The sequence below is a fragment of the Sorghum bicolor genome, chromosome 4, assembly GCF_000003195.3.
Source record: "Sorghum bicolor cultivar BTx623 chromosome 4, Sorghum_bicolor_NCBIv3, whole genome shotgun sequence".
Classification (NCBI taxonomy): Eukaryota; Viridiplantae; Streptophyta; class Magnoliopsida; order Poales; family Poaceae; genus Sorghum; species Sorghum bicolor.
Genome location: NC_012873.2, coordinates 8,178,123 through 8,239,070, shown reverse-complemented (window position 1 = coordinate 8,239,070; position 60,948 = coordinate 8,178,123). Strand labels below are relative to the sequence as shown.

The window sequence follows — 60,948 nt, the reverse complement described above, 5'->3', positions numbered from 1 at the left end:
AACCAGCTAACAAACTCATGCAAAGTTTAAAAGATCTAACAAACTAGAGTCTTGATCCCTTCCTGAAAAGCAGGAAGTCGCTAGTCACCCCACATGGTGACCGCGCGCTGGCCTCACCTAGGCCAACCTCGTGACACTTAGCCATGGCTATGCTTCTGATATACTTGACCCACCATAACACCCTCACACATGCACGACAAGGAATAGAGGAGCACAAGGAACATATTTCTGATCCAATACATATTTTTATTTAGCTAACTGTTCTCAGAAAAATTGTATATATATAGATATTTAATTCATTAATATGTGTTAACATATATTATCGCAAAGTAGAAAGACAAAGCGTAATCATTGTGCTCACAGAAAACAGGTAGATAATATTTTACCAGCAATTTGGCGCAGGGATTGGTTTCTACATCGCTCTATTTGATCAGCTGGGGACATCTAGTATCATCCGTACAACGTACATAATTTTGCTCATCAGCGGAACATTGCATCATTTCTAACTTGCTGTATCGTCACTTAATAATTAATTACTATGAAATATATTACTACAAACCAGAAAAAGGAGAAAAACAAGATAAGTTATCATATAACATTCAACCGCCATCCAGTGAAAAGAACGGTATTGCATCCAGTGATAGGAAATTGAAGTTTTCAACAAGCGCAAAGTCTCTTAAGAGAAAATAAACGCACATGCTGCCTAGCTTACTTTCCCTAGGCGTGCAAATAGCACTAGTCCGGTGACCACATCACAAAAAATAGTGAGAGACCTAATGGTAAACTTCAAAGCTTCCTTTGCAGCTAGCCAGGAAGAACTTGTTACTTCTGCACTCTATAGCCCACCAACAGTCATTTCAGGTCGGAGGGTAGCTCCCCCATGGAGCTATTGCAAAATCTCGTGATGGTAGCGAGGGTGCATCGATCAGCAGGAGTTACCAAATTAATGATCACACTTAGTGGCTTCCTGAACAGTTTATTTTGCTGCTGAAGACGACAGATGTATTGCATAGATTTTGTTGGAAGATCATAGTTGATAATAATGGGAACCTGTGGCATTGTATTAGTGCCTTGATGGTCAGTGGCTATGAGAACTCTGGATGACCCAGACATCAACTTCTGGATGGCCGTGTCACTGGCACGCTGATTCATGCCATCATGGCTTACCGAGACCGTGTAATGCTTGCTAACATCTTTTGCGAGGGACACGGCCTTATCTTGTGTGTTCACAAAGATGACAAGTCGTTGGACCCCTGTGATCTTGAAAAGATCATATAGTTTTCCTAGCTTCAATTCTTCATTCTCAACCGTCACAAAGTGCTGCTTGACATTCTTTAGCTCTTCACCTCTTGGGACAATGACCTCCACAGGCTTATCGATGAATCTGCAGCTAGTCTGTATAGCTTCATGGGAATAGGTAGCAGAGAAGAGTCCAACCTGAATTTTGTTTTGGAGATGCAGGATAATATTATAGATCTACAAGAAAGACGGCCAGTCATAAGTTAATGAAGAGTGGGCACAGGGCCATCAGATTGTAGCATGAGCATAGCAAGTTATATTTGCCTCATGCATTGTGATTACCACAATAGAGCAGGTAGGCAGGTAACAAAACTAACCTGATCCTTGGAACCTCCAGTGAGCAGTTCATCTGCTTCATCCAAAAAAAGCATTCTAATGTGGTCTGGAGACAATGCTTGCCTTTGCAGCACGTCAAGAATGCAATCAGGGGTGCCAACGACAACCTGAACTCTACTTGACAGAGTTTGCTGGTCTGCAGGGGCAATAGTTCCTCCTGTACAAGTTTGTGCTGTAACACCAAGGAACTGACCAAGTGCTCCAAGAACTTTCTCAGTCACTTGTGCTAAGTAAGGTGTTGGTACAAGGATCAAAGCCTGGCATTCTGCAGATCCATAATCAAGTTGCTGCAGTACACCAGAGCAAATTATCTCAGTTGTTCCAGTCAAAGATCGATGGACCACACCAAAGCCCTTGCATAATGGGACAATTCCTCTCTGATGGACTGCCGAAGGCTTCTCCAGACCTTCAAAAAAGATGCACAAATAATGTTTCCCCCAGAAATAAATGCACAAGTAATGCTGGTGTAGGAATAATTACCATATTTATATATTCCCTTGAGTAGATTCTCCTGAAGACCCATCTCACTGAAACTGTCATAGATAACAACTTCCTCGGAACTTGGAAGTAGCCTATATCACACACCACGTATATGGGAAAAATTAAATATGAATGTCACGGTTAATGAGTAAACAAATAAGCTGAAGCAAATAGACAAACAATAAAGTGGTGTAGATCCCACCATACCGTGTGTCCATATTTTTGTGACCTCGAACACCAGATCCCATTTGATCCATCCCAACACCTCCAAAGGCACAAAAAACAAGTATCAACAAAATATCTAATAACAATTATGTTATCACAAAAAATGTAAGAAATGGGATTGTTTACCAAATTTCCTAAGAAACATCATCAAGGCATTGCATTAAAGGGATGAGATCAATACCCTCTCGTTACTCACCTAAAATCCATCATATATGGAAATCAGTATTTCCAAGAAAAAAACATAGCAGCTAATAGCTGCTAATAATTTCTAGGTTTTTGAATTGAGGCTTGAGTGATTGTCTAGAGTTATATCTTTCTTTCTTTCTTTGTGTGTGTTTGGATCGGTTATACTCTTTCATATGTGAATGTGGGAGACCATAATGTTGTTATTCTCTAATCTAAAATAACTATTAGCTACCTAATTATTAGCAAGGGTTGTTGGATCTACCTGCTAGCTAGTTGATTGGATGTGCATATGAACTTAGCACCTACTAGCACCCCTCCATCAACCAATGAACTAACTTTGTAGCTGCTAACTATTAGCAGCTTAGCGCTAATGCATGGATCCATACATGCCTATAGTGCCTAGTCAGGTTAGGGACCGATTAGCCTAACCAATTGCGATCAATCAGATGACCAGGTAACAATGTTGCCAAATCCATTGATGCATTTTCCTTCTATATTAAACTCACATAAATACTTAAAGAAAGTAATGAACATTTCACTACAAAATTAGATGGATAAGGGATTCTCACTCACCTTTGGTGTGTTTAGTGATCAACTCATTTCTCGGAGTTCTTGATGTGTCTCCTAATATTTGTGTCTTCTTCGAGTTGATTGTAGGGGCAGCTACATTATTGCACTCAGTATCTCTGCTTGCCCCAAGCTTTTTGGCCTTTTCACTTTTCCCTACTGGAGTTATTTCTTCCATGTTCAGTTCCCTATTGGGTTCCATTTTTGAACAATCTTTTTGATCCAGCATATCACATCCAATTGAGGCTCCAGAACTTGTGGCATTACTGCTGCTATGTGGAGCCACTTCTTTATCCATTTTGTTTGATGGGCTCTTGTTTATTGCTTCAGTAACTTGCTGCTTCTTACCTCTCCTTTTGAATACATGTTTGATAGGAGGCTTTTGTATATCTTCAGGAAAGTGTAAACAAAAATGATGTCAGAAAACAAAAAAAAGACCAAATAGTCCTATAACACTAAACACATTCTCCTACAGATGTTTATATTAGAAATAAAATCTAAAAATAAAACCATCTTGCTTTTTCACCTCCGAAGTGGTCTTCTCCAATCATGCTTCGTGGACTTGGGCCAATGGATTGCGCCCCTTCAGGTTTTGAACTTTCTGTTTCTGTTTTCTCAGAGTTTGTTATTGTGGCTGTTGGAGCACTTATGTTTTCTTTAGCCTTTCCATTTGATCTTGACTCTTCAATGCCCTTTGGCTCTTCCAGCACTATACTTTCTGTTGCTGTTTTCTCAGAGTTTGTTATTGTGGCTGCTGGAGCACTTATTTTGTTTTCTTTAGCCTTTCCATTTGATCTTGACACTTCAATGCCCTTCGGCTTTTGTATACCTTCAAGAAAGTGTCAACAAAAATGATGTCAGAAAATCAAACAAAAATTGACCAAATTGCTAGTCCTATAACACCGAAAACATGCTCTAGCATGTTTATATATTTTTTATTAGGAATAAAACCATCATGCTTATTCACCTCTGAAGTGCTCTTCTCCAATCATGCTTCGTGGACTTGGGGCAATGGGTTTTGAACTCTCTGTTATTGTTATCTCAGAGTTTGTTATTATTGTGGCTGCTGGAGCACTTATTTTGTTTTCTTTGGCCTTTCCATTTGATCTTGACTCTTCAATGCCCTTGGGCTCTTCCGGCAATATACTTTTTGCTGCATGCAGTTCTTTTTTATGCTCCTTGTCTAACTCCTTATTTTTATGTTTCATACCTTCTGTTTTGTCTTGTACTGCTGTGACCATTACTAGTTTTGAAGACCATCCAAATGTAAAGTAGTAAGAGAAGGGAGCACCATCAAAACTTCTGAATGCGGTCTTTAGCCTAATAGGCTCCTTATCTCCAACTTCCAAACTTTCCTCATCCACATCCATCAACACTCCAAATGCAGAAGCAACCTGATATAACTCCTTCCAGTTTCTATATATTCTTGGGACCCCAGACACTAAAAGCCACTCTTCAACCAAGTCAAGACTTCCATCATCACCTTCCTTCCACCTTCTTAATGTCAATTTCACCTCCTTATTATTTATTAGTAATGTTTCAGTCTCAGGGTTATTTAAACAACTTATTACGTCACCCTCCGAGCTGAAGGAGGCCAGGAAAGTCATATTGCATTCTCTCCTTAACTCCCAATTGCCAGAAAGCTTCCAAAACATATTGAGTTCATCTTTCAATATACCCTTGTCCAAGTTAACGACATCTGATTTTATGAGAATACAGTGATGGCAAAATTTCTTCTTTTTGACCATCTCATTTGAAGGTTGAATAATGGTAAATGGGAATTTTGTAGCATAACCAAATTGATGTGCTGTAGGAACAAGTTCGAACTTTATCTTGCACTGATCCAAGTTGTGTGATCTCTCATTGCAAGCAAAGCACCCTTTTTTATCAGATAAAGTAACACATAGTTCTTGTGGCATGGCCTTTTCAATGCCCCTACTTTCCACAGCTTGTGATGATATACATCCTTCAGTCGTTTCCAAAACCAGATGCATGCCCTCAGGCTGTCCTCCCATGTTATGCTACTTCTTGTATCAAAGCCCAAGTAAGCTGATGTCCAAAGGGAGAGAGAAAAAGAATGAAATCAGTGTAAACCTCAAATATGAAAAGCAAGGGTAACTTTTGTATTCAGTTAAAAAAAATGAGAACTTTCTTCTACAGCACATGTTCACCATCGATATCAATAGCTATGCAGGCATGTACATCAGCTCAAATATGTATTGTCATGCAACACTATCTTATATTTGTAACTATAAGAAAGTTTATTTGCGAAAAATATTGTGAGTTTCAGATTTCTCAAAACTTGACATAAAAACTTAACATATAGTTACTGCATGTTGCACTTCAACCAAAAGAAAATTGCAAACAATTTTTCCTCTACAATGTTAGACAAACACTTCAAAGTATTATTTCTAGGTTTTCACACAAAAACAAATGCAACAGAAAACATCTGCTTGAGTACTTGATGGCATCGAACGAAATAGTGGATACATAAACCTAAAAAAGAACAGTGGGTATATATGCAAGCTTCGCAAACAAGACAACTATTTATCTTGATTCAAATATACAATATTTGGTATCTTTCTTCTATACAACACCTGTTCACCATCGATATCTAACAAACAGAAGGACTTGAGCATCCTCATGACCACACATTCTAAAGATACTATGGAAGCTCAATTAGGAACTTGAAGATATAAACTATATAATGCCAGCAACCAACTACTATTACTAGATAATCACTAGCAACTATAAACTTGACAGAGTTATAGAGCTATAGAAACTCAATAAACATTAAATATCAAGAGTAGATATGCATGCAAAAGAATCAGTTCTTTCCCTATTTAAAAACATCTTCAATACCGCCAACCCAAGAGCTAAACGAATAAATGATCGAAAATATTCGCTGGAGACCACTCTCACATGAGGACCAAGATCCAAACAAGTAGATCTACTATGATAAATCTATGACATTCGAATTCAACAATCAGAACACCAAGCTGCCATATTGTGATGGTTTATAGGAACCACGTTGAGGTGACAACTAACAAAGGGTTCCAATACATATGTATTACTTTGCTTCACTATGACTCTATGAGAAAGTTGCTTGCTTTTAGAAAACGTTTCATATTCTCCAAAACTTGGAACAACAATTCACCATCCATGGTGATTAGTATGCACTTCTACCACAAGAAAATTGCAAATAACTTTTCCTCTACATATTGGACAAACAATTTAAAGCAATGTTAGTACACTTTCACAGTAACCAAATACAATGGACAATAATATACCCTTAATACATGATGGCATCGAATGAAATAGTGGATCTATATATCATTCAAAAAGTGGCATAAACTGACACAAGTAGATAAAGACAATGAAGAAGTAATGTAGAAAAGGAAACATAAAGAGAATCAAAGTATACCTTTAAACAGTAGACAACAATATGGGGACCTTCAGAAACCTAAGAAACAATATAAGATTTATTAGAAAGATGAAAACTATTAGAGTAAATAGAGAACTATCTCTAGATGAAGGAGAAATACAAAAAAAGTACATAGATCACAAAAAACAAGACAATTTCAAACAAGTTAAAGTAGAAAAGTTTTAAGAGTTATAGATAGGAAAGAGAGGAGAAAGAAGGATCCAACTATTGCTTTGCAAGTCGATCAAAAGGAATGAAAGGAGGTAACAGTGAAGATAGAACACATCTTGTCAACTTCAAAGAGCAAAGAACAAAGAATAATACAAGAAAAAACAAAGAACTCTATCTACAGGAAGGATAAATAGAAACCTCAAATATATTGACCACACAGGAACAATAAGACAGTTGCTTGATTGTGGAAAGCATGAATTTAATTTCCCAAAACTAGCTTATTGGAAGAACAAATCAAAATAGTGACTAGTATGTACCTCAACCAAAAGAGAATTGTAAATTTTCCCTCTATAATATTAGAAAAGCACTTTAAAGTAGAGTCTAAATATAGCTTTCACATAAACAAAATGCAATGCAAAACATCTTGTACTTGATGCCGTCGAATGAAACAGTGGATATATAGCACACACCCAACCCTTACAAGAAATGAAACATCAAATATATAACATTTTGTGTCTACTGTAAAAGTACTTGAACACCCTCACATTCTAGAATAGATGGAAGGTCAACTAAAAACTCGAAGATAGAAACCATACAATATCAAGTACCAACTACAATTACGACAATCGGTGAAACCTATCAATTAAACAAATAGAATTCCAAAAACATTAAACACCCAAAAGACAACATCCGACAAAAAAAGTTAAACACCCAAGACATAATATCCGACAAGGGTACACATATTACAAGCGAAGGAATCAATCATTTTCCTATTAGAAATCCGACAACTCCAGAGGTAAACAAATAAATGACCAACGAACTTCGCCCAGCCGTCGAAATCCAACAGTCGGAACATCTATCAGCCGTACTGGGATGCACTTACCTGCCCTACACGAATGCATGCATGGTCCATAGGGAGCAAAACAATTTAGATCATGCTGGATTATAGTATGACAGGATCAGATCCAAAATCCTCATGCACATGGATATATACACAAGTTAGATCATGCTTCAGTCAGTTGTACGGATAACGAGACCAGCGTCGCTGACAGGAGTGTTAAACCCCAAGAATTCATGTTTAGGTAGCTAGGCTCAACCGGATCAGAGGCCGAAGATGAGGCCCCCCTCCCACATGTCCTGGCTCCGCCCCAGCCTATCTCCTGGAATGGGATGCACTACTCTGGCGTACTTGGTATGGTCTATAGAGAGCATGCTAGGGTAAGTAGTAACAGCTACAAAAAGCCATCCACCATCTCCGAAACAAATTAGGTTGTGTTTGGATGTAGTCGGATTCGCATCAATCCACATGTATTGAGGTGGGTTGGAGTGGAACTTGAACTAAATTCCACACCAATCCATTCCAATACATGTGGATTAAAGTGAATCCGACAACATCCAAACAAGGCCTGAAGGTAGTACGAGAACAGGGACAGGGTCAGATCCAAGATCCTCCTACACACGGATCGGTGATCTTTTGCTTATTACCAGCAAAGCGGTGCGTCAAAGTTCGATGATCGGCTTGCTCTCCAACTCCACTCTCCAGTGACCAGAGTCTCCACTCCACACGCGAGCGTCTGGAGCACAGATCGGTGCTAGCGAGAGCGACGACGACGAAATGTCGAAATCGACGACGACACGCGCGGTTGGGCTGGATGGACGAGGAGGCGCCGGCAAGGAGAGGGATCGCCGGCGGCGGAGATCTAGGTGCAGTTCGCTGTCGTCTCGAGGGCGACGGCCGAAATGAGCTGGTAGCTGTGGACGGCCTCGACGACGGTTTTTCACCAGCCAAATAACATATATATTTAATTCGGACCCGGCGGGGGGCATTTAGGCCATTATATATATTTCCTATGACAAAAAAGACAGCTAGGGCTGCGTGTGTGAAAAAGGCACAACGGCTAGAAAATGGTGAGCTCGCCACCAACCGCAAAGTCATAATTCATAAGCGCGGGATTTCAAAATAGGCAAATGTTTAGTAGAGCGGCGGCATTCTCAAAATTTCCAGGGAAAAAACAAAAAAAAGGCAGAAATATTCCGGCCATGCATGGTACGTGTGATCGCGATGAAGACCTGCTCAGTAGTTAGTTTCATTACATGACACAAACGGTCTAGAGGACCTTATATGTGTAAAAGATCGCTCTTGACATGAATCAACGAGGTACACTACGAACTTACTCCCTCCGTCTCAAAAAAAAAGTGTCGTTTTAGGTTTTCATGCCACAAGTTTGACTCGATTTGTAGAAAATATATGTTATATTTGTGTCTCTAAATAAATTTGTTAAAAAACTAGACTTAAAAATCTTTTCAATGATACTAATTATGTACTATAAATATTAATATTTTTTACTATATATTTAGTTAAAGTTATTTCTTGGAAAGCGCAAACGATACTTATTTTGGGACGGAGGAAGTATCAATCCATGCTTTGTATGACAAAAACCTGCAGATTTAACGGAAAAGCTAGCCATAGTCTAGAGCATGGGACCATGTATGCAACAAAAGAATTTGCTATTTGCGTGTCTTAGAGCATCTCCAAGAGATAAGCTATATTTATTTGGAGTCAAATTTTAGACTTTTTCAAAAGAAATAGGACTCCAACAGCTTTTGTGTAATGATCCAAAAATCATTACAACTTTTCATAAGCATCTTGAGCATAAAATGCACCTAAAAAGTTTAAAATTTTAAAAACTTGCATGATAGTAGTAACACTATGTGAAAAAGCGATAAATCTACACCCCCTCTCTACAGACGTCACGACATATGCGTATATGCAGTAGCACTACTACAAACACGTTAGAGTGACGTGCGTATGTAGTAAGTCGCTGACAGAGGTCGCCGGCCCGGTGAGATCAACACGCGTCTATAATAAGCGCGTACTATAGACGCCTGTTGACACAACTCATCTGAGATATAGATTCAGACGTGCGTTCGTGAAAGGCATATGTATATGCAGCAGTTAATACAAAAGCGTGTTGTGATTTCCGAATCCGGGATAGCGAGAGCAAAGTATACCGATACACGTACTATATGCGCGTTTGCAATCGTGTGTCTTATTGAAGACGTGTTGTTAGTTGCAGGCGCGAGTTCCATACGCTGGGTACTTTAGCTGGCCTTCTTATATATTGGAAGAGCAAGGGTATTATCACGTACCTACTGAATTTCTCAACGGGCTCTTGTGCGGCTCTCATGACGGCGGCGCTATCACACCCATATTTCAAGAACAAAATAGGATGCATAAAAAACTTATATGTGCCCCAGAAACAGTCACACACATAAGTAGACAAATCTCAAATGTATCATTGCATTGTTTATTACATAGCGGAATAATAATAAATCACATAGTCTCATACAACAATAATAAACAAGAATAAATAACTCTCTCAATGGAAACTCCACACAGGGACAAATGTTGACTGGTTGACTTCAAACCTAATACTCATATCGATAGTCCTTATTCCAATCATCATCATTTGCATAACCTGGGGCGATGGGAAATTGCAAGAGTGAGCACATATCGTACTCAACAAGTATAACCACGGGTTCATGAGGCTCAAATAGCTGACACTGGTTTAACTGCATTTAGCTTTTAATTGTAGATAGCATGTTCATAATTAAATAGCAAGTATCAAGGTAGCATAAATAACCCAATAATCACATGATCAAATGTAAGCATAATTAACTCATAGCATAAACGATAATCAAATGAACATAATAACTTAATAAGCGTCATCATCTTTAATATAAGAATCCCCAAGGCCACTCTTAACCGTGAGCACGACTAGTATACCCATTTTAAATACTCTGCAGAGGTTGTACATCTTTACCCATGAGTCATGATTTACCCTTTCGCCCGAGGTAGCTAATCTCTTAACCCCCTTCCTAGGGAGGTCGACAGGGATCACTATGAAGCCTTTCAAAAGTTCGTCTAACAAGTTAGGGCCGTAAGGTTTCCCGGACGAGTAGATATAGAGCCCCCTTCTAAATGGCATAATGACGCGCAACCTATACACATAAGGATAGAGGCTCGCACTATACCCGTGTCGGCAAGCCCCTCTAGCGCCCTTTCGGGTAACCGCTAACAAGCTAGAAAAGGTCTTCATACTGAGCTAAAGTTAGAGCCATTATAGCCCTCATGGTTGCACTGTTATCTCGGTGATCACTTACAGACAAGATCTCATATGGTTATTAGTCCTCTTTTGACGTTCGTTGCATAGCTATTAATCATCTTACAAGATCATGGATTACATCAAGCACTAGCTTAACTACACCAAAATGCATATCAAATAGGTAACAAGGAATCCAGGTAACAATCATATATGTTTTTTGTTAAGGTCGACAAGGTGGAAACATGCATATGATATATATGTATTTATAAGTGTATAGGTAATAAGGATAATCCCAAGTTATACTTGCCTTGATCAAAGCTCTCCTGAGCCTGTTGCTGGTCGTCAAAAGCTTGGTCTTGCTCACCAACGTACGGCTCACCGTCTATTCCCAAACATGAATCAACAACACGCAATCCAATAGAGACAATCATACACAAAGCAAACAAGCTATAATTAGAACATTACACCAACAGTGGTAAATCAAAGGTAAAAGTTTATAAAAATATTTTACGCAGCGCTACGATCACACAAACGTAAAGTTCACGAAAATCGGAATTAAAACGTAGAATTTATGAATTTTCAAAGATTTCCTATAGAGGAATAAATAATTAAATGCTACTGCGAAATTAAAAAGTTTCAAAACAGTGAAATAATACTACTAACATGTAGAGCTCGTAAATACGAATCTAACTAAATTTGAATGGACAAAAACGGAGTTAAAATGAGTATTTTATGATCAATTTAAATCCAGTGGCAATTCTGTGAATTCTGAAAACGTATTTCAGCTTGAACCGATGAGAATACGCTTTCCACACCGCGAAACACGTTTTCCAGAGGGCGCCAAGGACCGCGGGTCATAAAACCAAAAACCCCAGGGACTTTTTATGAAGTTTCGCAGCCGAAGGAGTATCTTCTTTTCGTGGCCATCCGATCTCCATCCGACGGTTCACAGTGCACCCAGGGGGAAGGCAGGTGGCGGCCGGCCGACTTGCTGAGCTCCGGCGCGGTGGCGCCATTGCTGCCGCCGCCAAGCTCATCGGAGCTCTCCGATTTCTTGTTTCCGAGCACCAAAAGCAAAACCAAGACCATGGGGAGATAGAGGAGCGTGCGGCGGGCTCACCCATGGAGTCTTCTCGGGCCGAGGGCAAGCAGGGGGCTCGGTTTGCGGCGGGGACGGTGACGCGCTTCAGCGAGATTCGACCGCGCGTGGGCTAGGGCGGCTAGGGCTCCCGGGACGACTAACGGCAAAAGAGGGTTGCGGCGGGGTCTTAGGAGCTTTATAGGGCGCCAGGTAACCGATTAGGCAAGACATCGCGGTTTCCTAGGGATTCGATTCGGCGTGGAAGGTTTCCGGCCGAGTTCGGTTCGAAGACGACTGGAGGAAGAAGAAAGGTGGGGTCCGCGCGTGAGAGAGAGAGAGGGGCGGGATCCGGCTGTCAGCGAGCCAAGGGAGAGGGGCGCGCCCGCTGCTTGGCTTGGGCTGCAGCGAGTTGGGCCGGGGCGGGGGAGCTGGGTCGCGCCCGAGCCGAGGGGAGAGGGGGGGATGCTGGCTGGGTTTGGCTGGCCGCAGGGGAGAAAAACTGGGCCCTGCCACTAGCCCAGGCCGAGAGCAGGTAGGCTCTTTTCTTTTTTTTTGCTTTTATTTCTTTTCTTTTCCAAACCTTTTTCCAATTGAGCTTTCGGGCATAAATAAATAAAATAAACTCAGAAACCAATAACAACAAAATAACTATGCTTCAACATGAATGCATAAACAAGTTCCTAACCTTATGATAAATTTTAATTTCGACAAAAAATATTTATTTGCTAGATTAAATGCCCACAAAAAAATTCTTAAATAAATCCAATTAAATCCTATTAATTGAAAATCAATTTTTGGGTGTTACAGGCGCCCACCGTCGTCGTGCGTGGCGCAGGTCTTCAGCTTTGAGCCTCGCAGACAGAGCTGGCAGGCGGAGTAGTTGAGCAGCATGGATGTCGGGCCTTCTCATATATAGTAGGGTCTAGTTGGAGGGATGTCTCATTACCCAAGATCATTTAAACTAAAAATTTCCACATAACCTCCTTGATAACCTTGCACAAGACCCTCAAACACCCAAGGATCACCCTACCACTCTCTTTATTTGATTCCTACTGATCTCTACTATGACAAGGATTCCATGCATGTTTGCAACTTAATCCTATCCACTCTCCCAAGTTAACCACAGTCAACCAAGAGTCAACAATGGTCACATGCGAGACAATGTTAGGAAAATGCTCGAAGAAAGGTGCTAATCAATATCTCTAATCTATTTACTGTAATCATGAATCTCTTAGACACGAGGAGTGGCCCCAAGGCCAAGATCCTTTCTGTAAATCAAAATCTCTCAAAGTCAGAGGATTGATGGAGCGTCCTATAGTATCGACGGACCATCCATCAAAGGGTTAGCCTAGCAGAGTAAGTGTAGATGAGCTGTCATCAACTCACTCAAGGTGGGGCCCATCTATTAGCACAAAATATATAAGAGGTGTCTTCAATAGGAAGGAGCTAGCTCTACTCACTCTCTCAACCATCCTCCCATTTCCCACTCTGTCCCTCTCTCTAGAAAGCAAGAACAAGGATGAACTAGAGAGAGAAGATGATGGAGGAAAATAAGAAAAAAGAGAGAAAAGTAGAAAAAACAAGCAAGTTTCAGAAAAGTGCTAGTCAACCATCCCTGTGGTGTTTCGAAGCTTCGCTTGAAGACTAGAATTTATGACTCCGCTACTTTGATGCAAGCTTTGTCTTTATGTAAGTGATAATGTTATATTGATGTTCGTTATATAATAAAGCATTGTCTTTTGATACTGTCTCTATATGTGTGATTTGACTTCTTGGAAACACATATAGTTGATATTAACTTTTGTTTTTATACTGGGTGTGGCAACTGCCAATCTCGCTTACTGATCGGTGGTGATGATCTCTTCATCACCATCGATCTGGCATATGATATATACAGTGGTGCCAGTCACTTTGTCCCTGCTAGTGGGGCGTATGATCTAGCGGTGATGAAGGGCTCATCACCATCGTCGCGGCATATGATCTGGAGGTGTTTAAAGGCTCATCATCACCGGTGATGTGTTTGAGTCGGTGGTGATCGATATCTTGATCATCACCACCTGTTTAATTTATTACCAATAGTTTGTTCATCATGCCTAGCGGTGATAATGCATATTTAGAATATTAATTTAAATGTAGCATAATAATTAATAACATTAGAAATGGGATTACATCAAGCCCACAACTAAGCACGTTTTCTAAAGTAAGAATCAAAGCCTGGCATTCTGCAGATCCATGCATAATCAATTTGCTGCAGTACACCGGAGAAAATTGTTTCCGTTGTTCCACACAAAGATCGATAGACCACACCAAAGCCCTTGCATATTGGGACGATTCCTCTTTGATGGACTGCAGAAGGCTTCTCAGAGGACCTTAAAAAAAATCGAATAGGAACAGATGATAAAAGATAAGCTCAAAAATGTTTCCAATCCAGAAATAATTACTCCCTCCGTACTCGAAGAGGAAGTCATTCTGGACAGCGACACGGTCTCCAAACCATAAGTTTGACTCCCTGTTCTCATAAAAATATTTATCAAAAAGTGATATATATATATATATTATTATAAAATTATTTTTCAAGACAAATCTTCATATATTTTTCATATTTTCAAACTGATCAACAACTTAAAAGTTATCCATAATTTATATTTTCAATGTTTGACTAAAACCATGTCCAAAATGACTTTTCAAGTACGGAGAGAGTACACAAATGCTGGTTAGGACTACAACCCTTGAGTAGATTCTCTAAAAGACCCATTCACTGAAACTGTCATAGATACCAACTTACTCAGAATTTGGATGTAGCCTGTATATCACACCACGTATGTAGGAAAATTTTGTATTCTTATACGACAGCTAATGTCAATATGAATGTCATGGCTAATGAGTAAAAAAATAATTAAGCTGAAGCAAACAGACAAACACTACCTCATAGTAAGACTTCACTGCCGGTTCACTACCCCTACTACAGGATTCGGACGTTTTGCCAGGAGCCGAATACTTCCGGCAAAGGCTACTTTACACTCGGCAAAGCCTTTGCCGGGAGCAGCACCTAGCAAAGACCCTCCGGCAAAAAATTGGCTGGCAAAGATTTCTTTACCGGAAGCTTTTTATCGGGCACCCGGCAAAGACTTTGCCGAGAGTAAACCCAGCCCCCGGCAAAGAAAAGTGACCGTCACGGCGCCGGCTCCGTCGGTCCTTTTTTTGCCGGGAGCTGTGTCAGAGACACCCGGCAAAGATTTTTTAATTTTTTTTCTCAGATATTCTTTGCCGAGAGCTTTGTGGGTAGGCTCCCGGCAAAGTTTTTTTTTGAATAATTTCTTTGCCAGGTGTCTTGTTCCTGACACTCGGCAAAGATTTTTATTTTATTTTTTAACAATTACTTTGCCGGGTGCCCTAGCCTAGGCACCCGGCAAAGCTGGGAACATGAAGCTGGCCTATTCCCAGCTTTGCCGGGTGCCATGGCTAGGGCACCCGACAAAGCCTTTTTTTATTCTGTATTTACAAACATAATATAACATATATTTATATCAACAACATAATATAACACATCCATCTCATCACAAACTCAATCCGGCATATATATATATATATATATCACATCACCAACACAAGATCTCACATGCATACACGACATCGCAAACATAATAGTTCCAATATCCATCATCACAAGTCGATAGTCGTTCACAGTGCATCACATGTCCATCAAGCCGTGAAAAAAGAGAAACAAACTAGAGGTGGGGGGAAACTGAGTGCCCGGTGAAGGAAAAGCGCCGTCGCCTGCTTGCGCCTGAGATGGGTTATTTGAACCCGCCGACGGAGGCTACATAAAGGACAAGAGATTGCATGTGTGAGAGTGGTCAATTTGGTCTTCTATGTCATGAAAGAATATGAAAGCACTAGTCAAAGCAATTTGTTTTCATACTCACAGGACTAGCTAGAAGTAGCGGCGGTGGAGCGAACTGTGGCACAGCTATACCGTTGACTTGCCCAAAGCTCTGCAAAAACGCCGTAATCTCCGCTAGCTGCTTGGCTTGTCTTTCCCGCTCGGCCCGCTCGGCTTGCCTCGCCGCCAGGTCCCGCAGCTCCTGAGCCATCCTCTCGTTCTCGGCCTGCAATATTTCAACCCATCTGTTTTAGTGGTGCCAAGACATCTAAGTTATGTAAACAACAATGTATGGAGAGTTAAATGGGAGAAACCTTAAGTTCATCGACCCGCTGTTGTGAAGGGGACGGCCGTTGGCGTATGGGTGGGCCTCCGCTCAGGGTCTCTGCTCAGATCTAGGAGAGGGTGGGAACAGAGCTGGACTCAAGGGTGCCATCAGCAAGCCAGTACCGTCCATGCTTCTTGCCTTGTCCGATCCTCATAACCATCGACCCATCAATGTCGTCGGTGCTCGGATCCCACTTTGGCCCATGGACCGACCTTGCCTTCGATGCATAGGAACTGATGCGGGTGTGGGAGCTCGGATTGCTGTATGACTCGGGCGGGTCATCCGGGTTGAAGGTGGCATCGGAAGTCGCCTTTCCCTTGCGGGCCAGTCCATATGCCATGAACGTGGACAAAGGCTGGCCACCATGTGTAGCACCCGGTTTTAAGAACAAAACCAGACACACACCATATGTGAGCCCAGGAAGTCAAATCTCACATATAGCCACAAATAAGGGTAATATCAATAGACAATGCTTATATATAACGAACTTAATATGCAAGATATAACCTTAGATAGCAAACAGCGGAAAGACACTCCGTTCTTTAGGCGAAAGCTCCAAATCCACAGGGACAACTGACTGGTTGAGCACAAGCCTAAACTCTTCTCCAAACCAGCAATCTGGTACCCATCCGGGATTTTTATCCAAATAAAATGTAAAGGCAAGCGTCAGTACATCCCTCAGCAAGAATAACATAGGGTTCATGAGGCTCAAAGGCTAGACACTGGTTGAACTGCATGTAGCTTTTAGTTGTCACAATTTTAGCATTTGAGTAGCATCAAGTTGTCAAATCCCAAAGTAAACTCATGATTAGGTAAAATGAATAAAGAATAGCATAAACAACATATTAACAATAATAACATTAATGTTTTGCCATTAGTGATCATTTATTCTGTATTGGTCCAAGGCCGCTCGTGACCGTGAGCACGGCTGATATATCAGTTTTACACTCTGCAGAGGTTGTACACTTTCACTGTGAGTCGTGATTTACCCTTTCGCCCGAGGTCATGAGTCTCTAAACCCCCTTCCTAGGGAGGCCGGCAGGGTTCACTATGAAGCCTTTCAAAGGTTCGTCTAACAAGTTAGGGCCGCTAGGTTTCGTTAGTCAGTCCGTGTGACTCACCCGCAGGAATCCACGGTCTGCTATCCCCCACTTGCGCCACAAGGGTAACCACTAACAAGCTAGAAAAGGTCCTCATACTGAGCTAAAGCCAGAGCCATGTAGCCCTCACAGTTGTACTGTATGTCCCGGATGGTCAGATACAGATAAGTCCTTATGGAGAGAAACCAGAGCACCATAAGATAGCCCAATGCTCCAGCCCTCTTTTTCCAATGTTGCTAAAAAGTCATCTTTTAATGTTTATTGCATAATTCTTTAGTCAAATTACAAGATCATGGTTTAGTGGAGCACTAGCATAAGCTACCCAATGCATAACCATAGGTGACAAGGTATAAGATCAATACTAGGGAATCCTTATCAAGGAGACACATGCAATATGAATTGTGTGATTAAAGTTATTAGGAAACAAGGATGATCCCATGCTATACTTGCCTTGAAACTCAGATCCTTCTTTTAGTTCCAAACCTTCCACAAACTGCTTCTTGAACACCACGTAAACGCTCACCAACTAAACTTAGTCATCAGATCAACATCAATCATCCAGAGGCAATCATACAAAGCAAACAAACCTATAATTAGAACAATACACCAATAGTAGAAAATAAGATGAAAAGTTTATAAAACAAATCTACATCACTCTACGATCACACAGACGTAAAGTTCATGAAAATCGGGGCTATAACGAAGAAGTTATGATTTTCCTAAGATTTCCTTTAATAAAATAATAGATTAAATCTAAGTTCAGATTTAAAAAGTTGGAAGCATGTATAACAGAGCTACTAATCTATAGATTACGCAAAAACGAATCTAACGAAATTTGAACGGATCAAAACGGAGTTAAAACGAAGAATATATGAATTTTCTAAGATTTTCTTTAGAAAAACAATTAATTAATTTGGGTCACGGAATTAAAAAGTTGCAAACTGAGAAAACAATGTTACCAACATGTAGATCTTTTGAATACAAAACCAACGCAATTTGAACGAGTCAAAACGGAATTGAGATGAATATTTTATGAATAAAACAAATCCAGTGGCAATTTGGTAATTTGCTGAAAACGTATTTTGAATCTGAGTACTGTGTTACGTCTTCAAAGTCGGAAAGCGTATTTTTGAATTTACGTTTTGGACTGTGGGTTAGATCTTTAAAAACTAGGGGGGCTCTTTTGCAAAAAATCGCGGCCGAAGGGGTATCCTTCATCTGGGGCCGTTGGATCGCGAGTGAATGGCCAAGATTAGATCGGGGGTGGGGGAGGGGAGCTGGCCGGCCGGAGTTGGACGGCCGCGGCGGCGCCATGGCCAACGTCGGCCGGAGTTGGCCATGCCGGGGCTAGGAAGCGGTAGAGCGCGAGCTAAACACATGGGATCGCTCAGGAGCTCGGTGCGAACTCACCTGGGGCAAAAACCGCGACGAAGAGAGGCCGGCTAGGGCTCGCGACGACGAACGGCGGACGGCGGCTCTGCAAAAAGGTTCGGCGAAGGTTAGGCACCCGTTGGAAGCAAAGGAACGCGAACGAAACGACTTGGCGACTTCGCAAGAGCGAGAAGGTCGGCAAGTCGCTCACGGCGGCCGAGACGCGACACAGCGGCGAATTGCTTGTGATGCGGATCTCGGCGGCGGATTCCGGCGAGATTGTCGCGGCAGCTGAGGCTCGGGGTAAGTTGGGGGAATAGCGGGCATCGGGGGAAGTATTTAAAGGGCCAGAGGCCGACGGGGAAGGGACTGCTCGCGCGTATCGCGCGCGGGAGTTGAGCTCGGACTCGTGTCCTGGCCGGACTCGAGGTAGGGGATGGGTCTGACTGCCGGGCCCCACCTGGCAGTGACGCTGGAACGCAGGGCCGCCCTGTCAGCCGCTGAAGCGAGGAGGAGGGCGCGCACGCGGCTGCTGGGCTGCGCTGAGCGGGCCGGATGCTGGTGCTTGGGCCGAAACCGAGAAGAAAGGGGGGAGGGGGAGAAGCAGGCCGGCGGGGGGGGGGGGGAAGAAATGGGCCGAGCCCGAGACAGGGAGGGAGAGAGGAAATTCTTTTCCATTTTCTAAATTCATATTTTGCTCAAATCTTTTGAAAAGGATTTCTAAAACCAATTTGAATTTAAAGAAGCTCCACTCAATAAAATATATGCAGCAGCATGGATGCACATACATGTGTCTAGGCCTTATAGTGAATTTTAATTCAATAAAAATTAATTTCTTACTATTTCCCAGTGCTCACAACAATTAATTAAATCAATTTACCTATTTGGAAAAGTGGAATTTTTAGGGTGTTACACCATGCGACGCCGACTGTGAGAAAGACAACAAGATGATTAGAAGAAACATGCAGAATGAAGCATCAGAATACTAAGAATGAATTCATGTACCCATGCTTGCTTGTATGCGGCGAGGCTACGGCTGCCTTGATGGTGTGTGGGGCCTGTCGTCTGCAAAGCACGCTCCCGGCAAGCTTCGTGTTCCTACATACAATCCTCTGTGAACCACTTGTCCACAATCATCTCACAGCAGTCCCGATATGACTCACACCACCATGGAATCATCTGCATGTCATAAAGAATTTGAGATGACCAATTAGAGATACTTAATCTCAAAATGAATTAGTATTATTATTTTCATTTACCTCAAGGAACTGTTCTCAGGTGAGAAGCATTTGTCTTGCCTGTGTCTTGGTGATTTTCTGACCAAGTCGTGTGGCGTAGTACTTGATGATGCAAGTGATGCGCTCCTCATAGTGCATGTCAGAGAGGCGCTTCCTGGCACATTTCACCAAGTTCTTCTCCGCCCTCTCCTCCCGTCCCTCTTCACACCTAAAAAAAGTCTGCAAACAGATACAATGTATCAATTCATCATGTCAAAAAAGTCAAATGAAAATGATGTATTGATCAAAGTTGTGCAAACAAGACTTACCCAAAACTCTCTCCTGACCCGCTCCTCCTTGTTTCCATAATCTGTGTCGAGGGCAGATTTGTAGTGGTCCCATGTTTTGGCCGGCCTCACAGTCCCCTTGTGTGTGACAATGCCAGGGTAATAGTGCCTACACACAAGCCCCAAGATGTGGTTGGGGTTGCATGAGTCACCAGGCGACACAACCTCCCAGTGCCTACACAAGTCATTAACAAACATTATTAGTTTATCTGACATTATATGAAGTAGCTGTGATTAAATCTAAAGTTAGTTACCTGTCCCCCTGGGGGCGAATCACTGGGCGTAGGGGAGGAAGCGGAGGCCCAGGGAGTTTTGAGGGACCTCGCAAGTAGGGCTTGGCAGCAGCAGAGGCAGTGGAACCACCTTCAGCCTCGCCGACCTCCAGTGCGTCTCCCTCGTCGTCTGTCGCCCCAACCTGGTCATCCCCCGAGGAGTCCGTGGTACGACACACCTCCTCCGGCACGGGGTGCGACCTGACTAGAGGAGGCCGACCCCTCCTGCTGCCGCTACTGCTGCTCCTAAGCCTCTGCCTCCTCTCATCCGACGAGTTCTCTCTAGCATCCTCACGTGCCCTCTGGTACCTCGAGTTCATGTTCCTTGGCCCACTGCCGCCCGCCATCTTTGTTCAATCACCTACAATTAAAAAAACAAACAAGATATATTAATAGATGTATTAGAAATAGATGTATTAAAAAGAAACAAACAAGACATGATTATTACAAAATAACATAGTATTACATGTATTAGAAGTAATCATCATTATTGGGATTATATGGCATATGTCTCGTCATCACGGCAGTGTTGATTTGAACAACAGTACCGGCTAGTTTGTGAGCTTAGGTATGGACCTGGCAGTGATATAATTTTTCTATATTCCTATTTAGTAATCTATTATGGTTATTACTAGACTCTCATACATCACAAATCCATCAAGATTTATGATACAAATGTTAAGGTAACTAGGTTAATACCCGTAGGTTGTTACGGGTTTTAAAATCCACGTACTCTATGTTTCTTCATTGTTATTTTATTATTTTATTTTTTATGTCTATATTCTTCCTTTTTCATTTCTTTTCAGTTTTTATTTTTTGATTTTATTTTATTTTCTATCCTTTCCTTATTCTTTTCTTATTTTAATTTTACCTTTTATTTTCTTTTTCTTTTGGTTTTATTTTTATTGTTCTTCCTTGCTTCTATTTGTTTTTATTTTTTCTTTTCAGATTTTCTATGTTTCTTGAAATTCTTATTTTATATGTTATTTCCTTTTAATCTTATTTTTATCCTTATTTAAATTATTCATTAATTTTATTTGCTCTATGCACTTTTTATCATTTGTTCATTATGTTTGTTTTTATTTTTTTTTCTTAGTAATTTTATTTTTTATTTTTATTTTCTATATATATGTGATATTTATGTAGTATATATTTAGTGTTTTATGTTGTGTTATGTCTTGTTTACGTAGTATACATGTGATGTTCTATGATGTTTCTTATGGTGTTTACTTAGTATACATGTAATCTATAATAGATGTGATGTTCTATAATATATTTAATAATATTCTATGATGTATTTAGTGATGTTAATATTCTATAAATATATTTATGATATTTGAAAAGTAACCCTTTGACATTATTTAAAATTTTTCTCCATTTTGTGTTTTATTCTTTTTCTTATGCTTTTTACTCTAGATTTTTTTATTATTTTTATCTATGTCATGTATTTATGTATTTTTATGTATATTGTAATATCAGTTTCATAAACCTAAAACCTAAATACTATTCTTCTAAATTGATAATATTTTTTTACAAAGACAGAACATTGTCTGTTGAACCTACAATATTGTCTCTACTTAATAAAAGAAAATATTTTATCTTAAATGGGATGAGAGTTGTGGACGGGTCCTCTCCATAATTTTTAGTTGTAGAGATAAATATTTATTAATAAAATTTTATCTAAATATATCCATGTGTGATCTTATTTTGAAGGATTTGTTATGAGAAATTTAATGGTGCAATCGGAATTTAATTTATATCTTCAGTTTAAAAGCTATGACTTTTTTAAATTCGCTAAAACAATTTTACATGCATGGGTGAGTGGGGGCTAGGTTGATGGAATAGCCTATCATGGTTAAAAGGAATGAGAGTTGTGGCTTCACCATCGGTGTGGTAGATGGGTCATTTTTATAATTTTTAGTTATAGAGATGTATAAGTTACAATAAAAATGTATATTACAATAGTTTTTAGAACATGTTGACATCAAAACTGCTCCTATTCTTGGCTTGCCAAATGCTGAAATATCCTTCTCTAGTCATCACCTCGTCATTGCTGAAGACTGCTAGCTTGTCTTGGAATCTTCTGATCTCCATGTCTAATAGTTGTTGGGTTTTAAGTTCATTGCGCTGTTGTTGAAGCAAGATGATATCAAAATGCATAAGTGTAAGACAAAATAGTAGTGTGTTTTGTTGAAATAACCGATATACATGAAATGTGAAGCACACACACCAATTGATTCCCGCCAAGGTACTGGTGCATTGCCCACATCACGTAAAACCCACATTCATTGTTGGCCATAAGCTGTTCTAGGGTATGTGCTTCCATATAATAAGCCTCAAATTGGATCGTCCTGTCCCCATCCATATTTTCCTTGACACTGTGTGACATTATAAAGTGTGAAAGGCAGTGAAATTAGAATACCCTATGTAATTAGAAAATTATATGTTATTAGTTTCACTTACTCGTTTAGCACTTTGAGTAGGTCGTTCAACTAAGAAAGTTTCCCTCTCTTTGAGTCCCACACCTTGACACGTGATTCTGCAAGTTTGATATCTATGAGGACGTAATGGTTCCTGCACTCACAAAAATGTACAATGCAAATCAGTCCCAGTTAATGAATAACCTTGAAAAAAAGATAAGCACTTAGCTAGGGTTGAGAACACATACATGCAGTTGTAGGCTAGGAGTATGTTTGATTCGATAGAAGATTTTGGTCAACTCATCAACCAAATCTTTCACATCACTGTGGATGCCTTTGCATGTATTCTGGTTTACTCGCACCGGGTCCAAGAAGGCTATATGATCCAGGCCTTTCTTTAAGCAATATTTTGCCTCTAACCTACATAAGCATGTGATATGTTCAAATAGTGAAGACGTAGTTAAGATAATATTATGCGGGTAGGGTACTTACATAGTCCACATCATCATTATTTGAAGATCGAGATCACGCCTGTGGAAGAGCTGAAACAAGGCCGCATATTCAACCCAGTGGATCTCTTCTTCTTCTTTCTCAAAAATGTAATGCTTGGGGATACAAACACCAAAAGAGCAGCAACCCGCTTTTACAGTATCAACCAAGTAATAATCATGCAGCTTACGCATAGCAGGCGACAACTCCTTAATCTCCCTTTTTGTGGCCATTAGATCTTTGCCTATTTTATACTCGTATGCGACTTTTGCCTTGGGAATTTCTTTTCTGTCGGTGTAGATCTTCTCGGCATCCTCCATGCTTACGTTCAAAGTTTCAGCCAGTTGTTGTAACGCATGCAAATCAAAAGTGTGTTCTTCTTTTTTGTGAACTTGAACACCTGATTCCATTTGATCCATCCCAACACCTTCAAAGGAAAAAAACAAGTATCAACAAAATATCTAATAATACTTTACAAAAAAATGTAAGAAATGGGACTATTTACCAAATTTCCTAAGAAACATCATCAAATCATTGCATTAAAGGTATGAGATTAATACCCTTTACTCATCTAAATCCATCAAATGAAAATCATTATTTCCAAAAAAACTATCTCTGCAAGAGTTAAATAACATTGATATATAATGTTTTCAGTCTTAGCACGACAAAGTATAGATGGAATGCACAGGCTGCGAGGTAGAACGAGGATTTGAACATTGAAACTAAGGTAATTTCACATTCTTCTTTTGTCCACTTAACATTTCTTAAGGACTCATTTGGCACTTATAAATGGTATCTTCTGTCATACATGTGGAGTGTTGAGTCAATTAACATCCTTAAGATGATGTTATTAAAAGCACACACAATACAGTTCTTCTTGTTTTTGGAGCAATACAGTGGAAACACTTTTTCCTGGGAAAGCATAAATAAAAGGAATATAACGGAAGAAATTTTCAGCTTCCACCACTTGCATATGATTCCAGAAAGCTATGCAAAGGCTACAAGCATAACTGATATTTCCCCTGATACCCACAGAAATACCGTCTTAGTAGTCTGTATATTTACCCTTATTACCCCATTCTTAATTTCTTATATCCATAGTGACTTATTGCTTGTTCCATCACCATATTATTCTTATTTTATTTTCTTCTGACATAACTGATGAAATATTTTATATGTCCATTCAAACACTTGTCCTACTGTTCTCCATGTGCTCATTTACAAATCTCTTCTTGCAATTATGCATCTTCAAAAGTTGAGAATTAGTTTTATTTTCTTTCCCTATAAAATCATTAGTCAAAATAATGTTATCGGGTCGTGTAGCCATGTAGCCAATCCTAGTCTTCCATATAATATTAGCAGAGTTGCTCGTTGGCAAATGCAGGAAAGAGAGGCAGCAGCAATTGGCAAGGGAGGAGGTGTTGGTAGGCAGGGGACGGGATATGGTGGTAGCCTGTAAGGCCTTGTTTAGTTCTAAATTTTTTTGGGAAATGGACACTGTAGCACTTTCGTTTGTATTTGACAAATATTGTCCAATCATGAACTAACTAGGCTTAAAAGATTCGTCTCGTCAATTCCGATCAAACTATGTAATTAGTTTTTATTTTCATCCATATTTAATACTCCATGCATGTGTCTAAAGATTCGATGTGACGGGGAATCTGAAAAATTTTGCAAAATTTTTCAGAAACTAAACAAGGCCTAACACCCCGTATTCAAAATAAGCAGATTTTCAATGCCGGTGATGATGTAGTTTTGCTTCTCCTAGCCACATGAGCTTCCGGTCGACTGCACAATGGATATGGGGAGGGAGCAGCCTATTGCAAAGCCGTGTATAAGGGAAACCCTATTTGGCTGAGATAAAGAAGTACAAGTGGACATATAACTAGACATCAGTAGCTCATCTTGCAATGTATAACTACTAGTGGTAACGCGCGCCCCTGCGCGCGATCAGCAAAGATTTAGGTAATAGATGTGGTAATTTGATACAAATTCATAATCTGATGGTAGCATAAGGTAGCATGATTTTTATGCAGAGTTCTAGACATACAGTTCATAGCTATGTAGAAGATTTCTAGTAACAGATAGGTACGACACAACATAGCTGTTGCATGTGTTGTTCTGAACCTAACAAAAGCCTGTGCTCCCCGAAACACAGTAATGGGGGTGGGCTGCATCCAAAAGGGACAAAGTACAAAATTTTGCACAGTGTTAGAGGCTACAACTCTGTGGCATGGATGCACTAACAATAGAGCTTCTTATATGTACAGTTCCTACTTGGCAGCAATTAGGTTGTTAAAGATGCAAGAATTGTGTAAGAGGGTAAACCTGGAATATACCTTTAGGTTCCTTTTGGGGTCTTTTTTGTCGCGGCTTGTCTAGCGCCCTCGGTCTTGGAGGCAACAGGTGTCGCTGCATTTAATAAAGCAGATGAAGTCAATGGAAGCAACCAGTCTGACTGTAAGTTATCATATGTCATAGTTATTATAAGCATGCTAAGGCTAAGGACCATGGATCAAATTCTAGTTATTACTTTTGAAATTGAACTATGAATTCATCTCACTCCATGACTGCAGAACATGTTAATAGTTCTCCAGGTAAGAGTATTTGCAGACACAATGTGTTGGGAAGACTACTATTATTAAGAATATGAAAATGTGAAATCAGACCGTTAGTAAAACATAATACTCATGTATGGAACAAACAGGCATTCTGAATTCAATCTCTTGTTGTAGGTGAGGTGGATCATTAGCATAGATATAACTGCATATATGAATGTAGAATTATAGATGTTATGTGAGAAGGTAAAGGCAAATGACTGGAATTAGCCTCTCTAAAACATTTAGCAAAGATACCTGACGTCCTGACTTCTATTTTCTGTGATTAAATAAGTATCATTTCACAAGATAATACAATCGACACCTAAATGTACTGCTGAAAAGATTTCCAAAAGGTAATTAAAGTTCAGAATTACATGTTACATCACTGAGTAAGTAGATTGAATTTTTGTCATATATAAAAACTGGTAGATTGCATACCTTTTAAGTAGCTGAATAAAACTCAATTTTTTCCTATTTTTACGCTGCGAATATGTGTGAAGCTGTGAAGGCATTCAAATCGTGGGTAGTAGCATCTTGTGTGTGTCCAACTATAACCTAAAGAGAGGCAGCAGGTCTATCAAATAGAAAAGTCTAAACATGGGCCAAACTTTGTATCTGGGCTTGTGCTGCAAATATATTAAAACTGTGAAGTTTCTGTGTCCATAAGATATCCTATATATGGTTGATAACAAACATGAAATCTTGTGAATGCTAGATATGTAAACTTAGTTGCCTAATGTAAAAATAAATGTATACAAAAGAGTAGAAGCAATGCATAATATGAGGTCTTGAACCGAGTCATTGCAAATAAACCAATGTAAAAGTTTTGTGTTTGCATCCAACTTGTATGACTTATACCCTTTGATTCTCACAAAACCCCTATGATTCTGACCTTGTTTTCTAGATGAATCTGACAAAACCCCTATTGAGTCTGACCAATCGCTTTCAGCTTCTCAAATGAACACTGATGAAGGTGCAAATGCCAACCAACATATGGAAGTTTAAATCGACAAAGGAATCTAATGAAAGTGGTATGAATTGAAGAACACAAACAAAATAATTCCTACTTAAAGTATGTAAAAAGGAGTGAGAAGGAAGTGTTAATGGCCAGGTATTTTAAAGTTTTGATAGGAATAAATAAGGGATGCATAAAAAGGAAGTTGTCCTCAAAGAAGGAAAGCTGCCAAGAGCTAAAACAACCATATACACATTGGTAACAAACTGCGCTCTGCAATGAACTAAAAAAGGTATTCACAGAAGAATTGGAAAGAATTGTTTATTTGTGATTTCTAACAATATCCTTGTTTCCAAAGCAGCCAATGAATTCCACACATCAATCGAATCTATTCTGTAGAAAGCAAATTTATTTAGTTCATCCTAGGTTGCTACCAGGCCAAGATAGCACGACATACCATGATAGAAGGTAAAAAGGGTAATGTTGGATACTATGACTGATCTGGACATAAGAAATCACTTTAAATTCATTGGACGAACACCACCATGGATATCTTAGACCTTTATCCATTACCATAGAATAAATAATGATACATATGAGTCATACAAACTTTAAGACGCCATTTATGAATGTTGTTGGACCTAGAATATTTTATATTTACATCTGCACCAACTAACATAAAGCCATGAGAGGTACACATAAGGGTCTTGAAAACTAATTGGCGGCACATAAAATTTGTTAAACCTATTTGTTTTTTTTTGCCATAGTTATCCGTTACCACACAGTTCTAAAGTAGTAACACTATACAGGTCGCAACACCATCAATAAGTCAGAAAAAGACTGGTTATGTGAAATATAGAGGAAGTCGCCTTGAGGCAACAGTAGTCGTATTATCATTCTTTGCCCATTATTGTTGACCAAGAATCAAGTCAAATTCATAATCTATAAACAGATGATGGCTACATACAAACCTCTTATTTCTCTGACTAAATTCACATGGCAGTTTATACTTTCAAATAAAATCATTTTGAGGGATAAATACTACCTCCATGGAGACATACTGTATTTGATCATATAGTGAATTGCATGACCTGTCCCTATGAATTAAAACTTCAAGGTCGGCACCTCAGGCAAATCTGAAACTCATAGAACAATTTCACTCCTAAAACCTAGTTGTGTAGAAAATAGAACATAAATATTGTACAGGATAGACACATACATCGGAACATAAATATTAGTAAACTGCAAGAAATCAGAGGCGAGAGGTTGCATTTCGTGTGGTATGAAACATAGGAGACCAAATGTTCCACACGGGAGCATCATGGCCATTGTAAAGGAAGAAAATAGCAGGGAGAAACACAAACCTGTATCCAAGAAAGCATTATGGCAATAGCAACATCAGCAACATCCGTAATTGTTTTGAAATAACACATTGGAACCTGAAATAGTAGGGGAAAACATAAGCAAAGAAGATACATAACACAGAGAGAATTTTTAGCATAAATCTAGCAAGATGTGATGTCTTTTATGTATATAGTTGCACAGATTTTTCAGAGACAGAATTTTTAGGATAAATCTAGCAAGATGTGCTGTCTTTTATGTATATAGTTGCACAGATTTTTCAGAGGATGAAAGACAGCAATGGTATGTCATAGCGTGAAGGTGGTCACTCCTTTTAGAAAGAACATAAATTTTTCGCGGAAACAAACAACATTATATGGTAGGGGTTCGTACATAGCACACTATGTTGAGATTCAAGCCTATACAAAGAACTATGCAGTGGTAGGAAAACATTGAGTTTGGTATAGACCTAATCAAAAGATACTCACCACAGAATGAGATGTAATCTTTTAGAGCTGTGAAGTCACTTCTGTAAGGTCATACCTAACATTTAACAAGGCAGAGGTAAAAAACATGTAAATTAAGCTGGCGTGCAAAAAGCAGATAACACCTTTAATAGCCTGTTGAATAGCTTCCTTTACCAATATTTTTTGTAATGAGGTTGCAGATATAGAAACTCAGTGACAATTTAAAAGCTCTCAAGCTGTACAGACTTTTAGAAACCAATAGGTGCTGAAATCATTAAAATAATGCGACATGTTGTGCCAACTTCTAGAATTTATGGTGATTTCCATGTGATTTTGAGAAAGCAAATGGAGGAGTATTTCCTTTGCGTGCTGCGCCGAGTACTCCTCCATATCTCTTTTACAATCCAGGATGAAAGTTTTCGAAAAGCCAGCAACCATATGCATGAGAACAAATGCCACTATTTTATAAACATGCCCATCGGAACATACACTGAAGGAAAAAAAAACTGTGTAGCCCACTGCCATGGTAACTGCAGTGCAACCAAGGTAACACTATGAAGGTGGAAAGCGCATGGGATAGAATGATAACTGAAAGAAACTTGCATCTCTATGATTAATTAAAGACAAAATTATTCATCCCTGGATGTCAAGATGAGTTTTACCAAGTGCTCTAAGTAACTGAAGTGGCAAAGGACATAAAGGGGATTTAGAGCCACCTATTCATAGATCCACAAATATACTGAATAATATGGAGATGAGGATAAAGAGCAGTTCTACAAATCGCTACCCATTCATGGATCTACCAATTTGTTGAATAATATGGAGATGAGGATGGGGATTAGTGGGGAAATAATGCATACCATTAAAACGAAGAGCAGTTGTACAAATCAAAGTTACACAGTTGTTCCTGCATGCAAGGAAACGAATGGATATGTGCAGCAGTGAGTAATAGATTGATCAGAAGAGGGACACAAAGGAGATAGCAACATGAGCAACAGATAGGAGAGGGGTGGTCTTGCTTCACCTGGGAGACGGCAAGAAGCGAATGGAGCAGAAGATGCACCCACGTGCATGCGTAGAGCAGACGAACCGGTTGCGGCGCGCAGGAAGAGGCAGCTAGGGTTACGTTGAGGCCACACGGATCAGCGTGAGGATGCAGCGCCGAGAGGAAGCAGCACTAGCGGCCATCATGTGGGGGCGGTTGCGCTGCTCTGTGGCCGGGAGCTGCCGCCATGGGGGCGCAGGCACCATGGCCACCTCCTGCCATGCTGTCGCTGCCGCACGCGTTAGGGAGAGAGTGAGAGGCGCTGCCCTGTCTGTGGCAACGGCCAGGATCCAGAGAGCGAGAGAGACGATGTTGCAGGCAAGAGTGGCGCAGGGACGGAGGGCCGGCGTGTGGAGAGGGAGCGGCATTTTTTTCTCCGATGGTTTGGTTTCGGGAGAAGGCACGAAGACTCTAGAGAGAATGACGGAGAAGCTGAAAGGAGAGGCGTCAGATGGAGATCAAATGGTACAAATTAATTTTGCTAACGTGGAGTACCTGAGAGCTCAGGGACGCGTTTCCAATTAAAGAGGTGAACTAGTCAACCATCAACTAACCATTTGAGTAATCATGCATGGTTAATTGATAACTGTATTAATAATCAGGTAACTAGTTTTCTGGTTGCTCTAATTGAGCCAAAAGGGTCTGTTTGGATCCACTAGGGCTAAGATTTTGCTACATAATATCTAATAGCTGCTAGGGTTTAGAATTGAGACTTCACTGATTGTCTAGAGTTGTATCTTTCTTTTTGTGCTGCCATTTGATATAGTGTGGTCATCTAATGCTATGTGTTTGTTTTGAATTTTTGATCGGCTATACTCATTCACGTATGAATTTGAGGCCAAAATGTTGTTGTTCCTTAACTAAAAAAACCTTCTGCCTACCTAATTATTAGCAAGGGTTGTTTGGATCTACCTGCTAAGTGGTTGGATAGTTAATTGGATGTGCATATGAACTATTAGCACTTATTAGCACCCCTCCACCAACTAATGAAACTAAGTTTTAGTAGCTCCACCTACTTTGCCGTGTGCCCACCTGTTTATCGTGAGCAACACACGGCAAAGGGCGGGTTTGCCGTGTGCCCAGCCCACACACACGGCAAACGTTAGGCACACGGTATACCTGGCCTTTGCCGTGTGTTGCACACGGCAAACATCAGGCACACGGCGAACTCAAACCTTTGTTGTGAGCAACCCACGACAAAAACAAGGCACACGGCAAAGTTAATCCCACGCTAACGCCCACCACAACTGTCAACGTTTGCCGTGTGCGGCCGTTAGGCACACGGCAAAGCCTGGGTTTGTCGTGTGCTTGAGGCTGGCACACGGCAAACACAAACTTTGTCGTGTGCCACGGGTGCAGCACACGGCAAACAATGTCTTTTTTTTAGATTTTGCCCTCCAAAATTTTTCTTCTCTACACACTCATCATTTGCAACTCGATACTCAAATTTCATAAAATTTGAAACATGTTTGCTATATTTTTGCAATTAACAGCATTTATTTTTATTTTTATGGATGCGGTCAAATTTGAACTACAAGTCAGTGAAATCGTTGGAAAAAATATCGGAAAAATGATATTCATGTTACCCAATTCTGTTTGAGAACACACATTCAAAACAAAAATGACTTTTGAATTCCGTGGTTAGGAGACGACGCCGAACGTGCGTCGGTACATTTAAAAAATTCTAATAAATGCTATTTTATTTCGTAAATCCTGAAACTTGTACATATGTCGTGCTATCATATATAGAGGTCATAGAAAAAGTTTGGAAAGATTCGAACAAGTTGTCACGTATGATGTGTAGAAACCGGACAATCTCCGGAGAAGTTTCAAAGAGTTATGACTGAAGGAGTATGAGTTGGAGTAGATTTGACTTTCATATTTGAGTTTAATTTTGAAACTTTTTCTATAGGCATTACACCATATAGATTGTATTGTGTCTAAATTTGGAATTTTTCAGCATTTTAATTGAAAATTTTAAATTTTGAATTTTTTAAATAACCTCAGATGTAAAAACTCTCTAAATAAACTTTGTAGATCTCAAAAAGTTATGAAACTTTCTAGTTGACAATTTTTTGTTATGCAATCATCTTGTCATGTAAAAACTACGTTTGAATTCCTCAAATTTAAAATTAAAATTTTGTAAATGACCTCGGATGGAGAAACTTCGTAAATAAAAATTGTAGACCCCCAAAAGTTATGAAGCTTTGTAGTTGACAGCTTTTTGATTTGAAATCATTTAGGACCTCAAATAAGCAATTTATACATAATTTGGTATAAAATTTGAAGAACTGAAATGCAATATAAACATAAGTCATAGTGTGGGGTAGTGGTTAAGAGCAGAGACACATGAGAGAGATGTCATGTGCCAAACTTGGAAAGGGGGTTTGCCGTGTGCCCAACCCTAGCACACAGCAAACATTGAGACTTTGTCGTGTGCATGCATGCTGACACACGGCAAACCCTGCCATTAAGCCGTATTCCGTCGTCCGTCACCTTTTTTTTGCCGTGCGTCAAGATTGACTCACCGTAAAACTTCGCCGTGTGCCCACAATTTGGCCGTAAGTAAAGATAAGGTTCACCGTGGGAGGGTTCGCCGTGTGTTCTTTGCCGTGAGCAACACACGGCAAAGCCTTCGTCACTGTGTGCGGTTTGGGCTGCCGTGTGCGCCAGGCACACGGCGAAACCCCCCCCCCCCCCCCTCCGGTAGTGATTTTAGCTGCTAACTATTAGCTAGTGCTAATGGATCCAGTCATGCCCATAGTGCCTAGTCAAGGCTAGGGGACCAATTAGCCTGACCAATTGCGATCAATTGGATGACCAGGTAATGTTGTAGCCAAATCCAATGACGCATTTCCTTCTACCAAATGTACATAAATTATTAAATAAAGTAATGAACATTGCATTACAAAATTAGATGGATATGTGATTCTCACTCACCGTTGGTATGTCTAGTGACCAACTCATCGTTTGGAGTTCTTGATCCTGATATTTGCGACTTCTTTGAGTTGATTGTAGGGGCAGCTACATTATTGTATTCAGTCTCTCTGCATGCTGCAAGCTCTTCCTCCACTGGAGTTATTTCTTTCATATTTAGTTCCCTCTTGGATTCCAGATTCCATTTCTGAACAATCTTTTTCATCCAACATATCACACCTGATTGAAGTTCCAGTCCTCGTGGGATTACTGAGGGCACTCACAATGCAAGACTCTATCACAGAGTCTAAGACAATTAATTACATATTATTTATGATATTTTACTGATGTGGCAACATATTTATTGAAGAAAGAGGTAGAAAAAATAAGACTCCAAGTCTTATTTAGACTCTAAGTCCACATTGTTCGAGGTAATAAATAACTTTAAACTCTATGATAGAGTCTGTATTGTGAGTGCCCTGATGCTACGTGGAGGCACTTTTTATCCATTTTATTTGATGGGCTCTTGTTCATTGCTTCAGTAACTTGCTGTTTCTTACCCCTTCTTTTGAATACATGTTTGATAGGAGGCTTTTGTATACCTTCAGGAAAGTGTCAACAAAAATAATGTTAGAAAGCCAAACAAAAATTGACCAAAACTTGCTAGTCCTATAACACCGAACACACACTCTCCTAATTTTTTTTATATATTTTTCTATTAGGAATAAAACCTACAGAGAAAACCATCATGCTTATTCACCTCTGAAGTGGTCTTCTCCAATCATCCTTCGTGGACTTGGGGCTATGGATTCCACCCCTTTGGGTTTTGAATTCTCTGTTATTGTTATCTCAGAGTTCGTTATTGTGGCTGGAGCACTTATTTTCTTTTCTTTGGCCTTTCCATTTGATATTGACTCTTCAATGCCCTTCGGCTCTTCCAGCAATATATTTTTTGCTGCATGCAGTTCCTTTTTATGCTCGTCTAGAGAAATTTGTTATTATAGGATCCTAACTCCTTATTTTTATGTTTTATACCGTCTCTTTTGTCTTGTACTGCTGTGACCATTACTAGTTTTGAAGACCATCCAAATGCAAAGTAGTAAGAGAAGGGAGCACCATCAAAACTTCTGAATGCTGTCTTCAGCCTAATAGGCTCCTTATCTCCAACTTCCAAACTTTCCTCATCCACATCCATCAACACTCCAAATGCAGAAGCAACCTGATATAACTCCTTCCAGTTTCTATATATTCTTGGGACCCCAGACACTAAAAGCCACTCTTCAACCAAGTCAAGACTTCCATCATCACCTTCCTTCCACTTGCTTGATGTCCATTCCACCTCCTTATTATTTAGTATTTTTTTAATCTTAGTGTTCTTTAAACAACTTGTTACATCACCCTCCGAGCTGAAGGAAGCCAGGAAAGTCATATTGCATTCTCTCCTTAACTCCCAATCACCAGAAAGCTTCCAAAACATATTGAGTTCATCTTTCAATATACCCTTGTCCAAGTTAATGACATTTGATTTTATGAGAATACAGTGGTGGTAAAATTTCTTCTTTTCATCCATCTCATCTGAAAGCTGAATCACAATAAATGGGAATTTTGTAGCATAACCAAATTGATGTGCTGTAGAAACAAGTTTGAACTTTATCTTGCACTGATCCAAGTTGTGTGATCTCTCATTGCAAGCAAAGCACCCCTTTTTACCAGATAAAGTAACAGATAGTTTTTCTGGCATACCCTTTTCAATGCCCCTACTTTCCACAGCTTGTGATGAAATACGTCCTTTAGTCCTTTCTGAAATCAGATTCATGCCCTCAGGCTGTCCTCCCATGTTATGTATGCTACTTCTTGTATCAAAGACCAAGTAAGCTGATGTCCAAAGAAAAAAAAAGTGAACTCAGTGTAAACCTCAAATATGAAAAGCAAGGGTAACTTTGTATTCAGATAAAACAAAATGAGATCTTCTTTTATGGCACACATTCACCATCGATATCAATAGCTATGCAGGAATGTATATCGGCACTATCTTATATTTTTAACTATGAGAAAGTTGCATTGCTTGATAACAGATTGCGTGCGTTTCATATTTCTCAAAACATGGCAAACAAAAATAAACATAGCTCTTATATGCACTTCAACCAAAAGAAAATTATACACAAATTGCAAGTTTGGACAAATGGCATCTCCAAGATGTCATACATTATACTTTTGTTTAGATGGGTTGGATATGCTCTAGACGGGATGGGTGGACATGGAATGGATTGGCTGCGTTAATTAAATACAACCCCAAACAGGAAAGGGTCAATAAAGGCCAGAAAATAAAATTCGAACATATTACACCCCACATTACAGTATTGATTAAAGCTTAATTCAATTAGTATGAAAGCTGGTTAAGAACTCGAGGATAGAAACCATGCAATATCGGCCATGAGCTAGAGTTATGAGATAACCAGCAGCGACTTACACTATGTAAACATAGCTATAGAATCTCAAAGCTAATTAAATATTGAAGAGAGAACATCCAAAGAATGTATAGATATGCCAAGCAAAGGAATCCATTGCTTCCTCATTAGAAAAAGCATACAGTGTCAACTTAAAACTCGTAGATAGAAACCATACAGTGTCAACGACTAACTGTCACTACCGGATTCGAGAGCTTTGCCGTGTGCCCCAGGCACACGACAAAGTGCTAAAACACACGGCAAACACTTTGCCAAGGGTTGCGCACAACAAAGAACGCACGGCACACTAGCAGACGGTGAAGACCTTCTCTGTCGTGTGCCACCGTCGGGCACACGGCAAAAACTTATGCCGTGTGTTTTTGTGGCACTCGGCACACAAAAGTGAACTAATGCCAAGGGCATAGTGACGATAAGCTTTGGCGTGTGCCAGATCATCGGGCGCACGACAAAGTAATTATTTAAAAAAAGAAAAAGGAGCTTCGCTGTGTGATGACCAGGCTCACAGTATATGTCGTCTGTGTTTTTTTTTGCCGAGGGCTTTGGCTCGGCTCACGGCAAATTCGTCCTCTTTGCCGTGCGCTAAAGATTTAGCCCACGGCGAAGAGCCGTTATGCCAAGAGTTTTGTTTTTGCCGTGTGCCGGGCTTGTAGCGCTCGGCAAAGTAGATCTTTGCCGAGTGCCCGATGGGAAGTACACGGCAAAGGTCCCAGCACACGACATAGCTAGGGATTCCGGTAGTGTATCAGTGACACCTATCAATTAAACAAAGCTATAGAATCCTGAAACCATTAACACCCAAGAGGCAACATCTGACAACGGCACTACTGCAAACTGCGGCTTTGCTGAGCGCCTGAGACGCTCGGCAAAGCCTTTGCCGAGCGCCTGAGATGCTCAGCAAAGGCTTTGCCGAGTACCAAGGTGGCGCTCGGTAAAAGAAAGTGACGGTCACGACACTTAGCCGCTATGACACCTTCTTTGCCGGCGCCTCCAGTCTGACACTCGGCAAAGAGCAAAACAATTTTTTTTGAAAATTTCTTTGCCGAGCGCCTCCAACCTGGCGCTCAGCAAAGAGCAAAACAATTTTTTTCTTAAAAAATTCTTTGCCGAGCGCCTCCAACAAGACACTCGGCAAAGGAAAATTCATTTTTTTTAAAAAAACTTTGTCAAGTGCCTGTAGCCAAGCGTGAGGCACTCGACAAAGCTAGTTAAGCTGCCGCGGCTACAGTGCCAGACATGGCAGCTTTGTCTAGCAATGCGCTCGGCAAAGACCCAGGCGCGCGCTAGGCAAAGGCGCTGTCTGCCGTGCGGGGTACAGATACAATAAGCAAGGCTCAATCATTTCCCTATTAAAAATCCGACATATTCAATACCGACAACCCAAGTGCTAAACGAATAAATGACTAACGAACTTCGCCCGCGGAGATCACCCTCACATCAACCCTTATATATACTAGGATTAATCTTCACCATCCCAATCCAATGGTCATGCTAAAATCCAACATGAGGGCTACCCCGGCCCATGTTTCCTGTTGAACCGCCATGAATTCTTCTCTAAATTTTGTAGCCATAGATGAAGAGGAAGGAGGAGAAAGAAATACAAACAGGAGATGAAGGAACAAGAGAAGATGAGCCCCCTCCCACATTTCCCTGGCTCTGCCCCTGCATATCATCTCCTGCGATGCATGGGATGCACTCTGGGGAACTGGTGGTATGGTCTAGAGAGCATGCTAGGGTATAACAGCTATAAAAAGCCATCCACCATCTCCGAAACAAAGGTAGTACGAGAACAGGGACAGGATCAGATCCATGATCCTCATACACACGGATACACACATGCTTCAGATCACGACCAGCGTGGCTGCCCGGAGTGTGAGACCCCAAGAATTCACGTATGGCTATAGCTAGCTGGGCTCAACCGGATCGGTGGCCAGTCGATCGATCTCGATCGGGTGATGAATCATGTCGAACGATCGAGAAACGAAAATTCCTAGGGCGGCAAACAAATCCACGGACGACCGACTTGCCGTTGCCGGAGGGGTAGCTAGCGCATGCAAAAGGCCAGGCGTCGTTTACGAGATCGCGAGCAATCTAGGTGGGCTAGGGCTCTTTTGCTTACCAGCAAAGCGTGCGTCCAAGATCGGCTTCCTCTCCAGTCTCCAGTCTCCACTCGACACGAGATGCTGGAGCAAGGAAATAGTTAGCTGCTAGTGCGAGGGACGACGCAGAATTTGACGCCGCGCGGTTGGACTGGACGAGGAGGCGTGTTTCCACCACGGCGCTGGCGAGGAGAGGGACCGCCGGCGGCGGAGGTCTAGCTGCAGTCGCTGACGGCCGAAATGAGTTGGTCGCTGTCGACTGCCTGAAACGACGGTTTTGACCTGCCAAACATATTTAATTCGGGCCCGGGGGGCATTTTGGCCATTTCCTATGAGAAAAAGACAGCTAGGGCTGCGTGAGTGAAGAAGGCACAACGGCCAGAAAATGGTGTGCTTTGCCACCAACCGCAAGTCATAACTCATAAGCGCGGTATTTCTGAAATAGGCAAATGTTTAGAGTGGGAGCGGCATTTTCAAATTTCTAGGGAAAAGCAAAAAGGGCAGAACATAACACGCATTTTACGTACGAGGCCAAGGAGAAGGCAAATATGTGTTACCTCTGTGCACAACGCAAATCTCCGGTGATGGGTCCTCCTCCCTCTCCCTCCTCTTTTCCAACCCCCACTCCGACAACGGGAGCGCGTGGAGGTTTGGCAGCCACGGACGACGACGTCGAGGCTGGACCGCAGCGTTGGTAGGGTATGGCCTGGCGAGCCCATGGACGGTGTTCGGCCAGTCAGGCCCAATGATGACGAGGCGGGTCGGCGCTACCAAATCTGCGCACAGGTGGCTCAATGCTTAGTGGGGAGGGGTCGGGTCGGTGCTCGGTGGGGAGCTCGGCAATAGAGCTCGATGGGGATGGGGTGACCAACGCTCGGGGCCTCTGTTTTTGACTTCGCTATTGGAGTTTGCCAGTTTTGGGTGCTTTGTTTCTACACTGTGCGTGACCCAAACAGTGAAATATAGGTCTCATGTTTAGGTCAGCTCTATTGGAGATAGTCTAAGCGTGATGAAGACCTAAATTAGTTTGGTTGTGTGACATAAAGAGCGTGGGAACCTCTCCAGCGCTACTACTGCAACAGAGTCTCTACTTTTCTATTTGAGTAATCACCTATTTTGATACTCATTTTATCCCAAATTATAAGACGTTTGTCTTTTTTAACTAAAAATTTGACCACTCATCTTATTCAAAACATTTGTGCAAACATAGTCAAATTCAAGTCATTCTTGAAGAACTTTTATTAATACACTAAGCCATGACAAAAGAAGTGTTATTTTGTACAAATTTTTAAATAAGACGAGTGGTCAAACATAGTGTTAAAAAAGTCAAACGTCTTATAATTTGGGAAGGATTAAGTACTGTATTTTTTGTGTTGTTTCCTCTAGCAGTACTACATAAAACAATCCTTACTGTTGTATTTGAGTAGCCCGCATGTTTGCCGTGGCCAACAAACGTGGCACATGGACACGGCACAAACTCTCTTTACCGTGTGTCCAGTGCCAAACCGTTGGCAAAAATGAGACACGGCAAACTGAGTATTTTGTTGAGAGCTGCCCTCGGTGAAGAGAAGGCACTCGGCTTAACATTAGATGTCGTTAACTGCAGCCAGCGCCGTCAACTTTTGTTGTGTGTCAGCACAAAGCACTCGATAAAACAATCATTTTCCCATGTGCTACACGACGACACACGACAAAGGTGGATTTGTCGTGTGCCCTTCTCCTGGCACACGGCAATCCAATCTTTTTTTTTCATTTCCTTATCTTCAAATTTTTTGTACTATACACACACAACATGTGTTAACCCACCTTGAAATTTGATGTGGGTAAGAATTCCTTGCCCGTGTTGCTTACTACAGTGCATTCTTTGGACCTTCTTTAAATATTGACTGCATACATCGCTTGTACATGTAGGATTTCTATAGGATTGAGCAGGCATATGAGCAACGGGCGAATGACGTGGCTGGGAATGCATGTGTGAAGCTGGTGAAGGACATGCATTACGAGTCACGCGTCCAGGCCATCCTAACGTTCAATGCGGAGTACAAGCACAAGAAGGCCACCAAGGAGGAAGCAAGAAATGAAAAACTGACCAAGGAGGAATACATGATGGTAAATATATAACACTAATACTCATTGCTTCTGAGTTTAAGGTTCATTTGGTCTTCTTAAATGTCATGTACTTGATGATCTGTAGGTTCCTCCATGGTGGTGCACCAACAATCCCCAGTGCTAGGAAGTGATTGTGAACAAGTGGTGCGCCGAGGGTTGGGAGGAGACCCACAACGCTTGCTGTGAGCGATGCCTGTAGATGCCAGGTGAAGCACATCATCAAGGGAACCTTACCCTCGAGGAGTACAGAAAGAGATGGGTACATGCAAGAATTCATTGAATTATTTTGTTGCTTGCCATCGTGCCATTGTCGGCCATCGTGTCGTTGTTTTGTTGTAGGTTTTGGAACCTCCCAGTGCATGGGAGGTGCTGCCGAAGTTTTCATTTGACACTATTATTTTGTTACTTTTTTGTAGTCGGCGGCACACAAGGGCCAACCTTGCTCCCAGTTGAAGGCATGGGCCTTGGCCCACAAGGGGAAGGTGACATCAGACGTCGACTGGAACCCGGAGGACCCGCCCCAAGCCTACAACAACGCCACTATCTACAGTCGCATCAGTTTGTACACTTCGATGGCAAGGGAGGTATGTGGTCCAGAATTCGACCCGTACACCGAGAAGATTGATGGAGAAGGTCATGAGGGCGGGAGGAGGCAAGAAGCATGGGTGGTACTGGATTGCCGATAGCGCATCAACTCGTCCAATACTCCTACTCTCAACCAGATTAGAGCACAAAGCAAGGGCCAAGGCGTGGAGATACACCCAAGGCCGACCGTTCACCAGCTTTAGATGGATGCAATGCATGTTCTCGTTGTTTCATTCGTCGCTTATTGATTTAAACATAACATAACTTTCTATTGTAACACAAGTGTTCAATTTGTAGGCAAGGATGGACGAAAAGGATAGGCGCCTACAGGAGTTAGAGGCGAGGGTGGCTGCTGATGCAATGAGGTTTAATCAGATGGCTTTGTACTTGCAAAGTCTTGGCACTCAGATGGGTCAACCTCCGTCACCTGACCTCCTATTTGTTCCACCGCCTCCACCTAGAAGTACTCCAGTGAGTTTGACTTCACTTACCATGTTTATTACTTTGCAATCTCTAGCTTCAACTTCAACTCTTTAATATCTAGCTTCACCTACCACATGTTTTACTTCTCCTTTATGTAGATTTAGTTGGCGGTTTCAAATGATGTGGTGAATGAGCAAAGTCCTCAATCCCGTGGGTGGGGCATCCATACGAATGAGCAAACACCTCCATCCGATTGGGGCAATAGGAATGGTTCCTTTGGTTGGTGAACTTGCATGATAATTGTGGTGATGAACTTGTGGTTTGGTTATGAACTTCATGATAAACTTGATGTGGTTGTATGGTACTTGTGTTGAAGTTGTGGTTTGTGTGACATTTATGTGATGTTTGAGAGATATGTGGTGATATATGTGTGCTATGGTGTGATATAATGTTGTGATATGTGAATGTACATTTTTTTACTGTTTGGGAAGGGAAAAACAAAAAAATCTGCCTCTACACACTTTGTCGAGTGTCAATGCAATAACACTCGGCAAAGAGCGCAGGGATTATTAGGGACCTAGGGGGAACCGTTTTGCTGAGAGCGGGAACCAAAACACAAGGCAAAGGTTCCGTTGTTGCCGAGAGCAGGAGCCAAAACACATGACAAAGTTTCAAAGCTTCCATATTTGCCGTGTGCCACCCACGGCAAACTGTCATGACGGCCGTTAGGCCATCGTTCGTTACTCTATTTTTTGTCGAGGGTAGAATTTGGTACATGGCAAAAGTTTGCCGTGTGGATGTACCGCAGCACACAACAAAGAACGTGTTTGCCGTCAATTGCTTTGTCGTGTGGTGAATGCCGAGTGTCACTCACGGCAACAATTTTGCTGTGTGTGTATATGTTCCTTTGCCGAGTGTAGATGGCACACAACAAAGTACTGGAAGTAGTGCCGCGTAGTTGGACTGGACGAGGAGGAGGCGCTTCCACGGCGCCGGCGAGAAGAGGGACCGCCGGCGGTGGAGGTCTAAGCTGCAGTCACCGTCGTCTCGATCGAGGACGATGGCTGAAATGAGTTGGTCGTTATCGACTGCCTGGACAACGGCTTTCACCTGCCAAACATATTTAATTCGGGCCCCGGGGGCATTTTGGCCACTTCCTATGAGAAAAAAGACAGCTAGGCTGCGTGTGTGAAGAAGGCACAACGGCCAAAAAATGGTGAGCTTTGCCACCAACCGCAAGTCATAACTCATAACCGCGGGGTTTCTGAAATAGCAAATGTTTGGAGCGGGAGTGGCATTCTCAAACTTCTAGGGAAAAGCAAAAAAAGGCAGAAAAATTCCGACCGCAGTGTAAGACTATCTTCAACAAAGTAGGCAAAGCGCTACTGAAGGGAGGAGAGTGAATAGTCCTTTCTAAAATTTATTGTGCCGGTTAACCGAAACAAATGCGGAATTAAAACTATCCGTCTAGTCAAGACTACACCCCTCTATCTAAGTTTTCTAGCACCTTGTAAAAGATTCTAGACAAGAAAACAAGATGTTTCCTTAGCAAGAGCTCACCTAACCAATTATACGAGCAAGGTCACACAAACCTATGACACTAGTACTTTGCAAATCAGAGAGCTCCTACACAACTAGTAAGTAAAAGCACAAAGCTCCTAAGCTCACTAGCAATGCTCAATAACAAGACAACTAATGCCAAATTAGAGAGTGCAACTTACTTAGCTACACAAACTATGCAATGTGACTAACAAGGTTACACAAACCAAAGTAGCCACACAAGGGTTTATGTGAGATACACAGGAGATTGTCCACAAATGAATATGTGATGATGGAGGAGCTCATTGCATATGAGACATGACATGGAGTCATGTGACCAAGGTGGAGAAGATCAAGATAAGACTTGGCTCGATGGACCGGTTGTAAGAGTGAAGGGCAAGTCGGAGGCTTTGAAACGAGGGACCGCGTGTGACGGTGAAGCTTGAGCAAGACATGGCGCCGATGGACCGAGGTAACGGTAAAGAGCAAGTGAGGTCAAGTTCGATGAACCAATACGGTCACGTGATATTATGAAGTGGATCATATCATTTGGTGATTGGCTGGTGCATGTGTTGCATCAACATTGGAGGAGATGGAATGGAAAGCGCAAGGCAAAGGTATAACCTAGGGCATTTTCATTTCATCAGTCATAGGTGTGTAGAGAAGTTTATGATCGGATTTAGGTTAGATGGCCGTACTATCAAGAGGGGCAAACTTGTTCGCATATCGGTCATCTAGTGCCACTTGAGTGATCTAACTTTACATACGTGTTAGGATCGAGTGGCGTGGCAAGTTGAAAGGCTAACTCCTTTGGGAAAATGTTTGTGAAAATGCTAACACACTTGCACATGGAGGTGTAAACTTGGTGGTGTTGGCACATTTACAAAGGAGGTGGAGTTCCTAGGGTAGAGAGGGGTTTGGGTTCCTCGGCGCTTTTGAGAAAATTAAGTACATATTTTCTATTGCGCCTGTGGGAAATTTGGAGAAGTGCAGGAGTGAACACTCACCGGACGCTGACCGCGGAGGCACCGGATGCTGAGCCTGTGCGTCTGGTGTGCTGTCAGTGCCTGGCTCTGTTAGGGTTAGGCACCAGACGCAGGTTAAACCCTGCTTGTGCGTCCGGTGCTGCCTGACTTCTGCGGGTGCCTCTGACTAAGAGCACCGGCTCAGGGCGCGTCCGGTAGTGAGAGTCCGGTGACCTTACAAGTTTGCAGAGCTCTCCGCGCACGGGTTCGGTGTACACCGGATGCATCCGGTGTGAACCAGTAGAGCGTCCGGTGGTGTTGTGTCAGGCGCGAGCGCGTGCTAGCCGTTGGCGGCAACGGTCGAGTTCAAACGGCTAGTGACACGTGGCTGTTGTCTGGAGCACCGGACGCACTGTTCCAGTGTCCGGTGGCTCTTTACAATGAGTCTGGTGCTCACGACTTTTACCCAGTAAAGAGGCAATGGCTAGTTTAGACCTTGCATAAAGCGGTCGTTACTTGGAAGTATTACTTGGTGGCTTTTCATAGTAAGTGTACAAAGTGGATTTTGAACATTTAAATTCTTGCAGCCTGCATCGATTTCTTCTGAAGATGCTCATGATGACGTTACCTCAAAAAAAAGTAAATTACTTGGAAACGTGCAATTTATGGCAGGATGATCGGGGATAACAGATTAGAACTGTATCTACGAAAGTGATCTATTTTAGTATGTTCCAAGTTTCAAACTTTGCATTGGTCACTCTTAACAGGCATTGAGAACTGCATATCCATTAGACCATCACAAGGTTCAACTAAATAACCAGTGCACATGACGCTTGCACATTCCATCGGAAGGTGGCCAAACACTGGCCCAAATTCAATGTTTGCCGCGCTGTTTTCTAGTTTTGTCTAAAACTAAAAAAAAAACTACTTCGCATCCAAATAGAATCTTAGCCTAGATCCTTTCAGAGTTGGACTTAGATCAAATTCAATGGGCGCACATGTATAATTAACCTTGTAAGGTTTTGTTTTCTTTATTAAACATGTACGCCTACCAGGTTTTGTTTTTAAGAAGAACAATGTTGAGACGATTTTCTTTCAAATCACATAGTGCAGACAATCATTCATACACTATGCTGTATACTAACCCCTAAGAACTCACGTATGCAGACCCTACTACTATAAATTTCTGTGAAGATGGAATACTTACGAAAATAGTTGTCTGAGGTGCAACCGGCTGCCACTTTAGCGTAGGTTGTGATCTCATGCGTTTATGTTTCACTAGGAAGGGGTGAAAAAGGTTTAGAAATAATTGAATATAAGAGTTTTATCCCAAAAAAAAAATTGCCTGGCGCACGTGTCATGCGCCCACAAGCAGATCTGGTGGCCTATGGACTTTACACAGGCAATCAATAATCAATTCTTTGTAGAGATCGCTGTGTGTGCATACCGCACACGGTGCCACCATCACATGAGCTTCCTCATGCTCTGGCTGTGCCGTCATTGAGGCACGCTTACCATTGGCTCGTCCAGCAGTTGACTGCATTTACTTTGTTTAAAGTCTCCAGTACGGGACTAAAAGCATTGAGATGATGTATCTTTTGTTTTTGCCAGGTTATTTTCCCAGTAATTTTGCTCGTTATTAGGAGGTCCGAATCATGGTCTGATGACCGGTTGGAGCCCACCATTAACAGTCATATGCACCCAGCAGCACGGGCCCATGTTTTATTTTGTTTCGGCCCAACAATAATGAGTCCTTCATGTCGCACGACACTGGCACTAGGCAAAATATACAGCACTCATCACTGATCGCTAATGCATGAAGGTCCTGGAGAGCACTCATGATAAACAAATGATGCAGGAATTGTTTTGAATGACTTGAATCAGCACGGTTTGCATGCTTACAACTTGTTACAAAGATACAGATCAATACCGGTGACTATTATATATAAATATCCAATTACTTAGGTGTCAATCAAAATGTTACAAGAGATAAGTACAGATGCATAGGCTCATAAACAAGAATTCAACTTGTGTGTTACTGCTATAGACATTTATATATATGGGATAAGAATCTTTGAAATATTGGATGAAACCAAAATACTTTTGCAATACCGTACGGAGCCATTCCCAGACTCGCCTGCGACGATTGCGGCGACCGGCACCACCTCTCGCCTTTCTTCGACCGCGGGCAGATAAAAACAACACTTGCAAAGGTTCTAGGCAAAAGCTTAGCTCAGATCATGTTTAGGCTAGTAACGAGATGATCTTCTTGGAGTCATCACTGAAAAGCCCTAGCAATTGCTTCTCGTGGATTGGCCTCTTCAATGCAGCTCCTCATCGACACAAGGCTCGGGTGAAAGCCTGGTCAAGCTTATGCTTGGCTGACGAAAATTATGTTCTGGCGTCATTCACCTCCACGGGGCATGGTTAAAGAGCTACTATACCACTTGTGTATTTGTGGTTTTGTCACTTTTCACCTTGGTGCTCGAGCATTTTGTTGTTTTTGTTGTTTCTTCCTAAACGTCCGTAAAATATATAATGAGTCATTTTGAGCTATATAATATATATTCAGGTAGGGAATAATCCCCAGTGACATTCAAGAAAAACTTTTGTAATACACATCACCTGGTGTTCATACAAAATTTAGAAGACCCTTGGTGAGTTAGTGCCTTTGAAACGCATACATGGAAACCAAAAGCATCTAATTTGTATCAATTGTTTCTTCATTTGTATATGCGCCTACAAAACTGTGAAATGGTCCCAATTTTGTAGTGATTCTCATTTCTATTTATGTGTTTCTCATGTTTCTCTTTTTATATTCTCACCCGGTTGACCCATCAGAAAATTTTTCTAGTAAAAAATCTAGGCACCCTTTGCTCGGGCTTTTGAACATGATTTTACTTTTGCAAAAGCCGCAACCAAAGGGTTCAAAGCACGGGCTACTTTACCCCCCAAAAGCTGCTTCTATACTCATTACAAAAACTGAAAGTAGCTCTCCTCTGCTTTTAGCTGATTTTGGGACAAAAAAACCCACCTAGCACAGGTTATATGGTCAATCTCAGTGGAAAGTTTCATAACATTGTTTCCAAGAATGTCATGTCATGTGAAATGAAATGAAACTTAAATAAACATTCACTCTTAATGGAGAATTTCATTCCATAGTTTTATAGGCATTTAATTCCAAAACTCATAGAGAGTTGATAATCGTGCCAAGAGAGTTTCATCTAGATGAAACTTATTTCTTCTCTCTCTCTTCTTAGATGCACTGTCATGTTATCAAAAATATAATAATTTATTTAAGAAAAAAGTCTACATAACCCACCAAACTATCTAGGGCGGATTACTTTACCTCATAAACTATAAAACCAGATATTCTACCCCTTAAACTTTTCAAAACCGCAGAGCTAAATTCTAGTAGCTAGGAGTGTTTTCATTTTATTTTTTTTGCTGGTGCTGGGTGTGTGGGTGGCGAGCGCCACTGAGAACTTTGCACCATTGTGTTTGGCTGACTTTTTTTTCCTCTTAATGAAACACGGGTTATGTAACCTGGTCGAGAAAAAAATATACCAATGATCACTATTGGCTTAAGTGTGTACCTGGTAATTATCTGATTTTCTCAAATTCTTATTTATTAATTTATTTTATTATTTTTATGTGTCTTTTTGTTTTCTCTGGTTACTGGACTCGCATAAATCACAAATCCATCAAGATTTGGTATAAAATTCATCTTCATCGTATCACGAACCGACAATTATATTGAAGCTAAAAATCGGTATTATTGATGAATCAATATCACTACCGATACATAGCTAGAACCGGCAGTGATAGGAACCGGCAGTGATGGCCGTAATATCACTGTCGGTTTAAGCCACGGAAACCGGCAGTGATGGGCCGGTAGACATTACCATTCATGCTTCGTAAGAAAGAAACTGTAGTGATGGGCCAGTAGTGAAGGTCATTTCTGTAGTAGTGCTACTAAATATGATTTTAGAAGACAACACAATTTATTTCCAGAGGTGGGCAACTTGAAAGATTCAAATCGGATGCAAGCCTCTATTTTCTAAATCTGCTACTATAATCATGTTGCTATAAATAAAGTAGCTAGCACCAATTGCTGTATCCAATCCAATAATTAATCCCGTCCAAGTGCAAGACGGAGAACAAGCAACAAGACCTTCTCGGCCATTATTTTGATTCGATCCACATTTGACTCGGAAATCGGAATCGTGCCTGACAGAAACAAGGTCCTCGTACGTGGTTTTGACGAAAACGTGTACATATGAGGCCGGGGATTGTCCGATTCGGAACCATTATGGAAAACGGTTCTCCGGCATATCTATATCTATACTCTGTACCTACTAATAAATTGTGAAAATTTCAGGTTGCCAAAATTTTTCTGCCGTCCACCAGAATCCGTCTCCGTTCTGTTGGTCCGTTTAACGCTTGTATGAGAGAAAAAGAACGCTTTATTTTGTTATTTAGATTAGGATTTCTATAAAATATGATATATCAGTTAAATGTATACAGATTATAAACACATGAGCTTATAAAGTGTTCATATAATATAACAACACATCGTGCAAAGGTAGTGGAAGCATCTTTTTTATATTTTTACATATTTAAATTGATGCTAAACTATTTAGCAAGCATAAATTTAGGTAAATTAGTAAATCAGTGAGATATGTAGGAATGGTGCTAAAGTTTTTACTACAAATCAAGCATCACATTAAATAGGCTACCATAAAATTTTTATAATAATTGGAGCAAGATAACTACAATTTCAATTTTATACTAAAAAGCATAGGCAAGCATCTCCAGTAAAAAAATATATACTAAAATTTATGATATTTTTGTTTACTACATAGATCTACATATGTGGAGCTGAACAAATTTTGTTTTGTAATTTTTAATTTTTTCTATGAATTTCTACGCATTTATTAATTTTTAGCCAATATAAAAAATAAAAAAATAAATTAATAGGATAAACACTTTGCATCTATTTTTTGTTTACTGCATGGATGTACATATATGGAGCTGAACAAAATTTATTTTGTAATTTTTAGATTTTCTATAAATTACTATGCATTTATTAATTTTAAGCCAAATTAAAGAATAAAAGAAAAGAAAATTAATAGGATATCTACGCATTTATTAATTTTAAGCCAAATTAAAGAATAAAAGAAAATAAAATTAATAGAATATAGGAGATTTTGCATTAGAAACTCTAAAAAATTTATTTTCTTTTTGCTCTTCTACAAGCCGACGACGCCAGCGATTCGGAGAGTGGTTCCGTGAGCGGATAGAAAACTAAAGAGATTTTGCATTGGTAATCCTAGAAAACATTTTATTTTCTTGTTCTCTCGTACAAGCGTTAAACGGACCAACAGAACAGAGACGGATTCCGGTAGACGGCAGAAAATTTTGGCAGCCTAAAATTTTCACAATTTATTAGTAGGTATAGATTAATTATCCTCAAAAAAATCAAAAACAAAAGGGAAAGTATTGTGCAATACAATGAGCAGCAGAAGCAACATAACTGAGGAGAGAAATATTACTGAGACATTTATTGTTTGATTAATTTACAAAGAGACAAACAAATATAACCAACACATTCGAGCATTTCAGCCAATACCGCTTTACAGTGCTCCTACACAGTAGCATCCAACAATGAGATCCACCATCGGATTCAAGTATACAGGCATAATATTACAAAAGCCGCCTGAGACTGAATGAATAGGATGACTATATATATATATATAAACAAACAAACAAACAAAAAGACACAAGTCCTTACACTCTCCTCTTTATTCAAGCAATCAAGCTGCGCTTCGGTGAAATGAGTTTTCTTTTTGTGCTGGATAAACAGATCAATGGGTGGCATCCCTGCTGTAGTATTGATCCAAGGTCTTTGCAGGAATACGGTGGAGAAGTTCACGAGGGAATATGCGAAGCAATGTCCATGCCAGGTCAAGTGACTGGAAAATGTTCCGGGTGTCATATGCACCTTGTGTTACAAACTTCCTCTCAAACTTGTCAAGGAATTCTAGATAGAGCTGCATATAACAATAGAAAGAAAAGGCATAATGAATGAAACTTAAAAACTTCAAAGGAATATTTAAGCACAAGTCAGAAATCTATTGACAGACCAGATCCTCGGATGAAAGTGCTTCCTCTCCAACAACTGCTTTCATAGCTTGAACATCCTTCCCAATGGCATAGTTCGCATAAAGCTGAACGGCAGGTCATGTTCTATATCATTTAAAATATCCGAGGCAGAATGAATCCTAATCACTGCACTGAAAGGCTCAAACAAGTACCTGATTAGACACATCTGAATGATCTCGACGTGTCATACCCTCACCAATAGCACTCTGTAGGTGAATAATTATGGCATTATTTATCATTACTCATGTAATTTCACATTACGAGAAACAACAACATAAAAATATTGGCACCTTCATCAACCGCGAGAGAGATGGAAGGACATTGATGGGTGGATATATCTAAGAGACATAGAACATCATACATCTTGTTAATGCCATAAAATGAAAGAAGAGAAGTAGAATGCAAGGCTATAAGAGAAGACACAGCTACTTCTACAATTATAGTACACATGCAAACAAACCTGTCTATTATGGAGCTGTCTATCAATGTATATCTGCCCTTCAGTAATGTATCCAGTAAGATCTGGAGTTGGATGGGTGATATCTGTTGAAAAAACACAAAAGAACAAAGGATGTGTATCATAATTTGGAAGTACAGAAAAGTAGTGTTCATGGGAAAAGAAAAGCTACAACCAAATCAACATTTAAGTAGTCCTCCCAGGAGGAAATGGAAGCAGACGAGCCAATCCAAGCAGGAGCAGTGTTTAAAAAGGCGACTAGGCGTCCAGGTGAGTGCTGGGTCCACCTGGACGCCCAGGCAGCGCCGGCGACAAGGTGCCACTGTTTCCCAAGCCGAGCTGGGTACGCCTGGATGCCCAGCTGTCGCCTGACACTAGACACTATGCTCATGCTAACTCTGCAAATTTATAGTTTTATGGCTTACCATCATTAGGCATAGTTAGAATGGGAATTTGAGTAATTGAGCCTTTTCTTCCTTCAATACGCCCAGCTCGCTCATATATGGTTGCCAGATCAGTATACATATACCCAGGATAACCACGCCTACCAGGCACCTCTTCTCGTGCTGCTGAGACCTGGATATAAATGGCATTCACTTAAAATTATAATTTAAATTCCATTGATTTCTATACCCAAAAAAGTTGCAAAATGAAATTTGCTCCAAGTAACTCTAGAATAAGTTCAAAGAGTAAGTATTATACAGATAGCTCATACAATATGAGAAAATATGGTAATACACAGCAAATTCAATACCTCACGAAGTGCATCTGCATATGAACTCATGTCTGTAAGAATGACAAGAACATGTTTCCCACATTCATAAGCCAAATATTCTGCTGTTGTCAGAGCAATACGAGGAGTGATGATCCGTTCAATAGTGGGATCATTTGCCTGTGAATCAATAAAGAGAACAGAGAGCAATTGTCAGCTTTAATACTAACACATCAACTCATCAAAATTTCATTTGTTACAGTGTATTAACAAATGATCGCCATATAACAATAAATTTGGTACCAGATTCAGAAAAAGGGTGACCCGTTCCATTGAGCCATTTTCTTCAAAGTCACGTTTGAAAAATTGGGCTGTTTCCATGTTTACTCCCATGGCAGCAAACACAATGGCAAAGTTGTCCTCAACACCACTCTGAAAGTAAAGTAAACCAGAATTAAAATGAGTGATAGAATCAATAATCTATTTTGGAGAACAAGTAAACAGACTAAACTTCACAAGAATGTGGTTAGTGTTACTTGGTTGTCCCAGTATGTCAAAAATTCAGAGTTTAAAACTCATTAGTGTTATTCAGTGGTTTTTTCCCAAAATTTCCAGATATCTATTTGATCAGCTAGAAACACATAGAAATTAAATCTTTCACTAACACTAACAGAAAATACAACAATAGCACAACCAAGATAGATGCTAGTTCGGCTCAAAAGAACGGGATGCTGAAATCAGGAACCTAAGATTGAGGCCAAGCATATGTACGCACTAGAGTAAGCACTAACCACATGTAGGTCAATCAATAAATAAACTAGCAAAATCAAACAGTAACTTACATACTGTTTTGGAAGTTCAATATCTTCTTTTAAAACATCTTATAAAGTTTATACTCTACCTCCTTGTGTTTGGCAGATTTCTCCAGAGTTTTAACAAGACCAGCCTGACGACATATCTGAGCAGCAATTTCATTGTGAGGAAGACCAGCAGCCGAAAAGAGAGGAATCTTTTGCCCTCTTGCTATTGAGTTCATCACATCAATGGTGGATATTCCTGTTTGAATCATCTCTTCTGGATATGTTCTCTCACTGGGATTGATAGAACTTCCTGGAACAGTATCAGACCTTACAAGTCTATCATATGGTAAACAGTAATTCCCCAAAAAATTGGATGATTCAGCACCTCTAAGATCCTTCTAATGACCAAGTCCATTAGTGACTTTGTGTCCTTTAAAATACACGCTACAGAGTTCTCAAAGTCTTATACATAATGCATAATAGCTCACCAGAAATATCCAAGTAAGCCTCAGGCAATATTGGGGGACCATTATCAATGGGTTTGCCAGAACCATTAAAAATGCGTCCAAGCATATCAAGTGAGACAGGAGTTTTCAAGACCTGTAGAATAAAAGGCACATGTCATAACATGCAAGTAAAGGGGCAAAGTAGTGAGGAAATGCACATAGGGAAAATAAAACTATGGATGGTTTTGAATGCCTGATGGGCCCCTTCAGCCCTTCCATTCAGTTTACAATGTTATGTGACTATATGCAAATATCAGAAATTCATAACACTAACTGAGACAGCCCAGCAAAGCCTAAGCTCAACACTAGACTTTTCAGAAGGAATATTAGATGTTTCAATGTTTGTATTACCCAAATTCGACAATATCAGGTTCCATATAAGTCGCATAAATGAAATCAGGTTCACGTTCCACAGAAACCAAGATTAAGTTCTAGATCAAGAAATTGGGCATTTGACTACATATCTGAAACTTAATTAGAAGGAAAGAAAAAAAACGAAGAACAAGAAATGAAATTAGCAAAAAAACAAATAAGCTGGAATTGATGCTACCTCGCCAGTAAACTGCACGGTAGTATACTTGTTGTCTATCCCTGAGGTACCTTCAAAGACCTTTAAGAGACATGTGGTTTAGTATCCAGATCAACTATTCATAGTGTGTAAAGCAAAGCAGATTATTAAAAGAAGAGAAATTTGATCATTATTCTTGCATCCGTAGGAAAGAAGCAACCTGCACAACAGCCTTTTCACCATCAACTTCCAGGACCTGACCACGACGAGTAGTGCCATCTCCCAATCGAATGTTCACAATTTCCTGATACTTAGGGCCCTAATATGTTTCAAATAGAAAAGAGTAATGAATACATGAGTGTGATCAGGGCGTTCTTTCATAATCATTTTGAGTGGGCAATCAGTGATCGCAACTGCAACTGTGTGAAACTAAAACTAACCATACCTTTACTTTGTCCAAGATTACCAGCGGTCCAGCCACACCAGAGACAGTTCTATACTCTGCTTATCAAGAAATCGTTTAGTACCATATAGACAAATGTGCCATTGCTTTGTCAATTAAAAGGATATTATTTCATATCCATGATGTCACTACAGAGGTTAACAGCAGGCAAAAATAATGATAACAGTGTAAACAGGCTTGATTCCTGAAGAAGGAATCAGACTACTTGCTTGCTGTCTTGCTAGTTGCTACTATGCTTTCCAGTAACTATGTTTCAGACAACATTTTTTCCTGCATCAGTTGCAACATATGAACAATAGGATTCAAAAGTTCCTTAACCAGAATAATCACACTGATATGTGATCCATGCCAACAAAAAAAAAACCTACTATATTCCTCAATATAATTTACCTATACATATAGGGCACTGCAGATCAAGTAAGCATGTGAAACACATCATATAAAATGATTTGCCACATTCGATTCGATTTTGATGTATGTTTTTAATACAAGAATTGGACCTTCATACCACACAACATCCAAGGTAACCAACCAACTTGCTAGCCTACTAGCAAAGACCAGCAAATTGTAATTGTGAAATATACTGATTGCCTAGTATCTTATGATTATGTGATCAGTTAGCACATTCCAGAAAACACACAACTCAAACAAATTTCACAAACTTATCTATTGCCCATTGGATCAGACAAGCAAATAAGAAACAACAACAACCTACACTAGATATATGACCGAAGAAATGCTAAACAAGCTTGGTGGTGAGTTTCTCAGCGAAGTCTCAAATCCGCACTTACCCATGCCAATCTCCAAGGACCCCTCCTCCAGCTCGGCGCCATCCTTCGCCAGACCCATACTGGCGACCTAGCAAGCAAACAGCAGGCAAAGAGCCAATGGCAGCATCAGGATCAGGAGCGGACACAATGAAGGACATGGGTGTACACATGTACATCGATATTTTTTTGCCAAAATAAATCGAAGTTACTACATGTATACTACACTTGTAATCACTAATCAGATCAGATCAGATCCGGATACAAATAGCCTAAGTTAGGGGAAGAGAAGGGGCAGGGCGTACCTTGTGGGTGCTCGTCGCCGGTGAAAGGCCCAAAGAAGACCTGGCTAAGAGCCCGACGACGACCCGGGAACCTGGCGTACGGCGGTGGTGGCGGTCGACCAGCCGTCGCCCAGAGAGAGAGAGAGAGAGAGCACGCGAGGAACGGGAGATCAGACACCGCAAGACGGGAGAACACGATGCACGGCCGCAGGCCGCAGGACGACAGAAGGCCAGGTGCTTGCTAGCCGACAATTATTTTCGCCTTCACAAGACTAGAGAATTGGTTTATTAAATATTTAGATTAATTAACTTATATCAATATCTATATGTATATTTAATTTTAATTCACGCTCTCAAATTTTATTCTCCGGAACTACACGTGTCAAATCAAGATGGCAACGGTACCTGAAGCCTGAGTAGGCTTTATCCGATAAAAAGGTGGATTTGTATGAATTTTCTATCATGGGTATGTTATTGAACAAAATCCTATACTTATCAAGTATAGCGGGTATATATATATATATGAGTGTATACTACACATACCCTCTACCCACAGGTAAAAAAATATCCGCCAAATAACGAGAGCCACCCTTGTCATTTTAGTCAATATAGTCCATGAATTTGGCCCAAATCCAACTGAACCCTCCTAGTATATATGAATTTAATGTTATTATATGAATGTTAGTTTGTAACCTTCTCAAGGCTTGGAATGATTTTTTTGTGTGTGAATGTCTGATATTTACATGTAATTCTTGGGTATGCTATCGGGTGCGGGTTACCCGTCGGATAGAATTTACCTATGCTAGTGCAAGTATAGGAGTATTTTTTTTCTATCATATGCGGGTACGGGTAATTCAACGAGTAAAATGTAGACTTCACGGGTGTAAGTACGGGTGGCCACTATCCATCGAGTATGTACTCGTTGCCATCTTGTGTGTCAAACAATAGTACAAAGTTCAATTTAAAAATGTATTAGAACAAATGATGATCCATTGAATAAACCTCTAAATTGCAAATTGTTCAGATGACCATATAATAAGATGGATGCTCCATTACAAATTAAGGACACATTTGCTAGTCTAACGAACAAACGAATGGATCATGTAAATATATTCCCAAGATACGCTTTACATACCATTGGGCCTATGCGCAGGCATCTGTATTTTTGTAAGGCCTGACATGCAGGGCATAAACATCATCCCATATGTGATATTTGTCTTATGTGGTGCTTCATAAGACAAATGTTTATTAAATTTTTTTATCTAAATATATTTTGTTTTGAAGGATTTATTGTAAGAAATTTAATGGTGCAATTAGAATTTAATTTGGATATTTATTTTAGTAGTTATGACTTTTTTTAGTTTGTTTTGTATGTAAATGAATGAGAAAAGGTATTATGTACTTGGTCTCCTGCTCCCTACGCTAATTGCTTCACACGCGGTGCAGCCTGACTGGTGTGGGGCGAAATTGGTGAGCAAGAGCGTTTTAGGCCCGGTTAGATTAGAGATGAAAATTTTTTGGATGTCATATTAAATGTGTCGGAAGGATGTTGTGAGGGGTTTTTGGAAATTAATAAAAAAACAAATTACATAGCTCATCTGGAAACTACAAGACAAATCTATTAAGCATAATTAATCTGTCATTAACACATGTGGGTTACTGTAGCACTTAAGGCTAATCATGGACTAATTAGGCTTAAAAGATTTGTCTCGCGATTTTCAACAAAACTGTGTAATTAGTTTATTATTTTATCTACATTTAATGTTCCATGCATGTGTCTAAAGATTCGATGGGATGGATGAAATTTTTTTGGTTGGGAAACTAAACAGGGCCTTAATTAGGCCTTGTTTAGTTTACTCCCAAAACCAAAAAGTTTCAAGATTCCCCATCACATCGAATTTTTCGGCATATGCACGAAGCATTAAATATAAACGAAAATAAAAACTAATTACACAGTTTATCTGTAAATTACGAGATGAATCTTTTGATCCCAGTTAGTTTATGATTGAACCATATTTACCACAAACAAACGAAAGTGCTACGGTAGCGAAATTCAAAATCTTCTTACATCTAAACAAGGAGCAGAAAAGCTACAGGACGGACGGAAAAGCTATCGGCGCGAGGTTTCTGTCGGATTGATTCGACCCTAGCACCCCCATGAGGGTGCTCTTGTTATGATCATAGTTAATTAGTAGTGGGACAATTCAGTTGCAATGGTGCGTGGAGGAGTATCGTCATCATGGACCAAGCACCACACTGCCAAAAAAAACTACGACGCTCTTGGACGACACACCTAGAAATGACAAAGTGCAGTAAAAATAATCCCGTGTTGGATGCCCATCACCTCCCGTTCTTGTGCCGGTGGAGAGGGCAAAATGTGGTAATCCCGTGTTGGATGCCCATCAACCCCTGTTCTTGTGCCGGTGGAGAGGGCAAAATGTATCAGTTTAGCATGTAACTCACAACAGACTTTAGGTCTTGTTTAGATGTTGTCGGATTCATCTCAATCCACATATGTTGGAGTGAATTAGGGTGAATTTAGTTCAAATTTCACTACAACTCATCCAAACACATATGGATTGATGCGAAACCGACTACATCAAACAAGACTTTAAAATAGCACGTCGAGCTCCACACACACACACAAGAATGTTGCTCAGGTCACGGTGAAGTACGCATCCATCCATTCATCCCCAGGTCCGTGCTGGTCGGGGCCCACGCTCGATCGTCGATTCGCCGCCGTCCGTCTACGAATCGTTCGACGGTGGTGTCGCGGAATCCTCGGCAGCTTTGACCACAGCCTCCCTCAGCGACGCCGCATCGAACTCGCCCGCCTGCAATTCATATGGCCAACTTAATTTTACGGTACTATTTACCTCCTATTTGGTTTGAGTTGTTTTTTTTGCCATTCATCATATTAAATATTTGGAGCATAAAATACTAAAAATATTCTATACTATTTGCAAAACTAAAACAACAGCTAGAGGATAATTTGCGAGACGAATCTTTTAAGCTTAATTAGTTTATAATTAGACACTAATTGTTAAATAAAACAAAAATACTACAATGACTGTCAAATTTTATCACCCCCAACCAAACACCCCCTTAGTACTTAGTTCACTCTAAAATCCAAAAACTTTTCAAGATTCTCCGTCACATCGAATTTTACGACACATGCATAGAATATTAAATATAGATAATAGATAAGTAATTGCGCAGTTTACCTATAATTTACGAGACAAATCTTTTAAGCTTAATTAGTCTATAGATGAAGAATAATACTTACCAAATAAAAATAAAAGTGCTAGAATATTAAAAACTTTTCACCTCCTTTAACTAATACGACCAAATATAGATCAGTTGAGCCCGACGAGTTAAAGCTAGCCCCAACTGAATCTTCCCTTGGAGACCCCGACCCCGACTCCGGCCGTGACATCATCGTCAGCCAGGAGGTAGGTGACTGGTGGTCAAGCTTTCCTTTGCGCGAAGGAGTCGTAGAGTTTTCGCCGGCGGCCCGTTGGGCCCACGACGACCGTCTCTGTAGGGAAAGGGAAAGGGAAAACAACGAGAACGAGGGGAGGCTAATCCCGTGGACTTTGACCAGGATTGCCACCTTTATTATTATTCCCAGACCTCTCTGCTTGTCCAAGAGGGGTAACTTGAGCGAGACATTAGTAGAAAACTACAGCTACAGCTACTTCCGCACGGCCCAGACAGAGCCAGGCTTCATTGCACATCAAAGTCTCAGATTTGTCCGTTTAATTATTATTATTATTATTCATCAAAATCTCAGATTTGTCCGTTTAATCAATTATTCAATCCTGATTTAGCCATTTATATTGATTTCAGGTCGTTGATTTCAAAGCCTTGAAGTAGTTTTCTCAAATGCTGCTAACCCACCAAAGCATCGCCAATCTTCCTTCAATTTGGATCTTGATAAGGAACCGTGTGCGTTCAATCAACCATCCAACAACTTAAGGTCGTGTTTGGTTGGGGTTGTTTAAGTTTAACAGGTACGGTAATATTTTTGTTTTATTTAACAATTAGTGTTTAATTATACAATAATTAGGTTTAAAAGATTCGTTACTCTCTAGCTGTGTTTTTTGTTTTATAAATAGTCTATATTTAATACTCTATGCATATATCTAAATATTCATCGTAAGTGGCGGTAAACTTTAACATTTGAAAGCCTTAGTTTATAAGTCGGAAACGTGTGCATGCATGCATAGCTTTTCAAATGCATGGCCAATTTTCAAAACATAACAAAACAAAGGAAAAAAACATAGGCGCCGTGACCCAAGTGTAATTATATACTACTATACCTTTTTATTAATTAATTCGGTAATAAGCTTACCGTTGCTCGCAGCGTGAAGGTGGCCTCAGCAACATGACTACCACCGCCGGCGTCGCTGGGCCGGCCGGCAGCGTCGACGGCCACCACCGTGAAGCACCCCATGTCCTTGATGACGGCCAGCGCGCGGGCCACCAGCTCCGCCACGTCGCCCTGCGCCGCCCGCGCGTGCACACGCACGGTCACCACCTCCCGGCGGCCTGCTGCTGGCGAAGACGAGGTCGACGCGCCGCTGTCGTCGCCGGCGGTGGTCACGTGGACCTGCACCCTCTCCGACGACGACGTGCCGGTGCCGCTCATCAGGCCCTGCTGCAGAACCACTACCCGTTGCTCCAACGACGACGAGCCGCCATTGGCGTGGCGATGGTGGTGGTGGTGAGCTCGGCTCTCCAGGCTCCGGTTCCTCGCCTCCAGGTCGGCTATTTGGGCTACCAGAATGTTCATGTAGTCCAGCGTCTTGGCCAGCACGGTAGCCTTGTCTTTCTACATTGTCAACAATGGAATGCACATGCAAATTAGTGTAAATTTAACAGTGATTAAACCGGAATTAAGCTAATTTTTTTTCTGCTACAACCTTAATTTAAAACTAGTACTAGTACGCACCAAAAGTGTATGTATAGTAAAGTATATCAAAATGGTCGTCCAAACTAAATAAATAAAACAAAATACACCAGTACAAAATGTGTAGTATTTCATGCATACAAAAAAAGCAATTCTATTTGTATGAACAAAAAAGGAGTTACACAACAATATAAATGTATATATTTGACGATTAATAAATCAAGCAAATCATCTTTTTTTTTTGAAAGATCAATATAATCAAGCAAGCCATTCATCACATAGAGTAATTGGGGAGTTCATTTACCTTTGATCCCGGCGGGAGCAAGCCTCTAAGCGCCTCGAAGCTCTCGTTGAGCCTCTCCCGGCGCCGCCGCTCTGATATCATATGGTTGAGCTGGCTGCTCGATGGCACCGCCGGCGACGACGGGTCATCGTCTCCCTCCTGGCCCCGCTGCACCATCGTCGTGGTCGTGGTGCCACCAGCGGTGCGCTCCCGGCTGAACCTGAGCATGTGCATCCTCCTCAGGATGGAGATGCCCATCTTGATCATGCGCTGCCCTGCTGGCGCGCCGGGCGGCCGCCACGGCGTCCTGGGCGCCAGCGCCGCGTTGTACGCCCGGAACGCCGTCGCCGCCGTCCATCGCCGCCGCGCGCGGTGGTGGTTTCCCGGAGGAGGCGGCGGTGCCGTGGACGGCGGAGTCGGCAGCGCCGAGGAAGACGAGGCGGAGATGACGTCGAGCATGGCCTGCGCCATCGCGGCGTCGTCGGCTTCGGCGCTCGGGAAACAGACGTGGCCGGGGCCGCCGTGCCGGACGAAGGGGAGAGGCGGCGGGCGCGGGTGGGGCGGAGGAGGCGGCCGTGCCACTGGCGGCGGCGCCTGATGTCGCCCTACGGAGGACGGCGCCGGCGTCACGGCCACCGTGCGTTGGAGCGACGTCGAGATCACATCGGCCGCAGGCGGGCTGCCCACGGAGACGGACGGCACAGAGGACGACGGCGACGATGGCCGCGTGGGTGGCAGCTGGAGCAGCTCCTCGAGCAGCGACTGCTGGAAGAAGTCCTCCGAGAACACCTGATGCAAGGTGGATTCCAGGCTCATCGGCGATCCGCCGCTACTTGCCGCCGTCGACATGCCGATCTCGATCTCGCCACTCTCGCATCCCATGAACGCCGCCATCTGCGCAAGCCAATTCCAAACAAATCGATGATCATGTGTATACTGAACTACTGAAGTTATATATACACGATCGAACATATATATATATAATGTAAATGTGATCATATGTATAGTTATATACTCATCGATCATATGAGGTGACGAAGAAAACAAACCTTGATGCCAGCTTCCTGCAACATCACAAGCAAGCGAGAATAAAAAGCAAGCTCATCAGGACTAATTCGAGGATGAAGAGAAGCGATGGAAACCAACAACAACATAAACAAACAAGTCCAGAATCAGTTGCAATACTAGTAGTATATATATACACAAAGACATAGGAACTGACGAAGGCGTGCAGGCAGATGGCAGACCGACCTGATAGAACTGCTGCTGCATTGGCAGCGATGCTGAGGTTGTGAGGTCGTGCGCCGGCAGCTCCATGTACGAGCGGCCGTCCTTGTACGCCCACCCCGGCACGCACCTGACACACGCACGCAGATCGATCGATGATGAGCGGAATGAATGGAAAATCTCAAGTTGCATTACCTCGCCGGCCCCCATCGTACGTCGACGCGCCAGCCACACGTACGGCGGCCGGGCCGGCCGGCCGGCGGCGGCTACGTTGATTTTGACTCGTCGCCGGCCGGCCGGCATGGATGGATGAATGGGTGCATGGTGTATATATATAGTAGAGATAGTGTACGCGCGCACCCGGCGATGGGTGTGCAGAGCGAGCCCCGGTAGGCGTCGAAGAGAGCGCGCAGGCGGCGGGCGTCGTCGTCACCGAGGCTGGGCCGCCGGTCACCGCCGTCGCAGAGCCATGCGTCGAGGCAGCACAGCAGCAGGCGGGCGCTGCGGGCATACGTACGTAGTATCAACTTGATCAAATCATCCATGGCCAATCGATCGATTCAAATCATCAAATCTAGCCAGCTAGTAGCCATGCATTATCATATATATATATATATATATATATATATATATATATATATATATATATATATATATATATATATATATATATATATCATGCATTCGGATGCATTATTCATTGCGAATGCATGCACGCTGTGTGTAGTAGTTAGCTAGGTACGGTACGGTACCTGGTGGCAGCAGCAGCCGAGGTAGAGGAAGAAGAAGACGAAGCTTGGTGGAGGGGCTGGGCAGGGACGGCGGCCCAGGCGCAGAGGTAGGCGCAGCCGGGGACGCGCGACGCTGCCTGCTGGAGGATGCGCAGCCGGGACTCGTGGCCGAGCACGAAGAGGGTGTCCATACATCAGCCGGCGAGGACGACGACGAGGACAGGACGACGAGAGCTGTGCTCCATGGCTGGCTCTGGCTAGCTTTTGGTGAATGGTGATGGAGATGGAGTCGGTCGTCGATCGGCCGTTGCTATTTATATAG

At 41.3% G+C, this 60,948-nt stretch overlaps 4 protein-coding genes and 1 long non-coding RNA gene across 9 annotated transcripts; 1 reads left to right on the top strand and 4 right to left on the bottom strand.

Annotated features, from left to right (window-relative positions):
- LOC8073771 (eukaryotic initiation factor 4A-10) lies at nucleotides 853–4,463 on the bottom strand. Its single transcript, XM_021459437.1, has 7 exons — nucleotides 4,304–4,463; nucleotides 3,620–3,922; nucleotides 3,100–3,483; nucleotides 2,323–2,416; nucleotides 2,116–2,207; nucleotides 1,617–2,041; nucleotides 853–1,476 (listed from the first exon to the last, which is right to left on the bottom strand). The coding sequence occupies exons 1-7, from the start codon at nucleotides 4,461–4,463 to the stop codon at nucleotides 853–855; spliced, it is 2,082 nt and encodes a 693-aa protein (XP_021315112.1).
- Nucleotides 22,283–30,077, bottom strand: LOC110434598. Of its 5 annotated transcripts, none has more exons than XR_002452138.1 (10): nucleotides 29,690–30,077; nucleotides 29,526–29,572; nucleotides 28,687–28,741; nucleotides 26,341–28,296; nucleotides 25,642–25,714; nucleotides 23,306–23,729; nucleotides 23,062–23,233; nucleotides 22,857–22,967; nucleotides 22,624–22,771; nucleotides 22,283–22,520 (listed from the first exon to the last, which is right to left on the bottom strand). XR_002452138.1 is itself a non-coding variant. In XM_021458940.1 (8 exons), the coding sequence occupies exons 3-7, from the start codon at nucleotides 25,718–25,720 to the stop codon at nucleotides 22,730–22,732; spliced, it is 828 nt and encodes a 275-aa protein (XP_021314615.1). In that variant the 5' UTR covers nucleotides 25,721–28,296; nucleotides 29,526–29,572; nucleotides 29,690–30,077; the 3' UTR covers nucleotides 22,283–22,520; nucleotides 22,624–22,729. The 5 variants fall into 5 exon arrangements, 1 of the variants encoding a protein (XP_021314615.1); XR_002452139.1 differs by having other exon boundaries at nucleotides 25,642–26,457; nucleotides 27,903–28,296; XR_002452137.1 differs by having other exon boundaries at nucleotides 25,642–27,993; nucleotides 28,222–28,296.
- Nucleotides 38,903–40,700, top strand: LOC110435152. The gene is made up of 2 exons (XR_002452830.1): nucleotides 38,903–40,355; nucleotides 40,466–40,700. It is a non-coding gene; the product is annotated as an uncharacterized LOC110435152 (long non-coding RNA).
- Nucleotides 48,363–53,734, bottom strand: LOC110434964 (V-type proton ATPase subunit B 2-like). The gene is made up of 15 exons (XM_021460079.1): nucleotides 53,495–53,734; nucleotides 53,214–53,280; nucleotides 52,405–52,460; nucleotides 52,180–52,278; nucleotides 52,002–52,061; nucleotides 51,434–51,545; nucleotides 51,047–51,255; nucleotides 50,449–50,577; nucleotides 50,188–50,325; nucleotides 49,859–50,009; nucleotides 49,437–49,519; nucleotides 49,267–49,314; nucleotides 49,129–49,182; nucleotides 48,958–49,041; nucleotides 48,363–48,864 (listed from the first exon to the last, which is right to left on the bottom strand). The coding sequence occupies exons 2-15, from the start codon at nucleotides 53,269–53,271 to the stop codon at nucleotides 48,679–48,681; spliced, it is 1,467 nt and encodes a 488-aa protein (XP_021315754.1). The 5' UTR covers nucleotides 53,272–53,280; nucleotides 53,495–53,734; the 3' UTR covers nucleotides 48,363–48,678.
- Nucleotides 56,221–60,817, bottom strand: LOC8073767 (putative transcription factor bHLH041). Its single transcript, XM_002451739.2, has 7 exons — nucleotides 60,648–60,817; nucleotides 60,256–60,396; nucleotides 59,920–60,025; nucleotides 59,718–59,732; nucleotides 58,690–59,562; nucleotides 57,828–58,307; nucleotides 56,221–56,307 (listed from the first exon to the last, which is right to left on the bottom strand). Exons 1-7 carry the CDS (start codon nucleotides 60,815–60,817, stop codon nucleotides 56,221–56,223), a joined length of 1,872 nt encoding a protein of 623 aa, XP_002451784.2.

Excerpts from the sequence above, each read along its gene's own strand:
- LOC110434598 (XM_021458940.1), bottom strand. The coding sequence starts at position 25,720 with ATGCAGCGACACCTGTTGCCTCCAAGACCGAGGGCGCTAGACAAGCCG. Across the intron at positions 23,730-25,641 it reads ACCCCAAAAGGAACCTAAAG|GTGTTGGGATGGATCAAATG; the intron begins GTATATTCCAGG and ends TTTCCTTTGAAG. Across the intron at positions 22,968-23,061 it reads CTCCTAGCCTACAACTGCAT|GAACCATTACGTCCTCATAG; the intron begins GTATGTGTTCTC and ends TTGTGAGTGCAG.
- LOC110434964 (XM_021460079.1), bottom strand. The coding sequence starts at position 53,271 with ATGGGTCTGGCGAAGGATGGCGCCGAGCTGGAGGAGGGGTCCTTGGAG. Across the intron at positions 50,010-50,187 it reads ATGCAGATGCACTTCGTGAG|GTCTCAGCAGCACGAGAAGA; the intron begins GTATTGAATTTG and ends ATTTATATCCAG. Across the intron at positions 49,520-49,858 it reads TCTAACTATGCCTAATGATG|ATATCACCCATCCAACTCCA; the intron begins GTAAGCCATAAA and ends TTTTTTCAACAG.
- LOC8073767 (XM_002451739.2), bottom strand. The coding sequence starts at position 60,817 with ATGGACACCCTCTTCGTGCTCGGCCACGAGTCCCGGCTGCGCATCCTC. Across the intron at positions 60,397-60,647 it reads TCGGCTGCTGCTGCCACCAG|CGCCCGCCTGCTGCTGTGCT; the intron begins GTACCGTACCGT and ends GTATGCCCGCAG. Across the intron at positions 58,308-58,689 it reads TGCTCCCGCCGGGATCAAAG|AAAGACAAGGCTACCGTGCT; the intron begins GTAAATGAACTC and ends TTGACAATGTAG.
- LOC8073771 (XM_021459437.1), bottom strand. The coding sequence starts at position 4,463 with ATGGATGTGGATGAGGAAAGTTTGGAAGTTGGAGATAAGGAGCCTATT. Across the intron at positions 3,484-3,619 it reads TGGAGAAGACCACTTCGGAG|ATATACAAAAGCCTCCTATC; the intron begins GTGAAAAAGCAA and ends ACTTTCCTGAAG. Across the intron at positions 2,208-2,322 it reads CACAAAAATATGGACACACG|GCTACTTCCAAGTTCCGAGG; the intron begins GTATGGTGGGAT and ends TGTGTGATATAG.